At 45.4% G+C, this 70,992-nt stretch overlaps 2 protein-coding genes and 1 long non-coding RNA gene across 4 annotated transcripts; all 3 read right to left on the bottom strand.

Moving 5' to 3' along the window:
• Nucleotides 1-40,251: 40,251 nt before the first annotated feature.
• On the bottom strand, nt 40,252-43,662 carry LOC122106147 (ral guanine nucleotide dissociation stimulator-like). The gene is made up of 5 exons (XM_042677428.1): nt 43,364-43,662; nt 42,988-43,181; nt 42,090-42,137; nt 41,441-41,666; nt 40,252-41,148 (listed from the first exon to the last, which is right to left on the bottom strand). Exons 1-5 carry the CDS (start codon nt 43,529-43,531, stop codon nt 41,092-41,094), a joined length of 693 nt encoding a protein of 230 aa, XP_042533362.1. The 5' UTR covers nt 43,532-43,662; the 3' UTR covers nt 40,252-41,091.
• A 5,429-nt stretch (nt 43,663-49,091) lies between these two features.
• On the bottom strand, nt 49,092-49,931 carry LOC122106149. The gene is made up of 3 exons (XR_006147131.1): nt 49,875-49,931; nt 49,556-49,782; nt 49,092-49,263 (listed from the first exon to the last, which is right to left on the bottom strand). It is a non-coding gene; the product is annotated as an uncharacterized LOC122106149 (long non-coding RNA).
• Nucleotides 49,932-51,276: 1,345 nt separating this feature from the next.
• Nucleotides 51,277-62,668, bottom strand: LOC122106148 (integrator complex subunit 14-like). 2 transcript variants are annotated; one of them, XM_042677430.1, is made up of 6 exons: nt 62,590-62,668; nt 59,405-59,688; nt 56,773-56,880; nt 52,486-52,604; nt 51,885-52,027; nt 51,277-51,438 (listed from the first exon to the last, which is right to left on the bottom strand). In XM_042677430.1, exons 2-6 carry the CDS (start codon nt 59,624-59,626, stop codon nt 51,428-51,430), a joined length of 603 nt encoding a protein of 200 aa, XP_042533364.1. In that variant the 5' UTR covers nt 59,627-59,688; nt 62,590-62,668; the 3' UTR covers nt 51,277-51,427. The 2 variants fall into 2 exon arrangements, with proteins under 2 accessions (XP_042533364.1, XP_042533363.1); XM_042677429.1 differs by lacking the exon at nt 62,590-62,668 and adding an exon at nt 62,510-62,574.
• Nucleotides 62,669-70,992: the final 8,324 nt, after the last annotated feature.

Genomic DNA, 70,992 nt, shown 5'->3' with positions numbered 1-70,992 from the left:
GATCCCTTGACTTTATCAAAGACTTAGGATCTCTCACTGTCCTGCCTCCACACTTGGCAGTGAGGTGAGGTCTAGTTATCCAACCACAGGATGTGGGAACAAAAGGATTTCTTGGCCAAGGGATCCAGACTGGAGGGCTCTAGGTCCCTCTCTCTCGGGAAGGAGAAAAGAGCCAATCCATCCCCGCAATGTTCCTGGATTGTGAGTATCCTCAAAGAAACAACACTGCCCAGAGCCAGTGCCTCTGGTTTTCCCACCAACCTCTACCCAACCCAGCCCCACCTTCAGTTGGCCCTCTCTGAATCCCAGATCTGCCATCTAGACTAAAGGCTGAACCAGCAAAGAGACCTACCTCACCCTATGCGAATGGCAGTCATGAGGTCCTAACATCCTCTAGAGGAATTCTCAGGGGCAACAGGGGTACTGACTCCCGTCCTCATTCCCTGGCTGTACTGTGCCAGTGGCCAGCTTATGTCTGTCTCTGGTGAAGGAATGAACACTAAGAGTATCATCTTCACATTGAGCCTTCAAAAGTTCCAGTTCTCCAGGATGCTCAGGCACCATTCAGGTGATGACAGCCAAGTGATCACTGGTGAACCCACGGCACGAGGATGTTCAATGTCCATGTTACCGGGTCAAAAGCTCTATCACTGATGGTCTAGGTTGTCAGGCAAGGTCACGGGTCCAATGTTCTGACACACCTGACCTGGGATCATTCAGGTGATGACAGCCAGGTGATCAGTGGTGAACCCAAGGCACCAGGACTTTTAATATCCATGTGACTGGGTCAAAAGCTCTATCACTGATGGTCTAGGTTATCAGGCAAGGTCATGGGTCCAAGGTCCTGACATACCTGACCTGGGATGGTCCTCCCTATTCATCTTCCTTCTTATCCCTTGCCACAAACCCTCTTGAGACTCCCTCACCTCAACACCTCCCTAGCCCTTGGACACTTTCTTCTTATCTGACCAGAAAATAAACTGTGGGGCCTAGAAAAATTGAAACTTGGTGACACACCCTTAGTCCTCGGGTCTACCTGAGGCTGCTTAATTCTGCAGTCAGCAACAACGCAGCTCCTGGATGTCATGAAGTTGCTGAGGGGTCAGTGGCTTGGTCCTACATACTGGCTTTAGGCTTTGAAACTGTCCCCACAGATATTGTGAATGGCTGTTTCTCTTGATCCAGGGACTCTAAACCATGACCTGCAGGTTCTCCCTTCTTCCTTCCCTTCCTCTTTTCGTCCCTCCTTCCTTTCCTCCTCTCTCTCTTTCCTTTCTCTCTCTCACTGCTGTGCCTTGAATTTGGAGCCTGGGTGCTGTCCCTACGCCTTTTTACTCAAGACCAACAGGCTTGAGCCACTCATCCACTTTTAGCATTTTCTGTTTCGTGGTTAGTTGGAGATAAGGGTCTTACAGGCTCTCCTGCCTGGCCCTTAAGCCTTGATTCTTCCATCTCAGCCTCCTAAGCAGCTAGGATGATAGGTGTGAAGCACCGGCATCCAGCTCAAACCAAGGTTTCTTCACGTACTGTGGAACCAGCACTCTCTCACCGTTCTTCGTCATCCCTCTTCCCGCCCTCCTGGTGGCACTGCACTTAACTGTTTTGACTCTGAGGAGGTGAGCCACGATGTAATCGCTGGCTTCTGGGGGCTCTGCATGCATCTCTTCTCAAAGGTCTCTGTCCAGTGGCTGACCAGCTCTTTGGCACTCAATTCCAAACTAAGGTATGAATGAGGCTGCAGAAAGCTGAGGACGTGGCTCAAGGGGCCTCCTCTCCTCCCCTTGGGGACAGACAGGACGGTCCACCACATCCGACCCCATGTTTGATGTTGCAGAGAAAGGATTCTCGAGGCATCCCGGGTTTCTGAATCTTCCAGATTCCAGGGCAGGAGATGGGAATCGTCTCTGCTCACAGCTGGCAAGCTTGGGGTGGCAAGGTCAAAAGCTCTGCTTCCCACGATGTTCTCAACTGTGGTGGTCACCCTAGAGAAAGCCAGAGGAGAATCTGCAGCTGCCAGAGAAAGGCTGTCAAGGCACAATGTTCATAGCAGGACATGATTTGGCTTGGAAACTCTGCCTGTGCTGTTTTGAAAGTCATTGTTTGGCAGCTGAAACCCTCTGTCTAATTTGACCCATAATCCCAGGCATTAGTGGAAATTGCCAGTTTAAAGAAAAAACCCTGGAATAGCTGGCATTTCAGTTGTTCCATTTTAACTTAAAGGGTTCCAAAGTCAGCAGTCCCCTTCTCCTTCCAGACAGCCTACAGCAGGTTACAGAAACTGGAATTCGGCGAGCCTCAGCTAACTGTCACATCCCAATACCGAGCAGGCTCCAGCAGGGGGAACGCACTTGCCTACCACTGCCCAGCTGGAAAGGACCCAGGAGGGACACAGATTGGAGTCTGTAGGACTCCAGGGAGGATTGGCCACCAGTGCACTGCCCTGGGAGTTAACCCACGCCACCAGTGGCGGCCCATAGCCTGCACAGATGCCCACAGACTCCATCATTGCCCTGGGGAAAGTTCCCCTCTCATCCTCAGTTATGGTGAACCATCTGCCATTTCACTCCGTTCGCCACTTCCCAGTCACTCCTAGTTTCACAGCCCCTGCTCTACTCCCCCCTTTTCATTCCCTAATTATGCTTGCAGACACATCTGCAATCCTTGAATTAGCTCTGACTCTATACACCAGAGCAGAGTGTCTAGCTGGAAGAGTGCCGCTGTGGTCACACTTGCCTCATGAGGCTACTGGCTGAAGACAGAAGGACAGGTGTCCACTCTGGTCTGCGATGCACATAGGTCTCCTAGGGGAGACCCAAGCAGGCCCAGCAGCTACTATGGACTTCAGAAAAGGGGGAAGGGAGAGGTGGAAAGAGGTGGAAAGGAACATCTACTGAAACCTTCCTGAAAGGAGCAATGAAACTCTGAAGGAGAAAACAAAAATTGTCCCTGGGCTCGTACTTGGCATTGATGACAAAAGAACAATACACAGACACACAAAATGCTTTTGCTCTTTTTAGACACGGTGACTTCAATGTGTTTTCATCATTCTCATCTCCCTGTTCTCCCAACACACACACACACACACACACACACACACACACACACACACACACACACAAATCCAGACTGGTGAGAGAAGATGCTCCCATGCAGTACCTGCAATTTACCAACTGATCACTCACCTGAGCACAGTCAGGATGTATAAGGAGAAAGATGATCTGTCTCTGTCTCTGTTTCTCTCTCGCTCTTCCTCTCCCTCTCTTACACATACACACATATACACACACACACATACACACACACACAGACTCAGAGCCGTGTCTCTCCTGCGTTTGTCAGCTCCTCATGTGGGACAATGTAGAAGCTGGAGCACCGGGGCTCCCAGGGGCTCCCACCCAAGGGTAACACCGCTCTAATGACAAAGGACCACCCTGCCTCTCCCATTCTCCAGGGCCAGAATTTCCTCTTGGGAACAACCAGCCCTTGACTCCCCATTCACCAAAACCCTAGGCCAGGATGCTGAGTGAAGGAGTCCCCAGGAAGGTGGCTCCTCATAGCCAGGACAGATAACAAGCAGGGGGTCATGGAGCCCCCAGAGGGGTGTCCGACCCATGGTGGAGGTGGTGTTGGGGAAATGGATAGGTTCCTAAAGGCTACATATATGGATGGACTCCCTAATTTCAGCCTAGATGGTTCTGGGCGACTTGGGGCATTCTTGGAGAGGACGAGGCGACCAGATGGACTGGCAGCACCAGCAGATGTTGGCAGAGCTGGGAAACGTGATCACCCTATGAGAACTGATGATAGCTGGTGGGGGGGTAAGGGCAGGCCGGTTATGGGGAGGGAGGGGGTGTGTTCCTCCCAGATATTCATCTTCTATCTGACCCCCGTGCTCTCACCTCCTAGTGGGCTCTTCTGGGACCCTGCTCAGGTGAATGGGGGACTTAGCACAGAGGACAAGGGCTAATCCAGCAAGGGAGCCTATCTTCTGCACCAAACACCTCCATCCCCAGAAAAAAGGAAAAGACCCTAGAAGGCAGGATTGGAGGTGCTGCTCCCCACCTCTGCCTGAAGCCACCAGGTCCCCACCAGGGAGAGGAATGGTGCAGACGTGAAGCTGTGTGGCTCCATTACTCCAGGCCAGGGGCTTTCTGGCGCCCCCTCCTCACCCAGCCCTGTATCTCCCCGTTACCTGGGACACTGACCGCTTGGGATAGAGGTGGGGTCCTCGGGTCGCCACCCATCCTCACCCCCTCCACCCCTGGGTGCTTTTGTGGCAGAGCCAGGACTGACTGTGGGGCCGGGGGAGCCGCAGGCGGGATGGGAGAGGGGAGGCGGGAGGCACGGGTCCGGGTCCGCGGGGCGCAGGCGGGGGTCAGGGGGTCGCGGGGTGGGGCTGGAGGGTGGCGGCCCGCGGGGCGGCCACTCACCTGTGCTGCTGGGAGAAGTTGTGGGCGGCGGCTCCGGGTACAGCGGGCAGCGGCAGCAGCAGAGGGCGGCGGCATGGCGCACGCGCGGCACAGAGTCTGAGGACGGGGCGGGGACCAGGTCGGGGCGGCAAGCCGGCCAGGGGCGCCATCTCCGCAGCGCAACTCGGAGAGGCGCCGTGGTTTGGAGCTGGCAGCGCCATGTGTGGAACGCGGCGCTGCTGCAAGGGCGGGGGCGTCTGCGGGCGCGTGGCGGGGCTGCGTGCGGCCTCTGCTCCGCCGCCGCCACCTGAGCGGCCTCCTCCACAGAGGCGGTGCCGCCGTCGCCTCTGCTGCCACCGAAGCCTCAGCTACTGCCGCCTCCGCTGCCGCCGTGGCTCAGCCTCCGCCTCCGCCGCCGCCATGCTCCCCGCGCCAGGACGTTGGACTTGGGGCCGCCATGGCCACCGCGCCTCCGCCGGGCTGCACGCAGCCTTGTGCCTGCTGCAGCGGCTCCGTGTGCTCTGAGCTCCCGACGAGGACCCTTGCTTCAATTGCGGCCTCAGCCAACTGCTGAAGCCGCTTCCCCTCATGCCTATGCTCGCTCTTAGGTCGGCGCTCTCTCTCTCTGCCCCCACTCCTCTAGCGGGCTGCCCCGCCCCCTCGCGCATGCGCCCCTGTTGTATGACCGCTGGGCCCCGCCCCCTCCTCCCCTCGGCCCCTCCCCACCTCTGGCAACGCATGCACAGCCCTGACTGGGCCCTAAGAATTCCAGGCCTGGGAATTGCAGCCTCACCTCACTCAGCACTTTCCCCAAACCCAGCTCCTGCCAGCGGGATGGAATCTGCCCTCAGCTCCACCTCTGGAGGAGAATCTCCTCCATCCCCCTCCACTCCACACACCAAGCAGGTGCACATTGACCCCCGTTTGTTTGTGGGGGGGAATTGTTTGGGATAGCTACCACTAAAGGTCTAACACCAAAGCAACATTTGGGATGACTCAGCACACAGCAAGCTTCAAAAACAGCACAAAATGCCCTGTGTAAAGGACTCAGCACACAGCTCCCTTTGAAGAACTCAGCTTAAAGTACCCTGTGTAGAGTACACAGCATGCAGCACCCTCTGAAGGAGGGAGTCCATAGCACACAGTAAAGGACTCAGCACATGGCACACTTTGAAAAACTCACCACATCGTATTCTTTCCCAGGGATTCAGCCCATAGCACCTTGTGTTAAGGCTCCACACACAACACCATTTGAAGGGCTGACTACCTAGCACACTGTGTAAAACACTCAGTGCACAGGCCTCTTTGAAAAACTCAGAGCACAATTTTGAAGGACTCAGCACATACCACCCTGTGGAAGGACTCAGCACACAGCACCACTTGAAGGACAGTACAGAGCACCCTCGGCACACAGCACTCAAAAGACTCACCTCATCCTTCTATTCTCAAGGATGCAGCACATTGCCCCCATTGGGATGACTCAGCACACAGCCCCCTTTGAAGGACTCAGCAAAAGCACCCGTGTAAAGGACTCGGCACACAGTACCCATTGAAAAACTCACCAGTCCCACCCTTCTCAAGGGCTCAGCACACAGCATCATTTGGCTTTAATTAGCACACTGCACCTTTTGAAGGACTCAGCATAAAGTACAGTCTGTAATAGACTCAGCACACAGCAACCTTTGAAAAACCCAGCATGACCCACTCTTTTCAAGGACTCAGAACATAGCACCATTGGGATGACTCAGCACACAGCACAATTTTTGATGACTCAGAACAAAATCCCCATGTGGAAAGGACCCAGCAAACAGCACCCTGTGAAGGACTCAGCACATAGCTGTATGTCACAAGTTCAGCTGTCATTAGAATTACGGTGCTTTTTTCAGTATCACCATTCTTCAGAAACACTTCACAAATCCAACTAGTTCACGTTTAGCTAATCTATATTTTATGGGGGAGGGTCAGCTGGGGATCTTGAACTCAAAGCTTGGGGGCCCTGTCCATGAGCTCTTTGGTTCAATGCTAGAACTCTACCAATTTGAGCCACAGCTCCAATTTTGTTTTTCTTTTTTTTGGAGGAGGGACTTGTTCTTTGACAGATCTTATGGTGATCAGGAAGGTCAAGTAGGGGTGTCCTTGGACAAAGGCTCTTAGCTCGGCCCGGAGCTGACCTCTCCCTTCCTTGTGCCCCTGGGAGCCGGGTCTCCTGGAGCTCTCTGGGCCTAGGGTGGAACAGATCTGCTCTGGAATCAACATTCAGGGTGAGCAAAAGTCAGCTTGGCCCCAGTCACTTCCCCAAATTCAACTCTAGAGGAGGATAGTCCCCCCTGGTGGCATGAGGCCACATGTCCTGCATCTCTCCACCAGGGGGTAAGAGTCACCCACCATAGGGATTGTACCTGCAAGATGTATTTACTCTTGCTTCCCTGGGACCCCCATCATGCTTTGAAGCCACCATGGACAGGAAAGTCCTTGAGACTCTTACCAACAATTAACCATCAAAAAGCAAGTGGGGCTGTGGCTCAAGTCAGGGGTAGAGCCTAGGCCCTGAGTTCACACACACACACACCCCACATGCATGCAAATCAGAGATTTCTACACTGCACACTTTGGGTATTCTCTACCTTTTCAACACTAAGCCTGGTGGCTGTTGGCCTAGATTTCTAATGCATCCAACACCAACTGGCATCTCTAATTTGGGGAAACAGAATGGCTAGGAAGTCAGCCTTCCCCCACCCCAGCTCCTTGATTAGGTCGTGGTCTATCCAGGTCCTTTGGGGTTCCTTTTACAGACTCACCAAGATGCCTTCAAAAGGCATCACATGGTGGGTACTGGTGGCTCATGCCTGTCATCTTAGCTACTCTGGAAGCTGAGATCTGGAGAATCAAGATTCCAAGCCAGCCTGGGCAGGAAAGTATGTGAGACTTTTATCCTCTTATCCTCAAGGAACAAGAAGTGGCCCTGTGGCTCAAGTGGTAGAGTGCCAGCCATGAGAAAAGAGCTAAGGGACAGCGCTCACAGCCAACAACAACAAGGAGAGGCATTATAGGATGGCTTTTGGGATTGGCATGGGCCAAATAGAATTGGAATTTTGAAGTGCTCCAAGATAAAGCAGTACCTCCATTAGTTCCATGTTCCTCCATCTCATCTCCCCTCCTTACCTTGGCCTGGCTTCAGATCAGCTTATCCGTGGTTGGACGGGAGGGCTCCAAGTAGGAAGATTCCAGAGTAATCGCCCTGCCTCCTTCCACCCTGCTCACCCTGCTGCTTCATCTCTTTGCCATAGACCTTCTTCCTAGAATCCATCCGTGAGGTCATCACTACCAACATAGTGGTGAGTGGTGGGTCCGGCCTAACTCAGGAAGTCAGAGGTGGAAGTGGGTCTGGAACTAGGAGCTTCCACCCTGGGTGAGGGCTGAGTAAAGGCCAGATCTTTATTTCATCCTGAGCCTTGCAGGGGTGGGGAGACAGTGTAGACTCCACATTGAGTCAGGTAAGATCAGAATCTGGAGGACCACTTGTGTGGGGGAGGCTGTGGGGCTCAGGGGGCCACTGTTCACGGTACTCCTCTCTTGGGACTCCCCTCTCCTGCTCTCATCCCACAACAGTAGAAGAGAAACTTCAACTAAGGGTGTCGAGGAGGGGACAGGGGAGAATGTATGTGTGAATCAGACCTGGGCTTAATATTCCTCAAACCCCTACTTCTTGTTTATCTGAGGAAAGGATATATGGATTTGGGCATGAGGGATCATCCCAGCTGAGAATGTGGCTCAGTGGGTGGGGGGTGCCCTAGAATGTCTGAAGCCCTGGGTTTGATTCCACACAGAAAAAGCTGGAAGTGGAGGTGGGGCTCAACTGGTAGAGCACCAGCCTTGATCAAAAAGAGCTCAGGGACAGTGGCCAGGCCCCAGGACAGTTTAAACCCCAGGACTGGAAGCACAAATCTTGGTGGAGGCTTGCTTTCCCTTTGAAAACAATTTATTCTGTGTGATAAGCATAACATGGGGCACTTCCATGGCCACCAATTGGCCATTTCAATTTGGTCCTTTGAATTTGGGCCACATCTCTGCAGCCTCTGTCCTACCCAACCCGCAGTTTACCCTTCTCGTCACCAACAGATGGAGGCCTGAGAGAAGGCCACCTGGCCACCTTCTTGTAGTGGCTGCCTAGACTTAGGAGAGTTAGTATGTCAGATAGAGAGCCATCATCCGCATCAGTCTACAGAAGAAAGGGAGGGAGCTCTCTGAGCCCCAGCCCGCCACCTGTGGGCGGCTCTGCTTGTGGGGCATCTGCAGCAAGACCTGCTCCGTGGGGCAGTCCTCTATGGTGTTCAAAACTCCTACCACTCCTCCGGCAGGTTCCACACTGCATTGAAGTGGCAATTCTTCAAAACCTTCCTGCTCCTCCCTCATTTGGACAACCCCAGGACCTGAGGCATCTGAAGCTGTGGCGGTGGCAGGAGGCTCAGCCTGTGCTGGCATCTGGAGTCCCCTCTCTGCGCCTTCCCTTGGGAGGAGTGACAGCAGTTCCTGCAGCTCTCTCCTCTTCTCCAGCTTCTCCTGGGACAGCCGGTGCCCGTGCTCAGCTTTCTCCCGACAAAGCACATCCAGGATATGCATCTGTTCTTTACACTTCAGGAGGGAATCCTCGATGGTCTGGATGTGTGCTGACAGCTGGCTGTATCGATGGTGTAGCTCCTCCACTGGACTCTGGAAGTCCACTTCATCATGCAGATGGTAGATGAAGCAGATTTTCTTCATGGACGCCCCCGTGCCCTGCTTCCCATCCGCACACAGGCTGTGTTGGCAGCTCATAGGGCAGATGGCCTGTGGCTCCAGATTTATCTGGCACTGAGCTGCCAAGGGGGCTGGGCGTCCCAAGCGGGCCTGCAGCTTCTGTGGCAGGAGCTTCCACCTGTGGATTTCAGCCACCGAGAGTGCTTGCAGATCCACGACCCTCTCGGTCTGGGGGTTGTCTCCATGCTCTGCGATGGTCACGTCGGGGGGACTCACGTCCTCAGCTTTTGCTTCTCCAGGGCTCTCACCTTCCCCTTCCCCAGGAAAAGCCAGGATGCTCAGCTGGGCCTGCAGGCGCTCCTCCTGTGGTCTGGTCACTTCCAGGCACTTGAGAGTGTCCTGCCACTTTTGGGGCACCTCCTGGTCCCCCCAGTTGGTCGGGGCCTGCACTTGCTTCAACTGCTTCAGCAGCTGGGTCTGCCTCTGCAGGTGCTGCTGCAGGGCGTCCTTCTCGGAGCTCAGACGCTCATTGGAAGTGAGCTGCAGCTCACAGGTGGCTCTGAGCTCCTGCAGCTGGGCCAGGGACTGCTCCTGCCACTGCTGCAGCTCCTGAGCCGCTTGGTTCTCTCTCTCAGCCACCTCTTTCCATTCCTCTCTCTTCTCCTCTGCATGGTCCAGCTGTTCCCGCAGATGTTTCTTCACCCGCAGCTCAGAGTCCAGGATGCTGGTGAGCCCCTCCTTCTCACCGCTCACCCTGTGGAGAGAGTCCTGCAGCAGGGCCAACTGTTCCTCTGGCTGTGGGTCACACACACATGTGAATCCTGGGATCTCTGGGATCTCCTGCCGATCCTTGGCCTTCTCCTCCAGTCTCCGCAGTTGCTCCCGCTGCGCCGCATTCTGGAGACGGAGCCTCTGGTTTTCCTGGACCTGGATGTGAAGTTGTTCCTTCAGGTTTTTTAACTCCATCTGTGTGTGGTAGGCCTGGGCCTGCAGCTGCCGCTCGGCCTGAGACGGTCGTGTGGGGGGCCTTGACTCTGCCCGCTTCCTTCTCAGTTCGCCCAGCTCATTCTGTAGGGCTAGCACCTGCCTTGACACTTGCTCCTTCTCCTCTGTCAGTTCGTTCACCCTCTGGGTCAGCTGCTGGGTCTCCTCCTTCCTCGTGGACCTCTCAATGCTCAGGTCCTCTGCGAAGGTGTCTCTTTCAAGATTCGCTGCATTCACCATCCACCTCAGATTGTCCAGTCGTCTCTTCAGGACCTCACGCCCTGCCAGGGCTTGTTGGAACTTGCAGATTCTCTTCTTCATGTTGTTTCTCTGGGTCCAGAGTGCTTCCAGCTTCTCCTGCAACTCTGTATTCACTTGTTCCAGGTCATTGAAGCTTCTGGTCTTTTCCTCGAGCTGAAGTGTTACATCATTCAGCTGTTTGAAGAACATTTCAGCCTCCTTCTGTGCAGCAGTGACGGCAGATGCCGCCATCTCCAGCTCCACCACATGCCGCTCTGCGGCCTGTAGGCGGCTGGTGAGAGCTTCATGCTCCATTTCTCTGTCATTGGCTACCTGCTGCATGTAGGCTGGTGCACATTGTAAATTGCTTTCTGCCAAATCCAACCTCTGTATGGGTGGCTTGTGGATCTCTAGGTCTTTTTTCAGTGCTTCATGCACCTGGGATATCTTCTCCCTCTCTTTCACCTGTCGATCCCGCACGTCTGTCTTTTCATGCTTCAATGGGTGGATCTTGGCACAGTGCACCTTGTTTCTTCTTTTGCTGCATTCCAGGGCTGGCACCTTGGGTGGATAGCACCTCTGCACATCCTTGGTGGGATTGGGACCCTTGATTCTCTGGACTCTGGTGGCTGTGACTTTTTCCAAAGGCAGGGGAGCCCCGTGGTAAGCATCACCTTTGCCCAGACCTGACTCACACTCCCCAGTGGTGTTTGGCTTGGGGATCCCTCCCTTTTCTGTGTTCTTTGTTTTCTTGAATGTTGCAGGTCTGATGGGAGGATTTTTCTGCCGTTGTTCTGGCAGTAGTTTCTTGCCTGCAGCTCTCTCATGGAGTCTTCTTATTTCAGACATCTGAGCGCTGGGACGGGAAAGATGGGCTGGCCACATTCCCAGGCTCTTGGAAATCCTCTATTCTCCCACTCACTGACTAGAAGGTCAATTTCCTCCTCTACACCAAAGTCGCCTCGAGTCTCTTGCTCACCACTCAGCCACCTCTACCTTCCTCAATTGCTGGTAGTGGTGTCAACCAACAGAAGTAATCCTGGTGCTACCAGGCAGCATGGAATGTGGGCGTGGCCTCCATTCTTGTATCCCATTGGTCAGAATAAAACATGGAAGAATGGGGGTGTGGCCGGAATCCTGTGATGCAGGCAGCATGGGCAGAGTCAAGATGACAGCAGCTCCCCCAGCCCCTTTCCCAGGGAATTCTGTCCAATCCAGTTGGGCACAATAAGGTGACCTGCTTTAGCCAGATGACTGCACAGATTGTTGTGTATATCTGTTTGTTGCCAGTCCCGGACCTTGAACTCAGGATTTGGACACAGTCTGTGAGCTGCTTTTGCTCAAAGCTAGCCTTTTATCACTGAAGTTCTCTATCATCAGGTTGAAGTGGTGGGAGCTGGAACCCACAATTGGAATCCTGGTCCTGCCACCTCCAAATGGCAGGAGATCCTAAGAAACTCATTCCTATCCATATGAATACCACTGGAATGTGATGTATGTCATGATTGAATGGGCAGTTCTTGGATGATTCTAGGATAAAATTATACACAATTATATTATAGAACACGGTCAATTTTAATGAATAATTTACAAAGCATTGAAACAATTACTTTCATTAAATGGAGGCAGAATGAAATACCTAAGAATTGGGTGTCACATAGTATAGAGATGCCATTTTTTCTGCCAGGATCAGGATTGGAACTCATGGTCAGGCTAACTCTGTTGCACTGAGTGGGAAGGGGAAGCTTAACTCCCTGGAGTCAAGAAATTCAAGTCTGTCCTCCACTTTGAAAATCAGTATGGAGGTTCCTCAAGACTCCACATAGAGCTCCCCTATGACCCAGCAATCCCACTTTTGGGCATTTACCCTAATGTTCACAAACAAGCCACACTAAAGCTACCAGCACGACTATGTTTACTGCAGCATTATTTATCATAGCTAAGATATAGAACCAACCCAGATGTCCCTCAGAAGATGAATGGATCAAGAAAATGTGATATATATACACAATGGAATTCTATGCCTCCATCAGAAAGGATGACATTGCCCCATTTGTTAAGAAATGGAAAATCTTGCAAAAAATTCTATTAAGTGAAGTTAGCCAGGCCCAAAGAAACATAGGTCCCATGATTTCCCTTATTTGCAATAACTAGTATATGTCTGAGTCAAGCAGAAAAGGTCAGATAAGTTGATGTTAGGGAAATGAACCCAAGATATGTATTCAAATGTTTTTTTTTTCTTTCATGGGATCGTTTCAAACACATTTATAAGATGATTTCCTTCTTGCTTTGTATGTCCCTCACCCATGGTATAGCCCCTGCTTTCACTGTATTTGATGTCGGTATAATTTGTGGAGGGGAAGGGAAAAAAATCGTTTAAATAGGGATACATGTTACCTATTTCAACAATGAGATATATAGGTTGTTATGCTGAAAATGAACTTTACAAGTTAGGTGGGGAGGGGAGGAGGACTGGGTGGGAGGTAGGAGAAGGATGGGAAGGAATGGGAAGGGAAAAAAAAAAGGAGGAGGCTACAATGCTTGATAAGAAATGTATTCATTTTCTTGCCCATGTAATTGTAAACCCTCTGTATAGTATTTTCACAATAAAAAAAAAAAAGAAATTCAAGTCTGTTCCTTAGGATGGAAATCGATCCTCAGCACTAGAAAACATCCTATTCATGGACATTTTACATATATGATTTATATTGACATACATAGATTGACTCCATATTGCAATCAGCGTAGTAATTCATTTTATTTTTTGTTTCATTCATATATTGACCGTTTATTTCATTGACCACTATGGCACATAGAATATGTATGCCACTTCATACCTGACACCCAGGACTTTCACAGAAAAGGAAAACAGGTGTCACCATCAGCTTCTTACTCCATGATTCATTGTTTTAGAGTGCTGGCATCTAAACTCATGGCCTACTGGGCCAAATTCATGAATGGTTGAGTGTCAGCATGCCATCCTGGGGCAAATTGAACTGACAGGCAGTTCCCAGGACCTGAGATAGAGCTCTAGTAGTTGACAAAACAAGAAAAGATTGACTCGCAGATGGTAGCATGCTAATAAATACATACCTTTATAGAGTGCCAGAGATTCTATGCATTATTCAGTTATATAGACTAAATTCCTACCCATTCTTGGCTATTTATTATGCCTCCATGCAATAAATGCTACTGTTTTCATCCTTAATACACTATTAAGTAAATCAGTGTCCTGAAATTATTGAGTCCCTGTAAGAAATAGTATTCTTTTCATGCTTCATAAGGTATTAAATAAAACCAATCAACCTTCTGAAATCATGATGTCTAATTTTATATGCATATCATTCATGAACAACTCATTCAACTGGGACATTGATAACATTCCATTATTATTCCTATAGATGGGAAAAAGTCTCTTAGGAACTCCAATAATCTGGAAGTGGCTTGACTGGGATTTGAACTGTAGGCCTATGTTGCCATCGGGGAATATGGTTTCTCCAATAGCCCGCAATTTAAAAAGATTATTTAGCTCCCTGGTTTGCAATTCGTGCCATTTTTTCTACCAGCGCTGGGATTCGAACTCAAGGTCTGGGTAAATACGCAGCACTACCAGGGAAGGGGAATCTCACTATGCTGAAGACAAGAAAGTCAGGCCTGTTCCCTAGGCCTGAATTCAAGCCTCAGTTATGGAAAACATATTCCTTATGTACAGTTTAAAGACAGGATTTCTACTTCCAAATAGGTATTCAGTCCATATCGTTTGGTGTGGTTATTCATTTTATTTCTTGTTTTATGCATTTATTTACCATTGATTTTATTGACCCAGATGACACCTCTACCATTTATTACATTATTTACATCCTATCACATTGAATCCAGATTTGTAGATATGTTTTCCATCATGCTTGACACCCAGGACTCTCCCAGAAAAGGAACACATGTGTCACACTCGGCTTCTTACTCCAAGATTAAATTTTTGGCAGTGCTGGGATCTGAACTCAGGGCCTAGCAGGCACAATTCATGAATGGGTGAGTGTGAGTACAGCAGCCTCTAGCCAATGAAGCTGTCAGGTGGATCCCAGGTGCTGAAATGGAGCCCCAGGTTGGGCCAAAACAGCGATACATGGATAGGCTGATGGTGGTATACAAATAAATATATATTGGTAAAGAAAGCCAGAGCCATCTATTTATGATTCAATGATGCCTACTATGTTCCTACCAACTCTTAGGTATTTATTATACTGCCATTGAAGGAATATTATTCCTTTCAGGCTTAATAAACTATTCATTATAATCAATCAGCGTCCTAGGATTATTGCATCCAATTTTAGACTAGACCGATACACAAACTACTCTTTCATTCGGTATTCCTATGCATAGGAACGAGTCTCTTGTGATCTCCTGGCATTGGTAGGTGTGAGGATCAGGATTTGAACCTGGAGCCTATGTTGACATGTCGGCCTATGGCTTCCCTGATAGCCTACCTGCCTTCAGCAATGGCAGGCCAGGTCCACTTTGCAGCCATGTCATTCAGACCCAGGATGGTCACCGTGCAAAGAAAAAAAATGTAAAATCCCCAGGCCTCTGTAGCTCGCCACTTTTTGTGCTATCCTACTTTTCTTTTTTCTTCCTGCAAGCCCTCTGGGCCTAGGATCCCAGGATCGGCTATAGGTCCGGAGACTGCACCCCAGCCTAGGGCAATCGAAGCTGAGGCAGACTTGCGACGACCTGAGATCAAGCCCCGTGGTTGGCAAAATAAAGAATAAATTCTAAAACTTAATTAAGTATTTAACTAAATTAAAGAAGAAATAAAGCTCCCTGGTTTGGAATTTCTGCCAGTTTTCTTTCCTAGCCTGGGATTTGTACTCAGGGTTTTGGTAAATCTGTAACAATGTGAGGGAAAGTGCAGAGTTGCCACTACTTGAGTTCAAACCCCATGCCAAGCCAAAAACAAGAAATTAAGTCACTGACCTCGGCAAGGGGAGTAGTTGTGGAGATGGGAGGGAAGGGAAGGTAGGGGGAAAACAAAGGAGGAGGCAACAATGCTCAATAGGAAATGTTCTCATGACCTTGCTCTTGTAACTGTGACCCCTCTGTACAACATTTTCACAATAAAAAAACGTACAAAAAAAGAAACAATGAAGTGCTCAGAGAAGCACTTTGTGTGTAAGGGAAGGATGTCTGAATAGCTGCACAAAATTCTACACTGCTTTTGTTAAAATGTTCAGTATGGAACTGAATAAACATAACTGCTTCCATTAAAAAATATTAAGCCACTGTCTTGGAACTAGGGCCAGTATTTCTGCCATTGCTGGGATTTGAGCTCCCGGTCCAGGTAACTCTTTTGTACCATGGGTGAAGCTGAAGATCTCTGTCCTTGAGGAAAAAAAATTCAGGCTAGACTTCCCAGGGCCTGAATGAAGGCCCTGCAATGGAAAAAATGAGCCTGTATCTCCATGTCCTTGTGTATGTATGGATGTATCCCTATAGGTGAAGCTCTAGAGTAGCTATGATGAATGGCACCAAACTAGGAAATTTGTTTTCAATACAATGATTTCAGAGCACAGAGAGTGTTTTCAAGACAGTGCATGTTCCAGGGATCCCCTCACTGTTCCCAGTGTAGCCTGAGGGTTTCTCTGCATCCCAGGCCTGCTGGAAGAAGAAGTGTTTTTCATTGTCTGAACAGACAGACAAAAGGCCTCACTCCTGTACAGCTGTGTAACAAACATCTCCATCAGGGTCCATTAGTGTGAATGAGTGTAGGTGGACTCTGAAGGTCAGGACAAAAAGACCTCTTTTACCCCAAGCTATCCCTCTCCCCAGTGCTCTGTTTTGACAGGAAGCCCTCATTTGTGCCACCTCCCGGGGCAGACCAAGTTCCCTGCACTTATCCTACCTTTGTGAGACTATATTCCGGTGTTCAGATATAGTGCTCAATATAATTCAGGAGTCCTTCTGGCAGACAACTAGAGCAGGGAACCTAATGAAATGTTTCATCATGGGCGATGATAGGCCTATGACACCTCTCCTAGGTTTCTGGAAGCTTGGGAAATCCAAGCACATATCTGATATGTCAATGCTTCCTGTCATCTGGGGATGGTGAAGCTCATCAGGTTTTGGAAACTTTGACCTCTCCTAGTTGGTCCCTGTGTGGTTAGGTGTTAGGGTTAAACACAGGGCCTAAGGTGCCGACCATGAGCTCAGTGCAGAAGCCCAGTGCTTTACCATTTTGTGTCACAGCTTCACTTCTGGTCTATGTGTGTGTATTTGTGTGTGTGTGTGTGTGTGTGTGTGTGTGTGTGTGTGTGTGCATACACCAGTCCTTGGCTTGAACAGGACCTGAACACTGTTCCCAGTTTCTCTTGTACAAGAATAGCCCTCTTCCAATTAAGCCACAGAGCCACCTCAGGCTTTTTTCTAGTGATGTGGTCCTGAGAAATCAAGCCCAGGGTTTCATAGATGCTAAGCACTCTAACTCTAAGGCATATTCTCAGTCCTCTACTTCAGGTTTGTTAGTTTGTTTCTTTTCTGTTGTCGGTTGTAGGAGCTGAAGTCTGGGGCTGAGTGCTGTCCCTGAGCTAATCAGCTCAAGTCTTGTGCTCTCCCACTTGAGCCACAGAGTCACTTCAGGTTTTCTGGTGGTCCATTGGAGCTAAGTGTCATGACATTCCTGCCCAGGAGAGCTTTGAACCATGATCCTCAGATCTCATCCTCCTGAGTAGGTAGGATGACAGGCATGAGTCACATGCACCCAGCTTCCACTTCAGGTTTCTTAGTGGTGAATTGGAGATAAGTCTCATGGGACCTTTTGTGTCTGGGATATTTTGGCACCCAGATCCTCAGATCTCAGCTTCCCAAGAAGGCAGGATGACAGACCTGAGCTATAGACCCCTAGGCCATGGCACTCTGTTGCAAGGGGGTCCTTGGCTCCACGTGGTGGAGTGCTAGCCGCGAGCCCAAGAGGTAAGGGTCAGTGTCTAGGCCACCAGTTCAAGGTTCATGACTGAGAATAAACAAAACAAAACAACTGTCTGCAAGAGACAACTCATTATTCTTTGCTAATACATAATTTTGTCCCTGCCATGGGGACATATCTGAGCCTCAATATTCTTGTCTGCATAGTCATCTCAGTTGTGGAGCTCTTACAAGGACCAGATGAAAGAATGTACCCTGTGAAGGACACAGCACATGGCTCTCTTTGAAGGACTCACACACAACATCCTTTGAAAGACTCAACACACAGCACCCAATGAAGGACTTAGCACACTGCACCCTGTGAAGGACTCAGCACATAGCACCTTGTGCAAGACTCAGCACAGAGCACCCTATGAAGGACTCAGCACATAGCTCTATTCCGCAAGCTGTCATTAGAGTTAGGGTGCTTTCATCAGTATCACCATTTTTAGAGGAACATTTCACAAATCACACAAGTTCACATCTAATTGTTTAGTTTGGGTGTTTTTTTAAGGGGGGAGGTTACACTTGTGGCTTGAGCTCAAAACTCATAACATTTGCTCAAGGCTAGAGCTCTACCACTTGGAGCCACATTTCCTAGAGTCTCACAGACTTCAAGTCAGGGCTGGGTTTTAAAGCCACCATGCAGCCAGGATGACATGGGTAAGCCAGCAGCATTTGGTTCCATGGCACTGGGTTGCAGTGGTTTACATCTGCCTAAGCCAGGTTAGGTGGCAGCTGTCAGCACCAGACTCCTAAATTGCTCTGTGATGAGGTATTTGCCGTCCTGTCCTTCTATAGTAGCAGTTAGAGCATTCTACTTTGTTTTGGCGACAGTCCTGGGGCTTGAGTAAGGCTTCAACTCTGTCCCTAAACATTTGTGCTCAAGGCTAGCACTCAATTGACTGAAAGAGAGCAGAACTTCTGGCTTTTCTGTTTATGTGGCATTGAAGAATCAAACCCAGGGCTTGGTGCTTACTAGGTGAGCACTCAACCACCAAGACTCCAAAGTGAATGAGGTATAAGTAGATAGATTGTTGTATATAAATATTATATACACAAAAAGAGAGAGATCTGTATATTATGAACTTATAAATAATATTACTATCAATTATTAGGTATTAAATTATATCTCCATTTTATTATGTGTCCCAGTTAACAATTTATAAAGCATTAATTAATACTCAATATCCTGTTATTGTTGATCATGTATGTACATACATCCATACATATAATTATGTATTTTCTAAATGAGACAGATGTCTATATATTATTAAATTATGCATCATGTGTTACTACCAATTATTAGGTATTTAATTATGTCTCCATGCAATTTTTATTCTGCTAATGTTTAATAAAATATTAATTAAACTTAAACCATGTCCTATAATTACTGCATCTACTTTTATCATAGAATGATTCACTACTAATTCAATCTATTCATCACTGATTGTGGTGACAAATATTCCACCTATGACATTTATTACACTTATGACATCTTATTACGTATCACATATATTTGCATTGGAATTATACATCCTGCCTGACACCAAGCACATTCAACGAAAAGGAAATCGTTTGTCACGTGTGGCTTCCCACTCCACGATTACATTTTTGGCAGTGCTGGGATCTAAACTCAGGGTCTAGCAGGCTCAGTTCATGAATAGGTGGCTGCCAGCACAGGAGCCTCTAGCCAATTCACCTGCCAGGCAGTTCCCAGGCCCTGAGATCGTGCCTCGTATGTTGACTCCATATGGGGCTTAGTGTAGTTATTCATTTTATTGTTTCCTTTACTCAATTATTTTCCATTTATTTTATTGACTGTTCTTACACATGGAATATTTATTACATTTATTATATAGGCTAGATTTGCCTATGTATGAAACTTTACACCTGACACCCTGGACTTTCCAGAAAAGGAAAACCTGTGTCACCATGGGCTTCTTATTCCATGATTCAATTTTTGTGAGTGCTGGCACCTGAACTCACACCCTACAAGGACCAATTCATGAATAGTTGAGTGTCAGGACGCCGGCCTGGGGCATATGGAGCTGACAAGCAGTTCCCAGCACATGAGATCGAGCCTCAGAGGTTGACACAATAAGAACAGATTGACATGCAGATGGTAGTGCACAAATAAATATACATCTTTATAGAGTGCCAGAGATGTCTATACATTATTCAGTTATATATGCTACATCCTCCCAATTCATGGGTATTTATTATGCCTCCATGTAATTAATATTACTGTTTTCATTCTTAATGAATTATCAATTAAATCAACCACTGGTCCCAAACTATTGCGTCTTTGTAATTAATAGTATTCTTTTAATGTGTCAAAAATATTCATTAAAATCCATCGGCCCCCTAAAGTCACTCTGTCTAATTTTATAGTATCATTCAGGAACAACTAATTCAACCTTGACTTTCAGAACCTTTCATCGGTATTCCTATGAATAGGAACAAGACTCTTAGTATCTCCCGCCATTGGTCAGGACCAGGCTTCCATTGGTCAGGACCAGGCTTCGAACGCAGGTACTATGTTGTCGTGTTGGCCTATGGCTTCCCTGGTAGCCCGCCAGCCTTCAGCAATGCCAGGTTACCGACACTTTTCAGCTGTGTCATTCAGACCCCGGATGGTCACCATGCAAAGAAAACAAATGTAAAACAGGCAGCCATCTCCAAGTTGCCGGATATTTTTTCTTTTTTTGTGTATGTGTTGTTTTATTTATTTATCTTTCCTGTCAGCCTTTGGGTCCCAGGAACCCAGGTTCAGCTGTGGGTCCAGTGGCTGTACCCAGCCTAGAGTGATGGAAGCTGAGGCAGAGTTGCCATGCCCTGAGTTCAAGCCCTGTTCTTAACAAAATAAAAATAAACAAATAAATTAATATATAGGTAAATACATTAAAAATATTATAAAAATTATGAGGCTCCTTGACTTGGAATTCATGATGTTTTTCTCTGCCAGGCCTGGGATTTGAACTCAGGGACTAGGTACATCCTATCACTGTGGGAGAAGGGGAAGCTCACTGTGCTGGAAGAGAAGAAAATCAGGCCTGTTCCCAGGGCCGGAATTCAAGTCACAGCACTTGCAAAAATAATATTTGTATACATATTAAATACTGAATTCATATTTTCATACATGTTTACTGCATATTGCAGTTAGTGTGGTTATTCATTTTATTCTGTGCTTTATTTATTTCTTATGTATTTTAATGAGCGTGATTATACATATGACATTTTTTATGTCCTATTACATAGGACACAGATTTTTCTATGCATTATACATCATTCCTGAGACTCAGGACTTTCACCAATAAGGAAAACAAGTGGGACAATTGGCTTCTTCCAACAGGATTAAGTTTTTGGCAGGTCTGTGATTTGAACTCGGGGCCTAGAAGGTCCATTTCATGAATGGGTCAATGTGAGCACACCAGTCTGATTATGAACCAAGCCACAAGAAAATCAAACACCACAAGCAGACCAGAGACTCCAACAAGAGACTGGTTATGGACACAAGGGAAATACAGGGTCTTCCTATCCCCCCTAAAAAAATAAAAGAATTTTTTTTGTACCTTTTATAAAAAAAATTTTTCTAAAACTTTTTTTAATTTTTAGCTTTCTAAAAAATTGTTTTCTATTAACTTTTTTTTCTTCCTCTTATAATTTTTATTTTACGGGTATATGTGTGTGTGTTTTTCTTCTTTTTTTTCTTTTCTTGAATTTTTTTTGTTTAGCTCTACTGACCTCTTGATCCTTTTTTTCTTTCCTTCTCATTCTGTTCACTTTTTCTTCTCTCTCGTTCTACCTTGCATGACTTAATGGCAGTTCTGCTCATCCTCAGATATAACTGTAGTCAAATATTAGACCTTCTCCCCCATTGTGTACACACTTAATCCAGAAATGTATTACTCAATTCAAAACATCCTAGACTTAAATTCCTTAATAGCAGTGCTACCTCTTTATACCTATACAATATTTTAAGCATTTTTATTTTTAAGTTTTTCATATCTCCTTTCTATACCTCCCTTTCTCTTATCCTATCCATGTTCTTCTCTGAATATTATGTTTTTATATTTGCATAATATTTAAGTGTTGCACTGTTTAATTTTTAATTTTTGTTTTTCTATTTTTTCTCATCCCTTTTTTTCTTTCTCTTTCTTATTTTTTTCTCTCTCTACTTTCATCCTATCCAACCTATTTCCCACTTTCAGATTAGGATTTAGTTAACTCTCCCTGTGCCTTCCCACATCCCTCTATTCCTATTTTTACCCACGTCTCTCCCTAAACCTAATAATTTCTTGTTTGCCAGATTCTTTGTGGTTCATAGCCCATTAATATATAGTTGTTTGATGTTGAATAGATGTATCTGTTGAACTAGATTGTATCTTCAGACTATTGACTGTACAAATACAGCCTTTGGTTGATGCTTGCCTTAAGATAGTGTTCTAGCACAAAACTGTTTTGATTTCCATCACAAATTGGCAGAGCAAGCCAGAAAAACACAAGAAAAATGGCAAGTCCAGGTATCTCAACTCCTACTCGTGATAATCAGGGGACAGAACAGATAATGAATAATCCACAGGAGAATTCCCAAAAAGCTCTACAAACACTACTGGTAAACATGTAAATGAAAACATTGAAAACCTGCAAAGGACTCTGTATGAGCATGATAGGGAGAGAGAGGAGGCAAACCAAAGGTAAATACAGGAATATCATGAGCGTGAGGACGCTACTCAAAGATTGATACAGGAATTACATGAGCAGCTTGAGAACACTCAAAGAGAAATAGAGGAATGGTGTGAGCAGGCTGAGATCAGTCAAAGAGAACTACAGGAATTGCAGGAGCTGGCCAAGAACAGACAAAGAGAAAGTCAGGAATGGCATGAGCAGGCTGAGAAAACTCAAAGAGAACTACAGGAATTGCATGAACGTGAGAGAGCGGGATGTGAATACAGAAAGATCACTAAAGGCATTCATGGAATCCATAAACAGAGAGCTGAAAAAAGTCAGAGAGACTACAAAGGGAATGCTGAATGGAACCCAACAGAAGAAATGGGAATCCAAGGAAACCATAACCAATCAACTAAGTGATTTGAGAATAAACCCTGAACACAAAATTAAGGAAGCAAAGTAGTTCATACAAGATCTAAAACAAAGCTCCAAGAAAGAATTTGAAGCCATTAAAGCTGACCAACTAGAAGGAAAAGAAATAAAAAAAAAAGTAGAAAGTCTTGATAGTAGTTTAGACCATACAGAATATCGAATTTTGGGGATTGAAGACAGTCTAGATATGATAGAGAAAGAACATACAATCATCCAAGACAAATCCAAGAAATATGATAGATCTATTCAAAACTTGAAAGACACCATCAGAAGGCATAATCTGAGGATAATGAGTGTAGAGGACCACCTAGAGACAGAAGTTAATGGTCTAGGGAACTTGTTAAACAGGATCCTAGTAGAGAACTTCCCAAACATGCAAAAAGATAGGCCTATTAGAGGGCTGGGAAGGTGGCTCAGTGGTAGAGTGCTTGCCTTGCATGCCTGAGGCCCTGGGTTCGATTCCTCAGCACCACATAAGCAAAAAGAAAAAAGACGGAAGTGGTGCTGTGGCTCAAGTGGTAGAGCGCTAGCCTTGAGCTGAAGAGCTGAGGGACAGCGCCCAGGCCCAGAGTTTAGGCCCCACTACCGGACCAAAAAAAAAAAAAAAAAAAAGATAGGCCTATTAGATACAAGAAGCTTTTAGAACTCCAAATAGACCAGACCAGAACAGGACATCCTACCGTCACATTATAATCCTCACAGGATCAATTCAGACCAAGGAAAGCATCCTTAAAGCTGTCAAGGAGAAAAGATCAATCACTTATAAAGGGAAACCAATTAGAATCACCTCAGATATCTCAGCAGAGACAATCAAAGCAAGAAGAGCCTGGAATGATGTATGCCTTGCCCTAAAGACAAACAACTATCAACCAAGAATACTCTACCCAGCTAAACTCTCCTTCATAACCGAAGGTCAAATAAAAACCTTCCATAGAAAAGAAAAATTGAAACAATATATCTCCACCAACAAAGAAGCCCTACAAAAGATTCTTAAAGATGTCCTACACATAGAAAACCAACAAGACCAGAATAAAGGCCAAGAAACCGCATCCAAACTGAGAATCCAAGACCCATATAGGAAGAGCCCAGTTGCCGCAGCCCTGAAGAAGGTGGATAAAATGGCAGGAACTCCCAAATACCTCTCAGTCCAATCTCTCAACATTAACGGACTTAACTCTCCAATTAAGTGACATAGATTGTCTAGTTGGATTAAAAAGGAAGATCCTTCTATCTGCTGCCTTCAGGAGTCACATCTTGCCCATAAAATCACACACATTTTCAATGTGAAAGGCTGGAACAAAATCCACCAAGCAAACAGCCCTCATAAAAAGGTGGGAATTGCAATCCTAATATCAGATAATATATACTTCAAATTAAAATTAGTGAGAAGAGATCAAGAAAGTTGCTACATACTAATTAAGGGATCTCTCCTTAAGGAGGATATTACAATTCTAAATATCAATTCGCCAAACAACAGAGCACCCAAATTTATCCGAGAAACACTACTTTGTCTCAAATCCCACATAAATCCAAAGATATTAATTGTTGGTGACTTTAACACACCACCTTCCCCACTAGATAGATCAACTCGATAAAAACTAAACAGAGAAAACTCAGATCTAAACATTTGCATAGATCAACTAGATTTAACAGACATCTACCAAATATTTCACCCAGCAGCAGCAGAATACATGTTTTTCTCTCACCTTTAATTGACTGCCAAAAATCCAGCAGAGCTCTGGCTCAACTGGTAGAACACTAGCCTTGAAGGAAAAAGATAATAAGCTCATAAGGGACAGCTCCTAGGCCTTGAGTTCAAGCCCCAGGGCTGGCATAAACAAACAAAAAGAGTGCAAATTCTGTAGTTGTGTGATACTGAGCAAATTGCTGACATTCTGGGCTTCAGCTACTTTATCTATAACATGGAGGAAATGATAGCACCTACTACATAGGAAGGTTGGGGTTTTTTTTAAATCAGTAAACTTTAATTTTCCAAGTGTTTTCCAAAAGAATTGTCAGACAATCCATTTGCCACAAATAAATTCCCTGCTTGGGTTATGAGGAAGTAACCAATGACTGTATAAGATTACTTGTTTGTTTGTTTATATTTGTACTGGGGCTTGAATTCAGGGCCTAGAGGTCTTGTTTAATTTTTCTGCTGAAAACTGTCATTGTATCATTTGAGTCACACCTCTACTTCTGGCCTCTTTTTCTGGTTTAATGTATATCTCACATGGTTTTAGCCTGGGTTAACTTGGGATCCATATCCTCACATTTCAGTCTCCTGAGATTGAATACAAGCAAGAGCCGCCAATGTCTGGCTGTAGAAGTAGCCTTCACCATCAAGCATTCCTCTTTACAAGGAGAGCAGAAACAACAAGAAAGGACAGGGTCCTCTTCCATCATTTTCTGACTCATGGTGTTTTCATAGTACAGAATTTATTCAAGTGGCAGATATTAACAACACCCAACTCAATCTCTAGGAATAATGTGAAATTCTGACCCCATGCTTGAGAGGAAACACTTTCAGTATTCTCTAATGGAATTTTTTCCTGTTCTCTTTGATAATAATTGTACTTGTGAATGTAGAAACTTTAAATTCTTCTTTGTGAACTTTAAGACTACTGTGAAAGGTGTACCTTCAGGAACATTGGGTACTGTGTGGGCTATTCTTATGTTTGATGTCAACATGATTTTAAAGGAAACTTTCAAGAGGTTGGAGTCGACAGGAATACATGCCCTTACTAACATGACCCAGCATCCCCTGCCTCCAAACTGTTTGGTGCATGACTGAGTTAATGTAAGTACAGCCCAGGGAATAGCTCCTGACCAATAAGTGCTAATATTATCTATGCTTAATAAGATCATAACTTTCATTCATTTTTCAAGCCAGGAGACAAAAGATTCCCTGAATGGGTCTCAGTCTGTGGCCTTCCATTTGTGCAGGGAAGGAGACAAGCTAGTGCTTGTGGAGTCTGGCCTTTTGAATTTTCTGGACACACTTTGGAAATCCACAAATACCCAGTTTTAGACAACATCCCTCAGTTCCAACCTGTGTCCAAAGGGTAGGGAAATTACCAAAGTCTTCTGCCAAGAAAGTCAGCCAGGTCTTTGGAATTTCTACAACTATTAACCTTGTCTTTCCTAATTTTGGCCCCCCAAACTGGTCATGTCGGAAAGAATACAGTTCTTTTAGAAGACTTAGGTCAGGGAAGTGGCACTGTGGCTCAAGTGATGGAGTGTTTGCCTTGAGCTGAAGAGCTCAGGGACATTGCCAATGCCCAGAGTTCAAGCCCCATAACTGAACAACAACAACAAAACAAACCCTTAGGTCAGTCCCCATGAATCGTCTTTCCCAAGTGCCAGCAGGCATTTTGGGGAAGAGAAAGGAAAATCAACTGGCAGAAATTGTCCAATTCTATGTGTAGAGGAAAGCCACAAGCCAAGGCAGATACACAAAAAGGGTCTGTCCCACAGACTCCAATTGTCTGCTATGACCTGGAAAGCATTGTTTCACCTCTGTAGAAAAGAACAAAAATGGGCCCCAAGCCCATGGCTCCTAGTTCCTCAGGAGTCTGAAATGTGAAGATCCCAGTTCCAAGGGCCTGGGTACTTTCCCAGGAAAATAGGAAGAAATGTAGCTAGGATTAGAGGCATGAAACACTGCCACCCAGTGGTCCTTGTCTTTTTAGGATCTGTGCCTTCAGAGGTCTCATGCTGTTTCGACTGCTAGGTGGTCAAGTCATCTGGTCCAGATTGTTCTACATCTGTGCCTCCATTGAAAAGGTGACGAAGATATCGCAGGGTGAGACTGTTGAGAATATTAAAGCTCATTTGTCCTCAAAGACACAGGATGGCCCCAGAATAAATAGTGGGCATCATTTTTTTTTTAAGAATGAAATGAGACAGGTGCTGGTGGCTCACGCCTGTAATCTTAGCTACTCAGGAGGCTGAGAATTGAGGCCTGGAGTTGGAAACCAGCCATGGTAGAAAAGTCCATGAGGCTTTTCATCTTCAATGAACCACTGAAATGCCGGAAGTGGAGCTGTGGCTCAAGTGGTAGAGCTCTAATCTTTGAGTCAAAAAGTTAACAGAAAGTACCCAAGTAAAGAGCTCAACTACCAATACTTAGTCATCTGCATACATCTGTAAGGATAGTCATGTTCTGTTATTACACTAGGTCTTTAAGGTAAGGATACCCATGTTCTGTTACTACACTAGGTCTTGGTTTGTTTTACACCGGAATTGGACACATTCTGGTAACACTACTTCGGCTTCAATGTTAAGCGTTGGGAGAAGGGAATCAGATACCCTTTGAAAGGGTCCAAAATCCGAAACGACTTATGACTTTGCATGTTGGCCTTGCACTGGGGACATGCATAATCCCCTATCCATCATCCCAATTTTAGTACACGCGCCACCAAAGCAAACACAACCTAAACCCTTTCTGGCAAGGTATATAAGGTAAGAAACCAGAAATTTTTTACGCTTTTGGTGACTACTAAATTGTGTATTTCCAAATGACTGAACATTCAGAAAATTATGCTGTTATGAATACTATACTACATGTTTGTGCCTTTATGAATACCCAAAATGAGTCATTTTTTTTTCCTAATAGCTTTCATTGTATATGCAAATTAGGGAATCATGGGAGATGGCCGTGGGCGAGGCTGGGGGTGGAGCTCTGGGACGTGGTGCGCGCACTGCGCATGCTTCTTCGGGGCCAGTTGGCAAATAGCGGGACCTGGAACCTGTCCTTCTTGGACTTTGGACTGGGAATTGTGACAACGCCACGTCCCCAAGCTCCCTAAAATTCCTGAGCATATTTGGTGAGCGGGGCCGTGATATCCATGGAGTCTCCAATTTCCAAGACGCAGGAAAAGGTTCCGAGTTGCTGGTGGAGCCCATTGCAACGCTAGTACCCTCAACCAGGACCTTAGCCAAGACTGAGGTCCCGCTGGGGTTCCTGGAGAACCCCAGGGCATCACGCTTTGGCTTCACCTGCCAGCATCAATGCTCTGCCTTTGAAGCCAGAGACCTTTGCAGGTCTGGGAAGTGTCAGTAGTCCATGTAGTAGTTGATCATGTTGTTGCTAAGGGCCAGGCACTTTATAGGCATCACCCCAAACCTTCACTTTGTAGTGGTGAACAGACAGGCTCTGGGAGATCACACCAACATCCAGTCACCCTTCTTACTAGGTAAAAGAAATTGAGATTTTGGAGCAAGCCTGGCTTCAGAGTCTGGCCTTTTCTTCAGAGTAGGTCTCTAAGAAAAGATCTTAGAGTGTTGGCAAACACTCATTTCAGACCTTCCTTCAACAAATCCTGAGTACCTGTTATGTCAGGCCCCAGACTCAGTGGGAAGTCAGTGGGCAGGAACTTCCATTCTGGTAAAGGAGCCAGATGAATACAGAGGAGCCTTGCTGTAAAGAAAGCGTGAAATGAGCAGGATGTGCGATGGCTCAAGGCTGTAATCCTAGCTATTCACCGAGCCCGCCAGGGCAGGAAAGTTCTGTGAGACTCTTACCTCCAATTAATCACAACAAGCCAGAAGTGGAGCTGTGACTCACGTGGTACAGTGCTAGCCTTGAACAAAAAAGCTCAGGGACAGCACCCAGGTCCTGAGTTCAAGCCTCAGGAGTGGCATGTGTGCCACACACAGAGAGAAAATGTGAAATGAAGAGTCAATGGGTGATGATGACCACTTCAGTGGAGAGGCAAGCTTTGCACTGTGACTTAATGATACAGGACAGACCATTGAGGGCAGTTTCAATCATTGGAGCCAGTTGTCCAGCAGAGGTCACTGTGAAAGGAGTCGGCACTCCCTGTGGTACTTACTCAGTCTTAGCACTTTGAGCAAGGAGGACTCAGACACTAAGTGGCTGGTTTGGTCGTTGGGGACTGGAGTCCTTCCCTTTTTATCGGTTTTCAGTAAAATGGAAATCAGGCACACATTGGCTGACTAACTTCTCTTGTCACCTCTGTCTAAATAAGTAGTAAGCAAATTTGAAATGGAAAACCTCACAAGGACCACAGTAGTCTTATCTATGCCTCTCAGATAAGCTGGGTATATAGGTGTGTGCTATCACATTTTACTTTTTTGTTGAGATGGCAAGGGTTGTCTAACATTTGCTGGGGCTGACCTTGAATGTCTATCACAAGTAGCTGGGATTGCAGGTAAACCACTGGACCTGCCTTTTAAAATTTTCTTTCTTTCTTTGCCTTAGAAGAGTGAAATATGCCAGTTTTCTTGAGGCATGGAAGGTCCCAAAACAGTCCAAAGAGGCTATTGTGGACCTAGGGCTCAGGACCCACCAAACCATACAAGAGTGTTTTAGTTTATAGGCCCAATGTGGAAGAAGGGATAGGTTTGGTTAAAATTTGGTTTGTTTCCTATTGGGTCTTTGACTGTCCCACGGAAGACGGACCGGGTCGAGGAAAGGTCAGTGCACCGGTGGCCTGTTCCCCAGCCTCCCTTAGCCTCAGAGACAGTCAGACACAGTGGGGAGTCAAGTCAATCAGGAACTCGTTTATTACTACACAGCAAGCACTTTTTTTTTTTTTTTTTTTTTTTTTTTGTGTTTTTTTTTTTTTTTTTTTTTTATTGTAAAGCTACTATACAGAGGGTCACAGTTACATGAGTGAGGTTATGAGTACACTTCCTCTTGAACATTGTTACCCCCTCCATTGTTTTCCCCCTACCATCCCCTCCCTCCCTCCCTTCCCCGAGGTTCTTTTTTTTTTTTTTTTTTTGATTGTGATTAAATGATTACATAATTTCAAAGTCACAAGTTCATTCTGACTTCCCTGGAGCAAATTGTCTACCACAGTCTGTAATATATAACAGTGTTCACATGTTATATACCATATTTGTGATCAGCAGCATGAGGATATTTAGTAGTGGTTCAACCAGATGAGCGGGAGTTCTTTGTTTCTTAAGTCCTGTTAGTTTTGTCGTATCACCTAACCTTTTGGATTTAGCATCCACTTATGAGGGAGACCATGTACCGTTTGTCTCTTCGTTCTTGGCTTACCTCGCTCAACATGATTCCTTCTAGCTCCATCCATTTCCCTGCAAATGCCATTATTTTGTCATTTCTAATGGCTGCATAATATTCCATTGTGTATAGATACCACAATTTTTGGATCCATTCATCTGTGGTGGGGCACCTAGGTTGTTTCCATATCCTAGCTATTGCGAACAGTGCTGCAATAAACATGGAGGTGCACGTGTCCTTGTATATTGGTTCCTGTTGTTCAGGGTAGATGCCTAGAAGTGGTATGACTGGGTCGTAAGGGAGGTCAATCTTTAGCTTTCTAAGGACCCTCCAGACTGCTTTCCAAAGTGGTTGTATAAGTGTACATTCCCACCAGCAGTGTAATAGGGTTCCTCTTTCTCCACATCCCCTCCAGCATTTGTCGTTGGCTGATTTGTGGATGTGGGACATTCTGACTGGGGTAAGGTGGTATCTCAGGGTTGTCTTTATTTGCATTTCCTTCACCACCAGGGATGATGAACATTTCCTCATGTGTTTCTTTGCCATTTTTATTTCTTCATTTGAGAAGTCCCTCTTTAGTTCCCTTGCCCATTTAGTAATTGGTTTGTTAGGTTTGGGAGGGATTAGTTTCTTGAGTTCCCTGTATATACAGGATGTTAACCCCTTGTCTGATATATTGCTGGTAAATATTTTTTCCCAATTAGTTGGTTGTCTTTCTAGCTTAGTTGCGATAGATTTAGCTGTGCAGAAGCTTTTTATTTTAAGGTAGTCCCATTTGTCGAGTCTCTCTCCAACTTGTTGTGACCCTGGGACTCTGTTCAGGAAGTTCCTTCCTGTGCCTATTAGTTCAAGTGTCTCTCCTACTCTGTCCTGCAGTAGTTTCAGAGATTCAGGTTTAATGTTAAGGTCTTTAATCCATTTTGAGTTGATGTTGGTGCATGGTGATAGGCTGGGGTCCACTTTTAGTTTTCTGCATGTGGCTGCCCAGTTTTCCCAGCACCAGCGGTTGAAGAGGCTGTGTTTCTTCCATTGTATGTCTTTGGCTCCTTTGTCGAATATCAGCTGGCTGTAGGCCTGTGGATTTATATCTGGATCTTCTATTCTGTTCCATTGGTCTTCGGGTCTGTTTTTGTGCCAGTACCATGCTGTCTTTGTGATTATAGCTCTGTAGTAGAGTTTGAAGTTCGGCATGGATAGCCCTCCCATATTGTCTTTATCCCCTAGAATTGTTTTGGCTATTCTAGGTCTTTTGTTGTTCCATATAAATTTTTGGACTGTTTTCTGTATTTCAGTGATGTACGTCATTGGGATTTTAATAGGAATTGCATTGAATTTGTATATTAATTTTGGAAGTATCACCATCTTTACTATATTAAGTCGGCCTATCCAGGAGCATGGGAGGTCTTTCCATTTCCTAGTGTCTTCTGCAATTTCTTTCTTTAACTTTTTATAGTTCTCATTAAATAGTTCTTTTACATCTTTTGTTAGGTTAATTCCTAAATATTTTATTTTTTGGGAGGTTATTGTGAATGGGGTTGCTCCCTTTATTTCCCTCTCTTCCTGTGCGTTATCAGTGTATAGGAAGGCAACTGATTTTTGTGGGTTTATTTTGTATCCTGCTATTTTGCCGAAGTGACTTATGATTTCTAAAAGTTTGGGGATGGAGTTTTTGGGATCGTGGAGGTATAGTATCATGTCGTCTGCAAAAAGGGATAGTTTCACTTCTTCTTTCCCTATGCGGATCCCTTTAATGTCTTTTTCTTGCCTTATTGCCCTGGCTAAGGGTTCTAGGACTATGTTGAAGAGGAGTGGAGACAGTGGACATCCTTGCCTTGTTCCTGTTTTTAGGAGGATTGGTTGTAGCTTTTCCCCATTAAGTATAATATTGGCTATTGGTCTGTCATAAATGGCTTTTATTGTTTTTAGAAATGTTCCTTCTATTCCTATTTTCTCCAGAGCTTTTAGCATGAATGAATGTTGAATTTTATCAAAGGCCTTTTCTGCATCTGTGGCGATAATCATGTGATTCTTGACCTTGGCTCTGTTGATATGCTGGATTACATTTATTGACTTACGTATGTTAAACCATCCCTGTGTCTCTGGGATGAAGCCTACCTGATCATAGTGTATTATTTTTTTTATGTGTTTCTGGATTCTGTTAGCTAGAATCTTGTTAAGGATCTTTGCATCTGTGTTCATCAAGGAGATTGGCCTGTAATTCTCCTTTTTGGTTGGGTCTTTGCCTGGTTTGGGGATGAGTGTGATATTGGCTTCGTAGAATGAGTTTGGGATAGCTCCCTCCTTCTCTGTTTCTCTGAAGAGCTTGAGGAGTATGGGTATTAGTTCTTCTTTAAAGGTCTTATAGAATTCTGCTGTGAATCCATCTGGTCCTGGGCTTTTTTTTGTTGGAAGACTTTTGATAGCTTCCTGTATCTCATTATAGGATATTGGCTTATTTAATTGGTTAACTTCTTCTTTGCTCAGTTTGGGTAACTTGTATTTCTCTAAAAATGCATCCATTTCCGCCAGATTTTCTTCCTTTAGAGAGTATAGCTTTTGAAAGTAGTCTGTTAGAATTGTTTGGATATCTTGGGTACGTGTTGTGATGTTTCCCGTGGCATCCCTAATCCTATTAATATGGGTTTCCTCTCTTCTTTTTTTAATTAATCTTGCCAACGGGCCATCAATTTTGTTTATTTTTTCAAAGAACCAGCTTTTTGTTTGGTTTATTTTGGTTATGGTTTTCTGATTTTCTAATTGGTTAATCTCTGCTCTCAATTTGGTTATCTGGCTTCGTCTAGTAGCTTTAGGTCCCATTTTTTCTTGTTTTTCTAGCTGTTTTAGTTGCAACATGAGATTATTTACTTGGTCTGTCTCCATTCTCTTGATGTGGGCACTGAGGGCAATAAATTTGCCCCTCAGGACTGCTTTTGCTGTGTCCCACAAGTTTCTTTGTGAGGTGTTTTCATTTTCATTGAGTTCTAGGAAATGCTTTATTTCTTCTCTGATCTCTTCTGTTACCCAGGCCTTGTTAAGGAGTGTGCTGTTCAATTTCCATGTATTAGAGAAATTTCTGCGGTATGCTTTGTTATTGAGAGCTAGCTTGATTCCACTGTGGTCAGATAGGATACAGGGGATTATGTCGATCCCTTTGTATTTGCTTAAGTTCCTTGAATGAACTATGATATGGTCTATTTTGGAGAAAGTTCCATGAGCTGCTGAAAAGAATGTGTACTGTGTTGTTTTAGGGTGAAATACTCGGTAGATGTCAGTTAATTCCGCTTGAAGTATGGCCTCACTTAATTCGGTAGCTTCTTTGCCAATCCTCTGGTTGGTAGACCTGTCCTTTGGTGTGAGTGGCGTGTTAAAGTCTCCTAGTATTATCGTATTGGGATCTATTTTATTCTGTAAGTTTGAGAGCATTTGTTTAACATATCTGGGTGCACCGATATTTGGGGCATATAAGTTGATGATGGTTATATCCTCCTCTTGGATTGTTCCCTTTATTAATATGTAATGTCCGTCCTTGTCTTTCTGTACTGATTTTAATGAAAAGTTTATTTTGTCAGATATCAGGATAGCTACACCTGCTTTCTTATTGGGGGAATTTGATTGGTAGGTCCTTTTCCACCCCTTCACTCTGAGTTTGTTTGTATGTTTGGCTGAGAGGTGGGTCTCCTGAAGGCAACAGATGGATGGGTCTTGTTTTCTGATCCAGTCCTCAGTTCGTTTTCTTTTAATTGGCGAATTCAGCCCATTTATATTAAGAGAAAGTATAGAGAGATGCATTGTTGTCCCTGCCATTCCGTTTTCCTAAGTTTTTCTTCTTTCCTTTCCTCCTGTGCTTGCTCAGTTAGACTTTGAGTAATGCCTGTTTGGGGCAGGTCCCAGTTCCTGGTTGCTTTCTTCAGGTTGTGTCCCCCCTCTTAGAATTCTTTGTAATGCTGGCTTAATGTTTATGTATTCATTTAGTTTTTCTTTGCTATTAAAAGTTTTCAGTTCTCCATCGAATGTGAATGCTAGCTTTGCCGGGTATATCAGTCTGGGTTGGCAGTTATTGGCTCTCAGGGCTCGTATGGTGCTTTCCCAGGCTTTTCTTGCATTCATTGTTTGTGTGGAGAGATCTGCAGTGATTCTAATTTTTTTCCCGTTGTAGTATAGCTCCTTCTTCATTTTTGCTGCATGCAGGATTGTTTCCTTATTATTCAGATCCATCATTGTTACTATTATGTGCCTAGAAGTGTTTCTCCTGGGATCTTGCTTGTTGGGTGTTCGATAAGCTTTTGTGATGTAGTTAAGATGGTCGTTTTTGAGGTGGGGAAAATTTTCATTGACTATCTTGTTAAATAGGTGTTGCATTCCCTTGCTCTGGAATTCCTCACCTTCGTCCACTCCGATTATGCGAAGGTTAAATTTTTTAGCATTATCTGCTTGCTCTTGAATTTCCCTTTGGTTTAATTTGAGTGATTTTTCCATATCTGTCACTTTTTGGTCCAGTTGGTGTATTCTGTCTTCTGTATCTGACACTCTACCTTCCATTTCATTCACTCTGTTGACCGTGGCTTCTATTGTGGTTTGCATGATGGAAATGGATCCCTTTATGGATTCAATGTTGGTTCTCAGAGTACTGATCTCACCTCTCAATGAGGTGATATCAGTATGCATTACCTCTAATTTGGCGTTTATCTCACTTCTTACTGAGGTTTGTGCAGCTTCTATTTTTGCATCCAATTTTTGTTTGATATCCTGTATATCTTTTGATAGTTCATCCTTGTGCTCTTTCAATTTCTGATCCATTTCTCGCTTTATTTCTTGAGTCATTGCCTCCAGCAACCCTTGGATGTAGTTTTTGTCTTCCATTCCTGCTTTGCTCCCACTGGGGCTCTCCCCTGCGTGGCTGCTGGCTTTTGAGGTGAGCTTGCTGTCCTGGGTAGTGGTAAACCTTGTGATTTTTCTCTGTGATTTTCGCATGGGGGTTCAGGAGACTGCTCTTCAATCTTGTTTTGGTGTGTCTGTCTTTGCTTGGTTGCTGATTCTCTATTGGTAGAGAGAGTCTGTGTCTGATCTGGATTCTGTTGGGAGCCTATTTCCAGCTGCTATTCACTTAGGATTCTCAGCTCTCTGCTGTAGCAATTCCCGCCTTTGGAAGGGTTGAGCAGCCTAGACTGCTTGTGTTTGCTCCTGCGGGTGCTCTTGGGAAGATCAGATGCTCTGGATGCACTCTCCCAAATACTGGAGTCTGCTATGGGCTCCTGATGTGTTTTTGTTTGTTTTGGGCTGGTTGTGGGCTTGAACTCTAGGTTTGGGTGCTGTCCCTCAGCTCTTCAGCTCAGGGCTGGCACCCTACCATTTGAGCCACAGCCCCACTTCTGACCCTTTTTGCTTTGTTCAGGCGCCGGTCCCCTGGCCTGGTTCCGGCCCCAGCCTGGAGCGCGCTCGTTAGGCCTGTGCTAATGTGTATACCACCTTGGTTATGCAGCCTGGAGGACACAGTTCAAATTTCTTCTACTGTTGGTAGTCTTGACCCAGGGGCACTGTTCCTGGCTTGAGCATTTAAGCTCCCTTCCCGGGGCGCTCTTGCTCTGGCCTGGCCAGCAGAGTGTGCTCCACCGGCTGGTGGGGCTCTGAACAGTTCCCAGTTTTAGTGGGTCCTGTGGTCCGGGTGTTGGGGTAGGGAGTCTAGGTCAGGGTCTGGGGATTCCCTCCAGCTCTGGTCTCCCTTGATGGATTCCCTGTCCCCTGATGGGTACTCACCCTGTAGGTCGTCAGTTGTTGTTGCAGTCTGTCAGTTGTTGTTGCAGTCCGAGTTCAGTTGGGGTGGTTGCGGGCTGGGTTGGGCGGCCCCCCGCCGGGTCGTTGCGATCGCGACAGGTCCCTTTGTGGCGCTGCTGGTGCCGGGCGGCTTTGGCGGGATGGAGCCTCTCCGCTCCGGTGGAGAGTGATGGGTGGGGTGGGATCCTCCTGGAGACTCCCGGCTGGTAGGTTTCTCTGTTCCTGGCGATCCGCTGTTCTGCAATCCGGTACCTGGTGATCTGCAAGCAGCCCCCTGTGTCTCTGTGGCTCCGGCAGCCCCCGCCGGGCCGGCTGGCCGGCGGCTTGGCGCACTGCCGCGCGGCCAGTAAAGGTTGGGGGAGGGGTCTTCGCTCTTCTCTGTTCTGAAATTCTTCTTTTCCTCTCTTTCCTTTTTTGTTATTTTCCACCTCTGGTTTTTCTCTGAGTGTTCGTCTTTTTGTTGTTGTCGGTCTCTTGGGGAGATTAAAGGTTGGAATTCGAACTCTCTTTTTGGTTGGAGAGAGCTGTGGCGTTTCCCTACTGCCCCGTCGCCATCTTCAACTCTCTCAGGGATAGGGGTCCCATCCGGTTTCCATTTCTTCTAGCAGCTTCTACTTAGTGCCCGGCACGTAAGCTGCTCTGAGGTAAGGTGAAGAGATCTGTCGACTCTGTGAGCTTGGCCCGCTCCAGTCCAGGAGAAGCCCGTTTGGACAGGGTTCTGTGAAACTGGCCGGCACTGGTCCAGGCAGGGCTGGCTTGGACAGGACCTTGTGAGGCTGGTGCAGTCTGGTTCAGTTGACAATGAGCCTGTGAGCCTGGCCTGGGCCGGTCAAGGAGCAGCTGGCTTGGACAAGACTCTGTGAGGTTGACCTGGGCCAGTCTAGGAGGATCTGGCTTGGACAGGGCTCTGTGAGGTTGGCCCAGGCCAGTCCCGGTGGCCCTGTCTCACACAGGGCTTGTGTAGCTGCCCCAGGCTGGTCCAGGAGGAGCTGGCTTCGACAAGGCTCTGTGAGGCTGGCCTGGTCAGGTCGAGGGGCAGCTGGCTTGGACAAGACTCTGTGAGGCTGGCCCAGCCCAGTCTAGGAGGAGCTGGCTTGGACTGGGCTCCTTGAGGCTGGCCCCCATTGGTCCAGGCGGTGCTGGCTTGGACATAGCTCGAAAGACTGCCCCACGCCGGTCCAGGTCTTGCTGGCTTGGACAGGCCTCTTTGAGCCTGGCCCATGCAGGTCCAGGTAGTGCTGGCATAGACAGGGCTCTGTGAGTCGGGTGCAGTCAGGTTCAGTAGACGCTGGCTTGGTCAGGGCTCTGTGAACCTGGCCCAGGCCGGTCAAGGAGCAGCTGGCTTAGACAAGACTGTGAGGTTGGCCCGGGACAGTCAAGCAGGAGCTGGCATGGACAGGGCTCTCTGAGGCTCGCCCAGGCCTGTCCAAGTGGCCCTGGCTTGGACAGGACTTTCTGAGCCTGGCCTAGGCCGCTTCAGGCAGAGATATCTTGGACAGGGCTCTGTGACGCTGGTCTGGTCCAGTCCAGTTGGCGCTGGCTTAGACAGGGCTTCTGAGGATGGCCTGGTCAGGTCGAGGAACAGCTGGCTTGGACAAGACTCTGTGAGGCTGGCCCGCACAGTCTTGGAGGAAATGGCTTGGACAGGGCTCTTTGAGGCTTGCCCTCCTCAGTCCAGGCACTGCTGGCTTGGACAGGGCTCGAAAAGCTGTCCCCAGGGTGGTCCAGGCGGCACTGGCTTGGATAGGGCTCTGTGAGCCTGGCCCAGGCCAGTCAAGGAACAGCTGGCTTGGACAAGACTCTGTGAGGTTGGCCCACGCCAGTCTAGGAGAAGTTGAGTTGGACAGGGTTCTGTGAGCCTGGCCTGGTCCAGTCCAGGAAGAGCTGGCTTGGACAAGGCTCTGTGAGGTTGGCCTGGGCCAGTCTGGTAGAAGCTAGCTGGCTTGGACAGGGCTCTGTGAAGCTGGCCCAGGCCAATGCAGGCGTAGCTGGCTTGGATAGGACTTTGAGATCCTGTCCCCCGCTGGTCCAGGTAGTACTGACATGGATACGGCTCTGTGAGCCTGGCCCGTGACGGTTCAGGCTTCCTTGGTTTGGACAGGGCTCTGTGAGACTGGCCCAGGCCTATCCAGGTGGCGCTGGCTTGGACAGGACCCTCTGAGCCTGGCCTTGGTCACTTCAGGCGGAGTTGGCTTGGACAGGGATTCTGAGTCTGGTCCAGTCGGGTCCAGGGCAGCTGGCTTCAACAAGACTCTGTGAGGCTGGCCCAGCCCAGTCTAGGCAGAGCTGGCTTGGACAGGGCTCAAGAGGCTGTCCCAGGCTGGTCCAGGCAACCCTGGCTTGGACAGAGCTCTGTGTGCCTGGCCTGCACCAGTCCCAGCGGTTCTCCCTTGGACAGGGTTCTGTAAACCTGGCCAGTGCCGATCCAAGTGGCGCTGGATTGGACAGGGCCCTGTGAGTCTGCTCCAGGCTGGTCCAGTCCAGATGGTGCTGGCTTAGACAAGGCTCCTTGAGGCTGGCCCAGTCAGGTCGCGGCGCAGCTGGATTGGACAAGACTCTGTGAGGCTGGCCCGGCCCAGTCTAGGAGGAGCTGGCTTGGACAGGGCTCTTTGAGGCTAGCCCCCATCGGTCCAGGCAGCGCTGGCTTGCACAGGGCTCGAAAGGCTGTCCCCCGGCTGGTCTAGGCAGCCCTGATTTGGACACAGCTCTGTGAGTCGGCCTGCACCGGTCCAGGCAGTGCTGGCATGCACAGGGCTCTGTGAGGTTGGTGCAGTCTGGTCCAGTTAAAGGTGGCATAGACCGGGCTTTGTAAGGCTGACTAGGGCCAGTCAAGGAGCAGCTGGCTTGGACAAGACTCTGTGAGGTTGACCCAGGCCAGTCTAGGAGGATCTGGCTTGGACAGGGCTCTGTGAGGTTGGTCCAGGCCAGTGCAGGCATGGCTGGCTTGGACAGGACTTTGAGATCCTGTCCCACGGAGGCTCAGGCAGTACTGGCATGGACAGTGCTCTGTGAGCCTGGCCCATGTTGGTCCAGATGGTGCTGGCTTGGACAGGGCAGTGTGAGGCAGTCCCAGGCCAGTCCAGGTGGCCCTGTCACGCACAGGGCTTGAGAAACTGGCCCCAGGCTGGTCCAGGAGGCCTGTGCCTCAGCTGGCCAGCTCACAGCGTCTTTTTCATACAGAATTTCCTGAATTTCCTTATGTTCTCTTTATAGATACACACACACACACTCAAATATATATTAATCTGTTTTTATAATCAATGGTATATTTACACAAAACTATATATTTATATATTGATAATCAATGTTCTATAAGCATTTTGCCCAAAAATGTTTTAGTAAGCAGGTATTCTGTGAGTTAGACCTTGCCCTGGGCTCTTTGTTTACAATTATTTTTCAGACCAACTGTTGATTTTTGGCCTCCGGCTGGCATTCAATATCAAGTTCCTCATTTCTGTCTTTCCAGTTGCTCTGATTGATTAGAAGTGTGCAGCTCTACCACCAGATTTACAAAATAACAATTATATAAATAGAATAGTTCTTGAAACACCAGTAGAAATGCAGAAGTCATGTACCATATCTCGGAGGTATGCATGATGGAGAGCTCACATTTTATATAAACTTGAATCCCTAGACTCAGATTGTAAAGCTAATTGCGTAGTACTTCAGTAGCTTGTATATGTCTGGGTTCCAGACTCAAACAACAACAAACAACACTCCAGGATCTTTAATTGTCTCAGGCTGACAAAATTCTTTTCTTGTCACATTGAAGTCACACTTCAAACCTTTGCTATGAACCATTTATGTGATTTCTTAGAAAATCAAGTCTAAAAAAGATTCCTGACTGCATGCTGTGGATCTCGCCTGTACTGCTAGCTAGTCAGGAGGCTAAATCCGAGGATCATGGTTCAAAGCCAGATCAGGCAGGAAAGTCCATGAGACTCTTCTCTCCAATTAAGCACCAAAAAATGGAAGGGCAGCTGTGACTGTAAGTGGAAGAGCATTAGCCTTGTGCAAAAAAAGCTCAGAGACAGTGTCCACAACATGAGTTCCAGCTCCACAACCAAACAGAGAGAGGAAAGGCGAGAGAGAGAGACAGAGACAGAGACAGAAAAAGAGACAGAGACACACAGAGAGAGACAGAAACAGACAGAGATTGACAGAAAGAGAGACAGAGACAGACAAACACAGAAAGACAGACAGGAAGACTGAGAAATCACTGACAACTCCATTTAGAAAAATGTATATGGATATCTAAGATGTATATCCTATTCTTCCACAATTCACTACATAGTACCACCTCATCCTGATCCACATTTGGCTACTTGGAATCTATTTGGTGTTTCATAAATTATTCCACATGCTCCCATAGAACATAAACAGGCCCACACCTACTCACCAATGGTTTATTATGAGTCTGACCTTTTTGCTTAAATATGTAATATTCCCATTTGTATGTTTTTCTGTTTTCATGGTTTAAAGCTACCATTCCCCACATTTCATGTCTAGACGTCTTCATCTTTTGTGCCAGTAGTGGAATTTGAACTCAGGGCCTTAAGCTCCTGCTCACTTTTTGTTCCATGCTTAAACATGTAACTTCAACCATGCTATGAGTTCCTGACTTTTGCTGGCTCATTGGATAAGTCTTTCAGATTTGTCTACAGGGGCTGATTTGAACCTTGACGAAGTATAGGGCATTCTTGAAGCTACAATTATTGAGATGGGCCAGGACACCTGGCATGTCTTTGTCCCTCTGGCTAAATCTTCTGTCTTCTATTGATGATGGCTATTACCGATTTCCTATGTATTTTGTCAAATACTTTTCCCTCAAAGTAACATTTTGGTGGTATTTTGAGGTGAAATGTCCTTACATATTTGCACAGAGCAAAATGGGTGTGCGTACAGACTTGAATTCACTAATGGAAGAAAGTCCCACATACAGAACATTTAGTCTGGCATAAGTCTCAATAGACAGAACAACTTTAAAGGACATCTGGTTTGCTGTGTCCTAGAACTTTAGTAATGGCCTGATCACCCCATGCAAGCATGGGTTGGGTTCCTTGCCCCTACAGTGCACTGAACAGTTCCCTTCATAGCCAGTAAGTGCTCTTGGACAGCTCCAGGTCACTATTTTGCCTTTACTCAGGACTCATGTGTCTGGGACATCAGAATGTATAAGAAAACAAACCACAGCATTTAGCCTCCATAAATTGTAAAACATAAACATATATATTTAATAAATTTAGAAGAATAAAAAGAATGAACATTTTACAACAATCAGGACAAAAAGAAAAAGACAGATATACCCAGGGAGAGGGGAGGGAAGCTCTAAGTCTAGGTTGGCTTCTAATTTGCCTTCAAACATAAATTCTGCCTCAGAATCCTCCAAGGGATCTACCTCCTCATGAAAGATTGGAGTTGCTCCTGCAATTGCCAGAGAGGCAGATTCTAATTTCTCTGTTGGAGATTGGTTCTGCTGCAGCAGGACTGATTTGTCCACATATTTTTTGAGGACCGATTCACTTTCCTGAGCTGCATCTAACTTTGGGACCTCACTTATTGGTTCCCCTGAACACAGACTGGGGACATTTTCCATCAGCCCCACGTGTGCTACTCCCTCCAGCACACCAGGAGGAGTGCTGATTTGACCCTTTATGAGCTGATCTGGGCCGCCTGTGAAAGTCAGAGGAAGACAATCACTATTACTTTCTTCTTTCTTTGGGGTCCCTACAAGTTCAGCTCTGTCACATGTGGGGTTCAGAACCAGTGTCTTATCCACAGGACTCACAACCTTTTGGGGCCTGACTGCAAATGCATCCAACCCCTCTACATGCACATGCTTTGTGGAGTCCAGTGATGGCTCCAGATCTCCATCCATCACCATCCCTGACATCACCAAGGGCAACTTTCTTGGCAGGTCAGGAGAAGCTGCTCTATGGCAGCCAAAACCTGAGAAAGAGAAATAGGTAAAGGAGTTTGACAGTGGATTCTGGATGTTAAGGTGGAGTTCAATTTCCATGAGGCTCTAATGGAGGAAGCTGTACAAGTTTACTTTGGACTGAACACTGATAAGAAGGTAAGGTCTTTCCCAAGAGTGGCTAAGCGCAAGTGCTTTCACAAATAGAACCAATACTGCCTGGCAGATAGTATCATAAAAAGACATTCTTACAACCTGGGAGGTAATAAGGGCTCTCAGGCAATTAGGATCATCCCTAGAGGCCCAGGCGCCATCCCTACTCACAAGCTCTGAGGTGACCACACAGGGACTTCTTCCTCTGTTTCTTGGTCTCCTTCTTCCCGGTCTCCTCCAGCTCATCCAGATGAATGTGGAAATGGAGGACCAGATCTGAGGAGGGATGTGGAGCATGGCATAGTGGGTAAGTTCTTTCAACGGGTGTCGGTTCAGGGGCTCTCGGAAATCTGCAGGGTAGCAGTCCATCCACATGATGAAGATGGAACAAAGGGTGCTGTGGGCAGATTAGTGACAAGAAGAGTGAGTGCCTGCCCTCCCTATCCTGGGCCTCCCATAGCCCCTTTCTGCAAGGACTGCTGTATGCACACTTGCATGTTGGGAAGCAGGAGGAGACTCCCGCAAGCAGGCTGATCTTCACCACCCACGTGTAGAAGCTTCTGAAAGATAATTCTCCAATATTCTCACTGTGATAGGTAACAAGAAGGAACTGATTTTGTACACACAGCCCTCCCTGTCATCCCTGAGAGTCCTCAACCACACCACAGCTGTGTCCTCTGCCACCACTCCAATCCCAAGCCTCTGCCCCTAGTGGAAAGCACAAGTGATGTGCAAATGAGAAATCTGCACTTTGAATCAGAAGCCTCAAAAATACCATTTTAAACCAAGGGGCCTTTTCTTTGTGCCACAGTCCACTTACTTCTTTACTTGTTCATCTTCCTGGGAGTTACGGCCCGGGAATCTGTACCTATGGGAGGACAGGAGGAAGTCACCTCTCAGCTTCTCCTTTTGTGCCCACACAGAACACATATGGGATGGGCTCATTCCCAGACGGGAATGCAATCTGACACATAAATAAGTGAGATACAGTTCAGTGAAAATTCTGCTAAGAGACTTATATGCATTGGTCCAAGGTAAATGTGACAGTGCTCATGCCTCTAATCCTATCTAATCAGGAGCATGAGATCTCAGGTGCACAGTCTGATCAGACATTAGTCAGTAAAAGTCTAAGGACATTAATTTTTAAAAGGCCAGAATTGTACCTATGGTTCAAATGCTGTAGTGGTAGCTCTGAGCACCAAAGAAACAGCACCAAGACGCTGAGTTTAGGTGGAAGGACTAACACACACACAAAAACATAAAAGCTTCAGGGGTTATAATATGTAAAGCCAACATAATCCCTCCTTGAAATCTCTGAGTTGATTCAGCCTCCAGTTCACCCGCCTCCCCCACACCCCAGCCTTTCCTGGGTCTACATTATTCACAGACATCCAATTCCCAATGAAACCTTATTTACTCATGGGAAATGTGATTTCCTAGAACCTCACCTAGGTGAGGGCAGAAGTTGTGTGCCTCTGGCACCTGCTTGTAATCCTAGCCCCTCAGTAAGCAAGCTTCTGAGGTTCCAGTAGCTTTTCTGGGAAATGTCCTGGGCAGACCGCTACTAAGAAACTACGCAGGGTATGCACTTCTTTGTCTCATGCCAAGCTCCTGTGAGAAGACCCCCATGAAATCAACAGGTTCAGAGGGGTGCCAAGTATTCCACAACTCAGCCAGGAATAGCTGAACTGTCCCAGTTTTGAAGGGGGAACACTCACTTTTTGAACACAATATCCAGCACTTGCTCCATTGTCCCCCACTGTCTATAATTGTGGAGGAAGTTTCCAACATAGAAGAGATCGCCTTTCTGGTAGGCAGGGACCAGGTTCATCACCAGCATGCCCAGCAGGCCTGCCTCCGGGCTCCATATATCGCATGGCACATTCAGGGTCAGGGCTGACACATTAGCACACTAAGGCGAGACAAAGAATCAGAAAAAAAAACCATGGAAATGAGACCACTTCCAAACGAGAAATTGTGATAGAGTGGATTGAAAACTATGCAGACAGTATTATCTCAGTAAACCCAAATCACATAAGAAGGTTCTACTGTGGACCAGATTAGGGTTAAGTAGGTTTTCTATCATGAGTATACCTTGCCTGAGTTGCCTTGTGATTTCCTAGGTTTCTTTTTGGACAAATCTCTGAGATGGTTGGTTCGTGGCTTGCCACTGATCCAGTGTCTACAGCTTTGACTGAGGCACCCATACTTCTCTTGGCTGAGACCAGAGTCTCGAGACCTGCAAATACAGCACAAGAACATGTTTCTGGTTCCTGAGTCACAGGCCAAGTGAGCTGGCTTGAGCCAACTGTGAGTTACCGTGGCCTGCTATCAGGGTTCCATGTTCTATTCCATTGTGAAGGAGGCAGGGTCACCTGTCAGGGCCCAATGACCTCTGCCCCTTCCTTACCCAAAAAATACCCCCCCCCCCATATGGCTAAGTGTACATGTAGACAGAGTTAACAGCACACCCTGTTTGTCCAATCCTAATCTGCTAGCCCTAGGTTCTGGCATGTTCTCTGCTTCCAGGAGTCACTCCTAGGTCACATTCATGGCATATCTGTCACTATTCCTCTAATCAGGCTCAAATTACTTTGCCTCTCAAGGCCTTCTGTGACTGCCACATCCTTCTGGCACATATTTTGACATCAACATCCTAGGTCATTGTTTACTTTCTGTAGCCTAATCTGTTTGTCCTTGGAACCCCTCTCTGGTGTCATCTGGAGCCAATGCAAATACTTAGAGATGGGAAATTGAAAGGAATCTTGGAAAACATACATTACATATATAATCAGCCTTTATTACAGGTGTCTATTTTTTTGGCCATTTCTGTGGCTTCACTTCAGCCTGGGCACTCCCCTGAGCTCTTTTGCTCAAGCCTAGCACTCTACCACTTGAGCCACAGCACCACTTTGGCTTTTTCTGTGTATGTGGTACTGAGGAATTGAACCCAGGTCTTCATGCAAGGCATGCTAGGCAAGCACTCTACCACTGAGCCACCTTCCCAGCCACAGGTGTCCATTTTTGGAAGTGAGAAAATTATTTTTTATACTTGAAATATTTCATGGAGGCAAGCAGAGAAAGGAAGAGCTGCTGCATTGTCTTTTTATGATGACTAGGATTTGTTTTACTATAGCTTTGAAGGAATGTAGTATTTAAGGTAGAAAACTGCTCCTTTACGTCTTACAAGCTAATCGTTTATATAGTCATTTGCCTCTGAAGTCTTTGCTTCTGTGTCCCATGATCTATCCTCCTCCCTCAACACAAACGGGAAGAATTTCACACATTGCTGAGCTGTTGTCCAGTCTCTGCATAGGAATTGAAAATACAATATTTACTGTGGGTTCTGTGCCTGTGTGTGTGTGTGTGTGTGTGTGTGTGTGTGTGCATTTCTGATCTTGGACCCTTTGCCTTATCCCTGAGCAATTTTCCTCAAAACTAGTGCTTTACCACCTGAGACACAGGTCCAATTTGAGCTTTTTGTAGTGAGCTGGAAATGAGAGATTCATGGAACTTTCCTACCCAGCATGGACATTGCTCCTCTTCAGCCTCATCTTTCCTCAACTGTGGCAATGGCTGTTCAGTTTCTGGATTTCCCATCCAAGCACAGACACAAGCCATCCTCCACTGCACATGTCTCTTTGTGTCCCTTGAGAGGCTCAAGTCTTCTCTCAAAACTTAGTGCCCTGAGGATAGAACCTCTGAAACTCAGAACCAAGTTTCCTGATTAATTGGGATCACAGGCCTGAGCTATATATGAACAGCTCATTACCTGCCATCGCACATTTTTGGGGGGATGGGGGATTGTTTGTTGGGCTTGAACTCTGGGCCTGGACCCTGTCCCTCAGCTTTTCAGCTCAAAGCTAGGGCTTTACCACCTTGAGGCACAGTACCACTTCTGGTTTTCTGGTTGCTTATTGGGAGATCAGAGTCTCATGGATGTTCCTGCCTGGCTGACTTTCCGCTGTGATCCTCAGATCTCAGCCTCTGGAGTAGCTAGGATTATAGGCATGGGCCACCAGTGTCCAGCATATGACCCCTTTTTGCAACAGCATTTGGCGAATTTAACTATGTTGACTTGAGACATATATGCCTACACAATATATGGGAATCAATGGTATATCACTGAATTCCCCAATAATGTCTTTTACATTAATGTTTTGTGAAACAACATATTCGAGACCCACAATGTCATATCCTAGTCCTCCTATAAAATACATTCAAATATATGTATTATCATGTAGTATATTCTATATTTATATATATTATTTTATATATAATATGTAAGTGATGTATGTAGTGAACACAGAAAATAATCCCAATTTTGGAATTTAGCCTTTTCTGTCACAATGTTACCCAAGTCTTCTGTTAGACATGCAGATTTTCATCAACAATCTCCTTTGTTAGTCGTTTTTTAGTTCTTGAATAAATGAGTCTTCTTTACCACCAATAGTCTACACACAAAAATGATATGGATCAGTGTCTCTGGCTCAGGCCTGTATTCTTTGCTAGTCAGGAGGCTGAGATCTGAGGATCATGGTTCAAAGCCAGCCAGGTCAGGAAATGCTATCAGATTATCTCCAGCTGTAGCTCAAAGTGGTAGAGGGCTAGCCTTGAGTGAAAGAACTCAGAGACAGTGGCCAGCTTTTAAGTTCAAGCACCACCATTCTGTACACACACCACCTACACCACGCACTCTTCACTCGGTCCCTTCCTAAACCCTCAGTCCTCTTCACTGAACTGGTGATTGCCAGAGTTTCTGGATTTCCCACTCCAGCATGCCAACCAGACATGTTCCCTCTGCACATGCACCTCTGCCACACTGCAGGGCCCAGGCCTCCTCTCAGAATCTATTGTCCTGGGATAGAGAGCAGATGAAATTCAAGGATTCTCAGAATGTGTGCCTCAAGACAGGGAGACTAAGAACTGTTCCTCACCTGGTATACAGAGACACATTGATCTATTTGTGTAGAACAATGCGAACATGGTTAGAATTTAAGTTTTTGACTACCACAAATGACACCCTTTTCCAAATACTGTTAAATATTCCCTCAGATTTTCTTAAATGTTACATAAAAGTACATCTATTTACATGTTAGAGGTTGTAGCTTCTGATATAATGAACGGGAAAAGGCAGCCAAAATGACTTCTTACAGAGAAAAATGCCTAGCCCAAGTAAGCTAATATGTGCAGCAAGCTCATTTCCAGACCATTCTCCAAATGCAGGCATGAGTCTCTTATTGTGTCATCTTGATAACTTACAGTCCATATCCACCCTCATGCAGACTTAGAAAATCTTCATGAAAACCCAACGAAAGGAACATCTTAAGAGCATAAAACAGCACCAAATATTTAATTCTAGCTTTTAAAATTTATATGTTCTATATTTGCACAGTGCAGAATTGTTCATGGTTGGCAGAGAGCTTCAAACATCAACACATTTACCCGACTAGCTGGGAAGGGGAAGTTATCCCTAGTAAGAGGTGGGGGCTTGAGATTCAAGTGGGACAAGTTTTCAAAGACACCTGTTCTGATATAACACAGAGCTTTTGTCTCTCAGCATCAAGGGTCCTATCTCGGCAGAGGCTGCATCCTCCACTGCCTGCATTCCTTGTGGCTCCCTCTAGTCACCAGTTCCTTGTAAATCCAGCAGATTTGTTCCCCAGATCCAGCACACTCTGCTTCCTCCCAATCAGGCCCCATGTGCCCAGGATATTAGATTGGAGGTAGAAAAGACCAGAGTATTTTGTATTCAAGAATTTTACAACATCATGTAAACATGGACATTTCAATACTGTTAAAACAATAAATAGTAAAACAGGCATTTGTCCAGAGAGGAGGGAGGCAAGATCTAACACACACACACAAAGAGATTCCCTGACTGGACACTGTGGATCATGCCTGTACTGCTAGCTAGTCAGGAGTCTAAATGGGAGGATCATAGTTCATAGCCATATCTGTCAAGAAAGTCCTCTTCTGTCCAATTAACCACTAGAAAACTGGAAGGGGAGCTGTGACTCTAAGTTGAAGAGCTTTAGCCTTGTGCAAAAAAAAGCTCAAAGACAGGTCCCACAACATGAGTTCAAGCTCCACAACAAAACAGAAGAGAGGAAGAGAGAGAGAGAGAGAGAGAGAGAGAGAGACAGAAAGTGACAGAGAGAGACAGAGAGAGACAGAGACAGAGACAGAGGCAGAGGCAGAGACAGACAGAGACAGAGACAGACAGAAACAGAGACAGACAGAGACAGAAAGACAAACACAAGAAAACAGACAGGAAGACTGAGAAATCCCTTACCACTCCAATTAGAAAGTGAATATGGATATCTAAGATGTATTTCCTATTCTTCCACAGTTCACTACATAGTACCACATCATCCTGATCCACATTTGGCTAACTAGAATCTATTTGGAGTTTCATAAATCATTCTACACGCTCCCATAGAACATGAACAGGCCCACACCTACTCACCAATGGTTTGTAAGTCTGGCCTTTTTGCTTAAATATGTAATTTTCCCATTTGTATGTTTTTCTATTTCCATGGTTTAAAGCTACCATTGCCCACATTTCATGTCTAGATGTCTTCATCTTTTGTGCCAGTAGTGGAATTTGAACTCAGGACATTGAGCTCTTGCTTACTTTTTGTTCCATTCTGAAACATGTAACTTCAGCCATGCTAGGACTTCCTGACTTTTGCTGGCTCATTGGATAAGTCTTTCAGATTTGTCTACAGGGGCTGATTTGAAGCTCCATCCAGAGGAAGTATAGAGCACTCTTGAAACTAGAATTATTGAGATGGGCCAGGATACCTGGCATGTCTTTGTCCCTCTAAGTTTTCTTTCTTCTATTGATGATGGCTTTTACCTATTTCCCATGTATTTTGTCAAATACTTTTCCCTCAAAGTAGCTTTTTGATGTTATTTTGAGGTGAAATGTTCTTACATATTTGCACAGAGGAAAATGGGGGTGCGTACTGACTTGACTTCACTAATGGAAGAAAGTCCCCCATTTAGTACATTTATTTAGTCTGACAGAACAACTTTCAAGGACATCTGGTTTGCTATGTCCTAGAGCTTTAGTAGTGGCCTGATCACCCCATGCAGGCATGGGCTGGGTTCCTTGCCCCTCACAGTGCACTGAACACTTCCCTCTATAGCCAGGTAGTGCTCTTGGACAGCTCCAGGTCACTCTGTCTTTTGCCCTTACTCAGGACACATGTGTCTGGGACACCAGAATGTACATTAAAAAACCCACAGTATTTAGGATCCATAAATTGTACAACATAAACATACATCTTAATAAATTTAGAAGAATAAAAAGAATGAACATTTTACAACAATCAGGACAAAAAGAAAAAGAGAGATATCCCCAGGGAGAGGGGAGGGAAGCTCTAAGTCTAGGTCATCTTCTAAGTTGCCTTCAGACATAAATTCTAACTCAGAATCCTCCAAGGGATATACCTCCTCATGAAAGATAGGATTTGCTCCTGGAGTTGAGAGGAAGGCAGATGCTAATTTCTGAGTTGGAGATTGGCTCTCCTGCAGCAGGACAGATTTGTCCAGATGTTCTGTGAGGACAGATTCACTTTCCGGAACTGAATCTAACGTTTGGACCTCACTCATTGGTTCCCCTGAACACAGACTGGGGACATTTTCCATCAGCCCCACATGTGCTACTCCCTCCAGCACACCAGGAGAAGTGCTGATTTGACCCTTTATGAGCTGATCTGGGCTGCCTGTGAAAGTCAGAGGAAGACAATCACTATTACCTTCTTCTTTCTTTCATTTCTGTCACATATGGGGTTCAGAACCAGTGGCATATCCACAGGACTCACAACCCGTTGGGGCCTCACTGCAAATGCATGCAACCCCTCTACATGCACATGCTTTGTGGAGTCCAGTGATGGCTCCAGATCTCCATCCATCACCATCCCTGACCATCACCGAGGGCTTCTTTCTTGGCAGGTCAGGAGAAGCTGCTCTATGGTGGCCAAAGCCTGAGAAAGAGAAATAGGTAAAGGAGTTTGACAGTGGATTCTGGATGTTAAGATAGAGTTCAATTTCCATGAGGCTCTAATGGAGGAAGCTGTACAAGTTTACTTTGGACTGAACACTGATGAGAAGGCAAGGTATTTCCAAAGAGTGGCTAAGCTCAACTCCTTTCACCAATAGAACAAACACTGCCTGGCCCAGAGTATCATACAAAGATATTCTTACAACCAGGGGGGTAGTAAGGGCTCTCAGGCAATTAGGACCACCCCTAGAGGCCCAGGCGCCATCCCTACTCACATGCTCTGAGGTGACCACACAGGGACTTCTTCCTCTGTGTCTTGGTCTCATTCTTCCCAGTCTCCTCCAGCTCATCCAGAAGAATGTGGAGGTGGAGGAGCAGGTCCGAGGAGCGCATGTGGAGCATGGCATAGTTGGTAAGTTCTTTCACTGGGTGTCGGTTCTGGGGCTCTCAGAAATCAGCAGGATAGCAGTCCATCCACATGGTGAAGACGGAACAAAGGGTGCTGTGGGCAGATTGGTGACAAGAAGAGTGAGTGCCTGCCCTCCCTATCCTGGGCCTCCCATAGCCCCTTTCTGCAAGGACTGCTATACGCACACTTGCATGTTGGGAAGCAGGAGGAGACTCCTACAGGCAGAGTGATCTTCACCAGCCACGACTAGAAGCTTCTGAAAGATAATTCTCCAATATTCTCACTGTGATAGGTAACAAGAAGGAACTGATTTTGTACACACAGCCCTCCCTGTCATCCCTGAGAGTCCACAACCACACCACAGCTGTCTCTTCTGCCACCACTCCAATCCCAAGCCTGTGCCCCCTAGTGAAAAGCACAAGTGGTGTGCAAATGAGAAATCTGCACTTTGAATCAGCAGCCTCAAAGATACCATTTTGAACAAAGGGTCCTTTTCTTTGTGCCACAGTCCACTTACTTCTTTACTTGTTCATCTTCCTGGGAGTTACGGCCCGGGAATCTGTACCTATGGGAGGACAGGAGGAAGTCACCTCTCAGCTTCTCCTTTTTGCCCAAACAGGACATATATGGGATGGGCTCATTCCCAGATGGGAATGGAATCTGACACATAAACAAGTGAGATATGTCTATACAGTTCAGTGAAAATTCTTCTATGAGAGGTATATATATTTGGTCCAAGGAAAATGTGCCAGTGGCTAATACCTCAAATTCTAGCTCAACAGGAACATGAGATCTCAGGTGCACAGTCTGATCAGACATTAGTCAGTGAAAGTCTAAAGAACTAATTTTTAAAAGACCAGAATAGCACCTATGGTTCAAAGGCTGTAGTGGTATCTCTGAGCACCAAAGAAACAGCAATCAGGCCCTGAGTTCAGGTTTCAGGACTGGCACACACACAAAATCATAAAAGCTTCAGGGGTTATAAATATGTAAAGGCAACATAATCCCTCCCTGAGGTCTCTGAGGTGATTCCACCTCCAGTTCACCTGCCTCCCCCACACCCCAGCCTTTCCTGGGTCTACATTATTCACAGATATCCAATTCCCAATGAAACCTTATTTACTCATGGGAAATGTGATTTCCTAGCACCTCACCTAGGTGAGGGCAGAAGTTGGGTGCCAGTGGCACATGCCTGTAATAACAGCCCCTCAGTAAGCAAGCTTCTGAGGTTCCAGTAGCTTTTCTGGGAAATGTCCTGGGCAGACCACTACTAAGAAAGTAGGCAGGGGAAGTCGCGCTGTAGCTCAAGTGGTAGAGCGCTCGCCTTGAACTGAAGAGCTGAGGGACAGCACTCAGGCCCAGAGTTCAAGCCCCATGACCGACAAAAAAAAAAAAAAAAAAGAAAGTTGGCAGGGGGTGCACTTCTTTGTCTCATGCCAAGCTCCTGTGAGAAGACCCCCATGAAATCAACAGGTTCAGAGGGGTGCCAAGTATTCCACAACTCAGCAAGGAGGGACTGAACAGACCAAGATGCGAAGGAAGGAGGAACACTCACTTTTTAAACACAATATCCAGCATTTGCTCCATTGTCCCCCACTGTCTATAATTGTGGAGGAAGTTTCCAACATAGAAGAGATCGCCTTTCTGGTAGACAGGGACCAGGTTCATCACCAGCATGTCCAGCAGGCCTGCCTCTGGGCTCTATATATTGCATGGCACATTCAGGGTCAGGCCTGACTCATTGGCACACTAAGGTGGGAAAAAGAATCAGAAAAAATGATGATAATGAGAACACTTCCAAATGAGTAATTGTGATAGAGTGGATTGAAATCTATGCAGAAAGCATTATCTCAGTATAGACAAATCACCTAAGAAGGTTCTCCTGTGGACTGCATGAAGCCCTGGGTTTGATTCCTCAGTATCACATAAACAGAAAAGTCTGAAGTGGTGCTGTGGCTCAAGTGATAGAGGGCTAGCCTTGAGCAAAAGAGGCTCAGGGACAATGCCCAGGCCCTGAGTTCAAGCCCCCAGGACCAGCAAAAAAAAAAAAAAAAAATCCAGGGCTGATGACAATAGCACCTCCCTGTGAGAATACAAGATTCTTTCCAACCCACCTAGATGGGGAGAAAGTAAGTCACAAGTGAAAAGAGGGCAGAGAAAAGAGGAAGGCCAGGAGGGAATTTTTAATGCATTACCTGTGTTAATGACTTTTGGGATAGGATCGATTTCTTCATCTACAATGAATGGCTCTGGCCTGGGGAAGACCTGGACGTCAGCGGTCAGGTGGCCACACTTGAGCACAGTATGGAAAGGCGTATATGCCAGGTCTATCAGCTTTCTAGAAGATGATCATGACTTGTTAAGGGAGGAAAAGTTCACATGTGGTACACATAAAAGGACTGTACACAAAAAGTAACATTTCAAGATGTAAAGTTGGTTAAACCTTCGCACTGATTCCAAAACTAAATCTACTTGTGAAACGGAAAACATTTTGATGTTTTTAGAGGAAATTTCAATTGAAAGAGAAACCCCAGAGCAAGTTAAACTTGGGAACAGCTGAGTCTTTTTAAAGCATGACCACCTTATTTTACCTGAGAAACGGGCAACTGTGGGAAAATGGACTCACACTGTTAGAAATAATACAGTAACTGAGAGGTTGCCGAAATAGCTCAGTTGGGAGAACATTAGACTGAAGAAATAATACAGTAACTGTTCTTCTTGGTTGTCAAATTATAATATCAGATTGTAAAGAAGCCCCCACTCCCCTCAAAAAACAACTTTAAGGCATATACTCACCCAAACATAGACTGCACGTTTTTCAAGCACAGGGGGCCATCAATAGTAAAAATTTGCCCTTCACCATTGTTGAGGTCTATGAGACATTCAAGGCATTCCAGGAAATCGGTGCTCTGAAGCTACAAAGCAAGAGAGGACACCTTTAAAGTAGAACAAATCACCACATCACTACCAGCACACCAAGGCCACAGCCACTGTAACAAAATGGGCAATAAACGGTTTGTTTGGTTTGTTCTTTTGGTTCTGGTACTGGGGCTTAAACTCAAGGCCTTATACTTTTTTTTTTGTCCGTTGCAGGGGTTTAACTCAGGGCTTTAATGCTGTCCCTGAGCCTCTATGTATTCAAAGCTAGTGTTCTACCACTTCAGCCTAGAGCTACTTTCAGTTTTTTTGAGTCGTTAATTGGAGATAAGAGTCTCAAGACTCAAGTCTCAAGTGGAGCCACAGCTCCACTTCCAGCTTTTTTGGTAGTTTTGGTAGATAAGAGTCTTGTGGACTTTCCTGCCCAGGCTGGCTTTGAACCATGATCTTCAGATCTCAGCCTCCTGAGTAGCTAGGATTACGGGTGTTGAGTCATGAGATGATTTTCTTAACAGTCAATATCAGAAGGAAGTAACTACAGGGGCTGGGAAGGTGGCTCAGTGGTAGAGCGCTTGCCTTGCATACATAAGGCCCTGGGTTCAATTCCTCAGCACCACATAAGCAAAAAGAAAAAAGCTGGAAGTGGTGCTGTGGCTCAAGTGGTAGAGCGCTAGCCTTGAGCTGAAGAGCTGAGGGACAGCGCCTAGGCCCAGAGTTTAGGTCTCACGATGGGACCCCCTCCAAAAAAAAATACAAATAAAGAAGTAGCACAACAATTGTTCTGTGTGTGTGCCAGTTCCTGGGCTCAATTCCAGAGACTAGGTGCTGTCCTTGAGCTTTTTGCTCAAGGCTAGCACTCTACCACTTGAGCAAAACTCCACTTCCAGATTTTTTGGTAGTTTAGTGGAGATACTGAGTCTCATGGACTTTCTTACCTCAACTATTGCAATCTGCCTCAAGGTTACAAGAGGTACTTCATTCATAAGTAGTTCTGCAGATTCTCAGGAGACCACAGTCAGTAGCCATACAGCATCTTCCATACAACCTGTTCCTGACATGGTTTGGCAAGAGCCATCAATTATCAGCATTTTATAGAGAAAAACTGAGGTAAAGTGAAATAATTCCTGACTCAATGGGAAAAGCAGGAAGTATTTAATAAAACACATCAGAAGCCAGGTGCTGTTGGCTCATGCCTGTAATCCTAGCCACTCAGGAGGTTGAGAGCTGAGGATGGCAGTTTGAAGCCAAGCCTGAGTAGTAAAATCTGTGAGATCTTCAGCTCCACTAAACTACCAAAAAAGCCAGAAGTGGAGCTGTGGCTCAAAATGGTAGAGTGCTAGTCTTGAGCAAAAAGCTCAGGGACAGCATCCAGGCTTTGATTTTAAGCCCCAATACCAGCACCACAACAAACAAACAAAAAGACCTATGTTCCCCCCTTCCAAAAAAAGCCCCCCCCCAAAACAAAAAAAACCTAAAGTATACTTCTGTCAACATTTCTGGAGGAATGGACAGAAAAAAAAGAACATCTCAACCCTTCATGGTCATCAGCACAATGGGCATCTCCAGCTATACTCTTGGAGAGGTGAGTGTTGTTATGTCAAAGAGCATGTGAAATCAAGTCTTTTCAAATCTAAATGTTATACCGTACGCAAGAGTGTTCATTGAATATACTGAAAAATAAACCGAGCCCTGGGATTTACCTAACCCATCTAAAAAGCAGTTAGCAGAAGGCAGGTAACTTCCAGGGTTGCCATGCACATGATGTATAACTTAGACGGGAAAGGGAAAGGCAGCGGGAACCTGTTGCTGTCGCTCCTTTGATTGTGTGTCGCTAGGGAATGTTGCAGGGACCCTCTACCAATGCCGAGACAGCCGTCCGTCACCAGAACGACCTGTGTGCAAAGGACAAGTATCCATTAAGCCACATGCCCAACAGCTCCACCCAGGTTTGCTTTCACTGCTACAGGAATGTGCAGGGAGCTTTGTGGGGTGATGGGTATGTTCTAGGTCTTAATTGTAGTAAGGATATACATACATGCTTCCACTTGTGAAAATCTAGCAAACTGTGTGATTTATTTGTTTATGTGCCGGTCTTGGGGCTTGAACTCAGGGCCTGGGCTCTATTTGTGAACTATTTTGCTCAAGACTGGTGTTCTTCCACTAGAGCCACACCTCTACTTTTGCCTTTTTTTTTTTTTTTTTTTACTTTTGCCTTTTTACTGGTTAGCTGGAGATAAAAGTCTCACAGACTTTCCTGTCCAGGCTAGAATCAAACCATGATCTTCAGATCTCTGCCTCTTGAGTAGGTAGGATTACAAGCATGAGCCCCTGATGCCTGGCTTAAGTCATGGTACTTGAACTCAGGGCCTGGGTGCTATCCCTGAGCTCTTTTTGCTCAAGGCTAGCACCCTACCACTTTGAGTCACAATTGCACTTCTGGTTTTCTGATGGTTAATTAGAGATAAGAGCCTCACAGACTTTCTTGCTGGGCTGACTTTGAACCTGGATCCTCAGATCTCAGCCTTCTAAGTAACTTGGATTATATATGTGAGCCACTGGCCCCGGGCTAAAATTATCTTTAACTACTTATACCACAGAGTTTTAATTCAACGTCAACTGATATGTAGAATACACTTTGATCAGTGTCAACCTTTCTATCAGTTTTCCATGTACTCCAAACTTATCCATCTGAAGTTTTCTAGTCCCAGTTTCAATATGTACATTGAATATTATGACTGTTTTTGTCCACCATTCTTTTTCTCTCTCTCTGCTCTCCTTAACATCCATCCTCACAGACAAGACCAAACCATGTATTTTGAATTTGTGCATTTAAAACAAAAATGCAGGTACTAGAGCTTGAACTCAGGGCCTGGGTACTGTCCTTTAGCTTTTTCTGCTCAAGGCTAGCACTCTCCCATTTGGCCCACAACTCTACTACCAACTTTTTAGTGTTTAACTGGAGATGAGAGTTTCCTCTTTCCTGCCTGGGTTGGCTTTGAATGGAGATCCTCAAATCCTAGTCTTCTGAGTAGCTAGGATTACAGGTGTGAGCCACTGGTGTCCCACAAGAGCAAGTCTTAATGATTCTCTTCACTTTTTAGACAACTCAGTTGAGATGGTTAGAAATTTGCTGAATAACTGCTACACTGAGATAATGAAGAATAGACACTATTGTTCCGTGTTTACAATTCTACCACACAAAATTATAATCCGTCCTTCAGTGAATAGTTATAAATTCTACTGTGAGCCCTTTGTCTTTATATAAACAATATAAATTTTCAGTACATCAATTTACCAGGAAAACACTTTCCTCGAGGCATAGGTCTGCTTTCTGAACACATTATTATGACTTAAATTCGTGTGATACGATTACAGTGATTTAATGCCTTCTTTAAAAACTGTACAAATAGTGTAAAATGTAGTTTGTGGAGTTATAACGTAGGCGGTTAGAGCCTGAGGAAAATCAACACTACAGTGGTTAATGATTTGTATGTTTTGCACATGTGCTCATGCATGTGTACATGCACTCCTAGTAGCTTAACCTCAGGGTCTGGGTGTTGTCCCTGAGTCTCTCTGTGCTCAAGACTAGCACTCTACCACTTGAGCCACAGCACCACTTCTGGCTTTTTCTGTTGATGTGGTATTGAGGAATCGTCCCCAGGGCTTCATGCATGCTAGGCAAGCACTCTACCACTAAACCACATTCCCTAGCCCTTTTTTAGCTTTTTCATTCAAGGCTAGTGCTCCATCACTTGAGCCACAGCTCCACATCTGGCTTTTTGCTACTTAACTGGAGACGTGTCTCACGGACTTTCTAGCCTCAGCTAGCTTCAAATTGAGATCCTCAGATCTCAGCCTCTTGAATACCTAAGATTTACAGGCCAGTTTGGGGGGTCTATATTTTCTCTTCCTTTTTTCTTTCTTTCTGGTGCCAGTCCTAGAGCTTGAACTCAGACCCTATGCATTGTCCCTGAGCTTTTTTTGCTCAAGGCTAGCACTCTACCACTTGAGTCATAACTCTACTTTTTTTTTTCCTTTTTTGGTTAATTGGAGATAAGATTCTCATATACTTTCCTGCCTGGGCTGGCTTTGACCAGCAATCCTTGGATTTCAGCCCCCTTAGTAGCTAGGGTTACAGGTGTGAGCCACTAGTGCCTGGCTCGTTAATGATATTAACTAAGGACATTGAAAAAAACTAAGCATTACCTGGCAAGGGATCGCACCTCCCCAGTCTTGCTGAACAATGTTACAGACACCAACCAGTGCGGACTCTAGGCATGTCTTGTCGTAATTGTCCATGTTACTCAGTGCTTCCTTATTGGGCGAGAAAAAAATTGCTCATTATTCTCTGCTGTTTTGTTATTAGAAACCAATATAAACTGTACGAAGTCTGAGTATCATACAGCGAACACTGAGTTTCCGTAAGCCCCAAAGCATAGGTTCCAGACAACACACACACACACACACACACACACACACACACACACAAACAGCAAAACAGACTTCCTCAACTGTAAAGGACAATGAAATAAGCTTAAAGTAATGACCAAAATGTATGGACCATTAACCATAATCTCCTAAACACCATTCTGTGCACTTTACACGGATTTAATCATCCTACCATTGTTCACCCTACTTTTAAATGAGGAATTTTTTTGGGTGGGGGTCCGGTCATAGGGCCTGAACTCTGGGCCTGGGCGCTGTTCCTCAGCTCTTCAGCTCAAGGCTAACGCTCTACCACTTGAGCCACAGCGCCACTTCCAGCTTTTTTCCTTTTGCTTATGTGGTGCTGAGGAATCGAACCCAGGGCCTCTGGCATGCAAGACATGCGCTCTACCACTGAGCCACCTTCCCAGCCCTAAATGAGGAAATTTTTAAGAAGTGGCCTGACTCCAGAGCTTCTGCTTTTACCTCTTACACCTCATTCATTACATTGCAATTCTCTAAATTTTAGAACTGCTAAACAACAAAAAATCTTTAGCTAAATAACTTATAAGAAAACCAGTACAAGCAGAGTGGGGTGGCTTACGCCCGTAATCCTAGCTATTTGAGAGGCAGAGATTGGGAAATTGCTGTTAAGAGGCTGGCCTGGGGAGAAAATTCACAAGACTCTATTTCAACCAAAGACTAGGTGTGGTAGCACACACCTGTTATCCCCACTGACATGGGGAAGCACAAGTGGAAGGATCAAAGCCCAAACCATCCAGGGCATAAACTGAGACTATAATCTGAAAATACCCAGTACAAAAAAGGGTTGGAAGTATGACTCATGTGGTAGAGCATCTACCTACCAAGCATGAGGTCCTGAATTCAAGACTCAGTACCAGCAAGAGTCCACCAGTACGATTAAAAAAAAATTTAAGTCTCATAAAGATGCAAGATAATAAAAGGAAAGCTTTAATAAAAATTAGTAAGAATTCAGCCGGGCACCAGTGGCTCATGCCTATAATCCTAGCTACTCAGGAGGCTGAGATCTGAGGATTGCGGTTCAAAGCCAGCAGGGGCAGGAAAGTCCATGAAACTCTTATCTCCAATAAACCACCAGAAAACCGGAAGTGGCGCTATAGCTCAAGTGGTAGAGCACTAGCCTTGAGCTGAAGAACTGAGGGACAGTGCTCAGTCCCAGAGTTCAAGGCCCACGACTGACAACAACAAAAAAATTACTAAGAATGCAAACTGCATTAAGCCTGCATTTCCAAATTGCCCAACAATTATTTAATTGCTCAGTTTAATTTCAGAAACACTTATTGTCTACTCACTGGCCAAGACACTGTGCTAAGAACTATAGGAGATATTAATGGTTTAAAGACATCTGGCTAGCTCATAGAACTCATAAATATTATAGATCACTACAGACAATTTGCCCCATGAAATCAGAATGTGTTTGTGATTTTAACTAAGCATCACTATCTCGCAATACAGTGAAATTTGGGAAATTATGTAATCACTTAATCACAATAAAGAATTTGAAAAAAAAATAAAGACATCTGGCTTATCTCAGAAAAATATCTTTGAAAGACAATACCTATTAAGATTTTAAAATGACAACATTGAGCTGGGTACTAGTAGCTCATACCTGTAATCCTAGCTACTCAGGAGGCTGAGATCTAACGACATTTGACGCCACCTTGGGCAGGAAAGTCCATGAGACTCTTAATCAACCAGCAAAAAAGTTGGAAGTGGAGCTATGGCTCAAGTGGTAGAGTGCCAACCTTGAGCAAAAATTTCAAGGATAACGCCCAGGTCCTGAATTCAAGCCCCAGGATAGAAAAAAAGAAGAAAAAGAAAAATAATAATATCTTGGCATCTATAAATGAATACTATCTGTTGTAGAGTAAGCATCATTCTGAACTTTCTAGAAGAAATTTGTGTGTGTGTGTGTGTGTGTGTGTCTGTGCGTGTGTGTGTTTTAATAAGGGCTATTTTTCATTACCTTAAAATTGTATGAGAAAGTAGAAAACAGCAGAATGGCAAAAAATGTTGAATTTAGGGACTGAAGCATGGTATGCTGAAATGTTCACCTTTCCTAAGAATTCCAGAAAATGGACCATGACCTTTCTCTGCTTATGTGGTGCTGAGGAATCGAACCCAGGGCCTCATGAATGCGAGGCAAGCACTTTACCAGTCAGCCACCTTCCCAGCCCCCATGACCTCTTTCTCTACCTCACAGCTTTACAAAAGAAAGGCCTAGGACCTATTGGTTATGAATTATGCTTTATAGCTGTGCATATTAAGTGCCTGTATATTTATTATTAAATAATTCTAAGGTCTAAAATCAGTACACTATTATCATACTGCTTTCTTTCCAACCAACTTGGGTCTTTATTCCTTTTTGTACCTGCAGGGTGTTATAATCTCTTGTGAAGAGGACCATCAGCTCCCAAAGCGATGAGAAAACCACTAATGCTGTGAATTCAAGCTTGTAGTTTGTGGCCATGTGCTCAAACAGCATTGTCAACCCATGGGCTGCAAGGTGCTTCCGCTGGTATTCCTCAGACCCCTCGACTGACACAGGCCGAATCATGGAGAGGGACACGTCCATCACCACCACTGTTGGCATGGTGAACAGAATCTAAGCCAGCCCAGTCAGAATGCAGACAACAAGCTACAAATAGTGAAATGCTGTGGGGAAAAAAAAAGAAATGTCACAGAAGGAAAGCAATATCTTTTCACCATAACTGTAACCAATTTTCCAGAAATAAGGCAAGGTGACCCCTATATAGGTCAATCTGCAGAGAATTCTGGGAGAAAGAAGACAGCAGCCTAATTCACTGGGAAGACCACTCCTAGACACACTCAAAACACACTATCTACACCTGTGGATCAAGGGCTACCTTATTACCAGTGGGAAAAAGCATTAAAGGTAGGCCTTACTTCCAACTTTCAATTTTTATATAAAATATGTATTTATTTATATAAATATATATATACTTACATATATACATTTATGTATATATACATATATAGAGGGGGGAAGAGAGAGAGATACACACACACACACACATATACACACTCGTGGTTCACAACTGTAATCCTAGCTACCCAGGAGGCTGAGATATGGGGATCATGGTTTGAAGCCATCTCAGACAGGAAAGTCTGTGAGACTTTTATCTCCAATTAACTACCAAAAAGCCAGAAGTGGAGCTGTGGCTCAAGTGGTAGAGTACTAGCTTTGAGTGGGAGGCAGGGGTAGGGGGGAGCTAAGGATCAGCACCCAGGCCCTGAGTTTGTCTCAATACTGGGGTGCATGAATGCACGCGCACACATGCACGCCCACACATGCACGTGCTTGCGCGCGCGTGCGCACGCGCACACACACACACACACACACACACACACACACTATAGCTTAATGCTGGTGGCCTATAATACTAGATACTCAGGAAGCTAAGGTCAGAGGCTTTTATTTTGGAGCCAGTCTGCTCATCAGTCATGAACCAGCAAGTTGAGGGAAAGCATGAAGCCCTGAATACAAGCCCCAATAGCAGCCTCAAAGTAAAATTAAATAAATATATAAATAAAATGTAATTTGGCTCCTGTGAACCACTATGTTCTAAGTTTCCAACAGCTCCCTTATAATTTGAATTTTAGAATTTCACACATCCGTGCTTGGGCATTGTACCAGCAAGCAGTCTGGCTATTGTTAAACATTTTGAAGTGAATTCCAAAAAACAAACAGTGAACATTAACCTTGTATAATGTTTTTACATCTACCTAAAGTCTTCCACAATTGTATATGACACAAGCAATGTGACTATGAAGTTGTACGAAGTATACACATATAGTCCTGTAACCCACTTTCCTTAGTTATGTATTTTTTTTTAGCTGGGTCATTTATTTGTAACTACATGCTATTTCATTGTGTCAACAGACTACAGTTTCTCTCTCCTTTCCTTCCCTTTCCCTTTTCCCCTTCTTTCCTTTCCTTTCCGTGGTAGAGCTTGAACTCAGGGCCTGGCGCTGTCCCTGAGCTTTTTCACTCAAGCCTAGAGTTCTACCACTTTGAGCAATAGCCACTCTTCTGGTTTTCTGGTACTTCATTGGAGATGAGTCTCACAGACTTTCCTGCCTGGGCTAGCTTTGAACCTTGATCATGAGATCTCAGCCTCCTGAGTAGTTAGGATTACAAGTGTGAGCCACTGGCACCAGACTCCTGGGCTGGCTTTTAACTCTTCAGATCTCAGCCTCCTAAGTAGCTAGGATTATAGGCTTGAGCTACTGGTGCCTGGCACACTATAGTCTCTTAACAGAGGATCAACAAGTTGTATCCACATTAGTGGGTCTCTGTATTTGTTATTTCTTTATTTTTGTGCATAGAATTTTTTTAAATTTTGTGAGTGTGCCAGTATTAAGATGGGAATCTCTAGGATTTCATCTGGGTTGGATTTGAGATGTGATCCTCTAGGTCTCAGCTTGCTAAGTAACTAGAATTAAACCTGACTGAAAACAATGTTTTAAACAGGGGGTTAGGAACACAGGTTAAACAGCAAAAGCGTTTTTTTTTTAAAACCTCATAACAGACATAGATATGTTTCAAATAGGAGTTCAGCTTTCCACATCAGTAGACTAACCAGAAAAAAAATTCACTCCTGAGAAGTCCCAAATGTTTAACTATTTTGATAGACAAATTTAAATTTGTCTCCCTCATCTCTGCCTCATTAAAGTTGTTGTTTGTTCAACATAACCCTGTTAAAAATGTCATAGCAGCACCTCTCAGTCATGTTCTCTCTGTGTGTGACAGAACACGGTGTTGGATGGATGCTTGAAGAAAAGTGATTGAAGCGTCTCAGCAGCTCTACAGAACACCGTCCAGCTAAGGCCTGCATCAGCGGCTCACGCTGGTCATCAACAGGAGGCTGAGAGATGAAGATGGTGGGTCGAAGCCAACCCTGCCAGGAATCCTAGTCCTTGAGACTTTCTTTTTTTTTTAATCTCCATTAACCTACCAAAGAAAACGGGATGTGCAAGTGTGGCTCCAGTGGTAGGGCGCTAGCCTTGAGCTCAGGAACGGGCTCAGGCCCTGAGTTCAAGGCCCCAGAACCAGCGCTAGAACAAAACAAAACCCCTCAGGGGGCGAGCCTCAAAGCGTGGGCCTCGTCTGAGTCTCCCAGCCGCCGCGGAGGCCGCAGCTACCTGTCAGCCTTCTCCCAGGCAGACGTCTGGCTGCAAATGTGCTTCCATATGGACGGCGACGGGAGGTGCCCTCCCCCCTCCCAAACAACCGACAACCAACCTCTAAAATCAATGAAAAGAATCCGAGACCTGGAAGTCCCTCCTGAGGAAAGCGGGGGAGAGAGGGGCCTAAAACGGGGCGAAATGTGGCTGTTCACTCAGCGTTTGGCAGTCCCGGGTCGCGGAGCGCAGGGACCCCGGGAATGGCGCCCCAGAGCCGGCGCGGGGAGGCCGCAATGGCCGGGCGCTGGGCCTGCGCGGCTCTTCTCACCTCACCCTTCGCCTGTATCCCTACAACCGATTAAACGCGACCCTCAAGCCGCCGCCGACGCCGCCTCCTCCTGCACTCACCCCAAGCCCATCTCCGGCCACAGTCCGTCTGCTTCAACTTTCCGCCCGGGCGCCACAACCGGAACTATAAGGGCCGCGGGACCACAGGGAGCCCGGCGCTGTAGGTGTCCCGAGAGGAGCAGACTCGGCTTCGGGGGCGGGAGGGGTGGGAGGGGCGGGGCTTCAGGCTGGGCAGGGAGGGGCGGGGCTGTGGCTCGGCTGGGCCACTAGGGAGCGCGTCCTCCCCAGCTCCTCTCCGCGGGGGGGGGGGGGGGGGGGGGGGGGGGGGGGTAGGGGGGGGGTTAGGGGCAGGGTGGAGAGGCCCCACCCTCTTCCTCGCACAGCCCTAGGAACACAAAGCCCTCTGGAAGGCCTTAGACACTAGTTTATTTTATCTAGTGACACAGGACACAGGGCACCAGAAAATTGGAAGGGGAGCTGTGACTCAAAGTAGAAGAGCATTAGCCTTGGGAAAAAAGAGCTCAGAGACAGTGCCCACATGAGTTAAAGCTCCACGACCAAACAGAGAGACAGACAGACAGACAGACAGAGAAATCCCTCATAACTCCATTCAGAAAATGTATCTGGATATCTAAGATGTTTTTCCTATTCTTTCACAATTCACTACATAGTACCACATCATCCTGATCCGCATTTGGCTAGCTGGAATCTATTTGGTGTTTTATAAATGATTCCACATGCTCCCATAGAACATGAACAGCCACACCCCCACTCACCAATGGGTTATTCTACATTTAAGCCAATAATATCTCCATACCATCTCCATGGTCAGCTGCATCATCTTTTCAAGTATAGCTGTATATGGTTTCAATAATGCACACATGGACCACCCACAACTAAACCATTTGCATAAATATAAAATGCTTTGATTCATGAAGAAAAAAATCTGCTTTGTTTAACAAATATATTCTAAATGGTCCTTATCTCCAGAGCATTTTTGAAGAAAAAAAACGCAGAATGGCTCCCCTATGACCCAGCAATCCCACTTTTGGGCATTTACCCTAATGTTTACAAACAAGACCACACTAAAGCTACCAGCACAACTATGTTTATTGCAGCATTATTTACCATAGCTAAGATATGGAACCAACCCAGATGCCCCTCAGTAGATGAATGGATCAAGAAAATGTGGTATATATACACAATGGAATTCTATGCCTCCATCAGAAAGAATGACATTGCCCCATTTGTTAGGAAATGGAAAAACTTGGAAAAAATTATATTAAGTGAAGTAAGCCAGGCCCAAAGAAACGTAGGTCCCATGGTTTCCCTTATTTGTAATATCTAGTATATGTATGAGTCAAGCGGAAAAGGTCAGATAATGTGTTGTCAGGAAAATGAACCCTTAGATGTGTATTTTAATGTTTTTTTTTCTTTCATGCATATGTTTCTAACACATTTATAAGATTATTTCTTTGTTGCTTTGTATGTCCCTCCTCCACAGTATAACCCCTGTTTTCACTATATTTGATGTCAGTATAACTTGTGGAGGAGATGGGGAAAAACCAGTTGTTTAAGGATACAGGTGGACCTGATGCAACAATGAGAAGTACAAGTTGTCATGTCCAAAACGAGCTTTACAACGTTGGTGCGGGGAGGGGGGGGGGGAAGGAGAAGGATTGGGATTAGGGGGGGAGGGGGGAGGCTGGGAAGGGATGTGAAGGATAAACAAAGGAGGAGGCTGCAATGCTTGGTAAGAAATGTACGCATTATCCTGCCCATGTAACTGTAACTCCTCTGTACAGTATGTTCACAAATAAAATTAAATTAAATTTAAAAAAAAACAAACGCAGAATGGAACCATGAAACTCGGAATATACAATGACTAGGAATTATCTCACTTAACTAAAAAGAAATAAACCCTACCTTTAAACATATGGAAAACTCATTAAGCATTATTGCTGAGCTTTTCTGCTCAAGGCTAGCATCTACCCATTGAGCCAAACATCACTGGTCCTTGAGATACATGGCATTAACATTATAGGGTGTTTCACAAAAGACAGTTACACAAAGTCTCAACAGAGGCTCATTTTAGTGACTCATTTTAGGGTTCAGGTTGAAGTAGGTGGAGATAGAAAAATAACACTACATGTCCTGATCCCCAGAGAGACAAGACTCAGCCTTAGCATAGCAGCTGTTGTCTGCAAGCTTCTTTGCTGTTTTCTTATTCTTCAGTTGTTTCTGCTCTTGGCTGGTGCTCTGCCACTTGAGCCTGACCCCAGTTCTTTCTTTTTGAGGGTTAATTAGAGATTATGACTTTGTAGTATGATGAGCAATGAGTCATTCATACCCAGTATTGTGCCTATTTGACAAAATTGATGGCCAGGAGTTGATGTGTGAGGGGAAACTACATTTCTTTTTTCTATTTCATATCTGGACCTAATGTATAAGTCTGGCCTTTTTGCTTAAACTAATATGTAATTTTCCCATTTCTATACATCTCTTTTCCCTTGGATTAAAGCTACCATTGCACACATTTCAGGTTTAGATGTCTTTATCTTTTGTACCAGTAGTGGAGTTTGAACTCAGGGCCTTGAGCTCTTGCTTATTTTCTTGTTCAGTGCTTAAACATACAACTTGAGCCATGCTACAAGTCCTGACTTTTGCTGGCTCAGTGAATAAGAGTCTTTCACATTTGTCTATGGGGGCTGCTTTGAACCTCCTTCCTGAGGAAGGACAGGGCAGTCTGGAAGATAGAATAATTGCAATGAGCCAGGACCCCTGCCATGTCCTCTGAGTAAGTCCCTCTGAGTGTTCTTTCTTCCACTGATGATGGCTTTTACTTTTCAGTAAACCTAATGCCTATGTATTTTGTCAACTACTTTTCCACCAAAGGAGCTATTTAATGTCATTTTCAAGTGAAATTTACTTACATATTTGCACAAAGCACAATGGGTGTGCATAAACACTTGAATTCACTGTTACAAGAAAGTCCTCCATAAATTACATTTGGTCTGACATTTGTCTCAATAGACAGAAAAACTTTCAAGGACATCTGCTTTGCTATGTCCTAGAATTTTAGTAGTGGCCTGATCACCCCATGCACGCATGGACTGGGTTCCTTGCCATCCCCTGTGTTTTGAGCAGTTCCCTGTATAGCCAGTAAGTTCTCTTGGACAGCTCCAGGTCACTGTGTTTTGCCCCCACTTAGGACCCAGGCGTCTGGGACATAAGATTGTACACTTAAAAACCTACAGTATTTAGGATCCATAAATTGTACAACATAAACATACACATTTTAATAAATTTAGAAGAATAAAAATAATGAACATTTTACAACAATTAGGACAAAAAGAAAAAGAGAGATATCCCCAGGGAGAGGGGAGGGAAGCTCTAAGTCTAGGTTGGCTTCTAAGTTGCCTTCAGGCATAAATTCTACCTCAGAATCCTCTAAGGGATCTACCTCCTCATGAAAGATAGGATTTGCTCCTGGAGTTGAGAGAGGCAGATTCTAACTTCTCAGTTGGAGATTGGTTCTGCTGCAGCAGGACAGATTTGTCCGGATGTTCTGAGCTGCATCTAATGTTGGGACCTCACTCATTGGTTCCCCTGAACACAGACTGGGGACATTTTCCATCAGCCCCACGTGTGCTACTCCCTCCAGCACACCAGGGGGAGTGCTGATTTGACCCTTTTGAGCTGATCTGAGCCCACTGTGAAAGTCAGAGGAAGACATTTCATATTATCTTCTTCTTCCTTTGGGGTCCCTCCAGGTTCATATGTGTCACATGTGCAGTTGGATGCATACAACCCCTCTACATGCACATGCTTTGTGGAGTCCAGTGATGGTTCCAGATCTCCATCCATCACCATCCCTGACATCACTGAGGGCTTCTTTCTTGGGAGGTCAGGAGAAGCTACTCTATGGAGGCCAAAACCTGAGAAAGAGAAATAGGTAAAGGAGTTTGACAGTGGTCTTTGGATGTTAAGGTGGAGTTCAATTTCCATGAGGCTCTAATGGAGGAAGCTGTACAAGTTTACTTTGGACTGAACACTGATGAGAAGGTAAGGTCTTTCCTAAGAGTGGCTAAGCCCAAGTGCTTTCACCAATAGAACAAACATTGCCTGGCAGAGAATATCATACAAAGACATTCTTACAACCCGGGGGGGGGGGGTGTAATAAGGGCTCTCAGACAATTAGGACCATCCCTAGAGGCCCAGGCGCCATCCCTACTCACAAGCTCTGAGGTGACCACACAGGGACTTCTTCCTCTGTTTCTTGGTCTCATTCTTCCCGGTCTCCTCCAGCTCATCCAGAAGAATGTGGAGGTGGAGGAGCAGGTCCAAGGAGGGCATGTGGAGCATGGCATAGTGGGTAAGTTCTTTCACCGGGTGTCGGTTCTGTGGCTCTCGGAAATCAGGCCCTTTCTGCAAGGACTGCTATATGCACACTTGCATGGTGGGAAGCAGGAGGAGACTCCTGCAAGCAGGCTGATCTTCTCAAGGCACTTCTAGAAGCTTCTGATAGGTAAATCTCCAATATTCACACCGTGATAGGTAACAAAAAGGAACTGATTTCGTACACACAGCCCTCCCTGTCATCCCTGAGAGTCCACAACCACACAACAGCTGTGTCCTCTGCCACCACTCCAATCCCAAGCCTCTGCTCATAGTGGAAAGCACAAGTGGTGTGCGTATGAGGAATCTGCACTTTGAAGTAGAACCCTCAAAGATCCCATTTTGCAAGAAGGGGGCTTTTCTTTGTGTCACAGTCCACTTACTTCTTTACTTGTTCATGTTCCTCGGAGTTACAGCCTGGGAATCTGTACCTATGGGAGGACAGGAGGAAGTCACCTCTCAGCTTCTCCTTTTCTGCCCACACAGGACACATATGGGATGGGCTCATTCCCAGACGGGAATGCAATCTGACACATAAAAAAGTGAGATGTGCCGGGTGCTGGTGGCTCATGCCTGTAATCCTAGCTACTCAGGAGGCTGAGATCTGAGGATCGAGGTTCAAAGCCAGCCCGGGCAGGAGAGACCGTGAGACTCCTATCTCCAATAAACCACCAGAAAACCGGAAGTGGCGCTGTAGCTCAAGTGGTAGAGCGCTCGCCTTGAGCTGAAGAGCTGAGGGATAGCACCCAGGCCCACAGTTCAAGCCCCACGACTGACAAAAAAAAAAAAAAAGTGAGATGTGGGGCTGGGAAGTTGGCTCAGTGGTAGAGCACTTGTCTTGCATGCCTGAGGCCCTGGGTTCGATTCCTCAGCACCACATAAGCAAAAAGAAAAAAGCCGGAAGTGGCACTGTGGCTCAAGTGGTAGAGCACTAGCCTTGAGCTGAAGAGCTGAGGGACAGCGCTCAAGCCCAGAGTTCAGGCCCCACGACCAGACCCAAAAAAAAAAAAAAAAGTGAGATGTGTCTATACAGTTCAGTCAAAATTCTTCTATGAGAGGTATATGCATTTGGTCCAAGGAAAATGTGCCAGTGGCTAATACCTCAAATTCCAGCTCATCAGGAACATGAGATCTCAGGGTGCACAGTCTGATCAGACATTAGTCAGTAAAAGTCTAAAGTCACTAATTTTCAAAAGACCAGAATTGCACCTATACTTCAAATGCTGTAGTGGTAGGTCTGACCACCAAAGAAACAACACTCAGGCCCTGAGTTCAGGTTGCAGGACTGGAACACACAAAAAAACAGAAAAACTTCAGGGGTTATAAATATGTAAAGCCAACATAATCCCTCCTTGAGGTCTCTGAGTTGATTCAGCCTCTAGTTCACCTGCCTCCCCCACACCCCAGCCTTTCCTGGGTCTACATTATTCACAGACATCCAATTGCTAATGAAACCTTATTTACTCAAGGGAAATGTGATTTCCTAGAACCTCACCTAGGTGAGGGCAGAAGTTGGGTGCCACTGGCACATGCCTGTAATAACAGCCCTTCAGTAAGCGAACTTCTGAGGTTTCAGTAGCTTCTCTGGAAATGTCCTGGGCAGGCCATTACTAAGAAAGTAGGCAGGGGGTGCACTTCTTTATCTCATGCCAAGCTCCTGTGAGAAGACCCCCATGAAATCAACAGGTTCAGAGGGGTGCCAAGTATTCCACAAATTATATCAACATCAAATACAGTGAAAGCAGAGGTTATACTGTGGGGGAGGGACATACAAAGCAACAAAGAAATAATCTTATAAACATGTTAGAAACAAAGTTGTCTTTTATTTCTTGAGTAAATGAGTCTTCTTTACCACCAATAGGCTATACACAAAAACAGTATGAACTCAGTGTCTCTGGCTCAGGCCTGTATTCTTTGCTATTCAGGAGGCTGAGATCTGAGGATCATGGTTCAAAGCCAGCCATGTCAGGAAATGCTATCAGATTCTTATCTCCAGCTGTAGCTCAAAGTGGTAGAGTGGTACCTTGAGTGAAAGAACTCAGTGACAGTGCCCAGCCCTTAAGTTCAAGCCCCACAAAACCTATCAGCTCTCTCCCCACTCCACAAGCCCAACACAGAGCACACTGTGAGTTCCCTCCTAAACCCTCAGTCCTCTTCACTGAACTGGTGATTGCCAGAGTTTCTGTATTTCCCACTGCAGCATGCCAACCAGCCTTGTTCCCTCTGCACATGCACCTCTGCCACACTGCAGGGCCAGGCCTCCTCTCAGAATCCATTGCCCTGGGATAGAGAGCACATGAAAGTCAAGGATTCACAGAACTTGTGCTTCAAGAGAGGGAGACTCAGAACTGTTCTTAACCTAGAATAAAGAGACACACTGTTCTATTTGTGCAGAACAATGTCAAAATGATCAGAATAAAATTTTTGGCCACTCCAAATGAAACCATTTCCAAAATAGTGTTCAGTATACCATCACATGTTCTTATTTTTATAATATAAAAGTACATCTATTCACATGTTAGCGGTTGTAGTTATTGATACAATGAATGGGAGTAAGGCAGCCAAAATGACTTCTTATACAGAAAAATTCATAGACCAATTGTGCTAATATGTTCAACAAACTCATTCCACACCATTCTTCAAACGTTGGCATGGATCTCTTATTGTGTCATCTTCATCATTTACAGTCCATGTCAACCCTCACTTAGGAAATCGTCATGAAAACCCCCAAAGCCAAGGACATAAGAGCATAAAAGTGCAGCAATGTTTAACTTGATTTTTTTTTATGAAGAGCAGTTTTATTTAGCTCTCAATTTTATTTTTTCATTTTTTTTTATAGAGAGAATACCATACAGAGGAGTTAAAATTACATGGACAAGATAAAGATTACATATCTTTCTTTTTTTGGGGGGGGGGTCCAGTCGTGGGGCCTGAACTCTGGGCCTGGGTGCTGTCCTTCAGCTCTTCAGCTCAAGGCTAGCTCCACCACTTGAGCCAGAGCACCACTTCCGGCTTTTTTCTTTTTGCTTATGTGGTACTGAGGAATCGAACCCATGGCCTCAGGCATGCAAGGCAAGCGCTCTACCAATGAGCCACTTTCCTAGCCCACGAGTACATTTCTTATTAAGCATTGTTACCTAATCCTTGCTTCCCCTTCCCATCCCTTCCCATACGCCTTCCCTCCCCCTACCTGATCCTCCCCCTACCGCCCGCCAAAGTTGTTAAGTTCATTTTTCTAAATAATAACTTGTACATCTCATTGTTGCAATGGGTCCACCTGTATTCCTAGTTAAACGATTATTTTTCCTTCCCCTCCACAAATTATACCAACATCTAATACACTGAAAGTATGGATTCTACTGTGGGGGAAGGACATACATATCAACATAGAAATCATTTTATGAATATGATAGAAACAACTGCCTGAAAGGAAAAAACCAAAAAAGCATTTGAATACTTATTTTGGGGTTCATTTCCCTAACATCAACTTATCTGACAGAAAAGGTCAGATAAGTTGATGTTAGGGGAATTAACTCTAGTTTTACAAAGTAATAGGTTCTATATTTGCACAGTGCAGACTAGCTCACTGTTGGAAGTGAGCTTCACATATCCAAACATTTACCCTGGAAAGGGGAAGTCATGCATACTAAGAGGTGGGGTCTTGAGATTCAAGTGGGACCAGCTTTCAAAGACACCTGTTTTGATATAACACAGAGTTTTGTCTCTCAGCATCAAGGGTCGTATCTCAGCACAGGCTGCATCCTCCACTGCCTGCATTCCTTGTGGCTCACTCTAGTCACCAGTTCCTTGTAAATCCAACAGAATCTTTCCCCAGATCCAGCACACTCTGTTGACTCCCACTCAGGCCTCATGTGCCCAGGACATCAAATTGGAGGTGGAAAAGACCACAGTCTTTTGTATTCAAGAAATTTGCAACATCATGTAAACATGGACATTTTAATACGAATAAAACAATAAGTAGTAAATGATGACAAAAAGTAAAATAGGCATTTGCCCAGGGAGAAGGGAGGCAAGACCTAACACTAGTTCTTCTTCCAAGTTGCC

The sequence above is a fragment of the Dipodomys spectabilis genome, unplaced genomic scaffold (assembly GCF_019054845.1).
Source record: "Dipodomys spectabilis isolate Male_0828 unplaced genomic scaffold, ASM1905484v1 ptg000039l, whole genome shotgun sequence".
Classification (NCBI taxonomy): Eukaryota; Metazoa; Chordata; class Mammalia; order Rodentia; family Heteromyidae; genus Dipodomys; species Dipodomys spectabilis.
Note: the sequence above shows the minus strand (reverse complement) of the source record. Positions and strands in the feature narration are given on the sequence as shown.

What these genes read in the sequence shown, in the direction of transcription:
- LOC122106148 (XM_042677430.1), bottom strand. Translation starts at nt 59,626, where the DNA reads ATGCCAACAGTGGTGGTGATGGACGTGTCCCTCTCCATGATTCGGCCT. An exon ending in GAGGTGCGATCCCTTGCCAG is followed by an intron (nt 52,605 to 56,772) that starts GTAATGCTTAGT and finishes CTTGCTTTGTAG; the next exon opens with CTTCAGAGCACCGATTTCCT. An exon ending in AACGTGCAGTCTATGTTTGG is followed by an intron (nt 52,028 to 52,485) that starts GTGAGTATATGC and finishes ATCATCTTCTAG; the next exon opens with AAAGCTGATAGACCTGGCAT.
- LOC122106147 (XM_042677428.1), bottom strand. Translation starts at nt 43,531, where the DNA reads ATGTTCTTGTGCTGTATTTGCAGGTCTCGAGACTCTGGTCTCAGCCAA. An exon ending in CACAAGGCAACTCAGGCAAG is followed by an intron (nt 43,182 to 43,363) that starts GTATACTCATGA and finishes GTCTCGCCTTAG; the next exon opens with TGTGCTAATGTGTCAGCCCT. An exon ending in GAAGATGAACAAGTAAAGAA is followed by an intron (nt 41,667 to 42,089) that starts GTAAGTGGACTG and finishes ATCTGCCCACAG; the next exon opens with CACCCTTTGTTCCATCTTCA.